Genomic DNA, 50719 nt, shown 5'->3' on the forward strand with positions numbered 1-50719 from the left:
GTCATATATAGCTTTTATTATGTTGAGGTATGTTCCTTCTATTCCTGCTTTCTGAAGAGTTTTAATCATAAATGAGTGTTGAATTTTGTCAAAGGCTTTTTCTGCATCTATTGAGATAATCATATGGTTTTTATCTTTCAATTTGTTAATGTGGTTGCTACACCATTTAAACAAAACAGAGTTGAGAAGAATGTGCCTAGTACTTTGTACTTTGGTATTACACACCTTCCAGCATGCCAATAATACTTCACCAGATCAACCTGTGGTTTTTCAGATTTCTCAGTCCCTAGACTGACCTTACCAGTAGTAAGCTGGGCAAATAAGGATGCCCCTACTTTTGGGAGACCCTGGAGGGAGGATATTCACATTCCATAGTTCAGGAGACTGTAGACTCATGTCCTAACCTCACCATAATGGTAACTGTTTTCATGCACAAGAGAGAATAGTAAACTTCCTTTGTTTCTGCTCTATGGATTTCACAAATGGAGTTTTTGGACTTGAACTTTTCAAAACCCATTAAGACCCTTCCAAAATTGCCTTTTATTTTTATTTTTTGGCCATGCTACATGGCATATGTGATCTTAGTTTCCTGACCAGGGACGGAACCAGCATCCTCTGTCATTTCAAATGCAAATCTTAACCATTGGACAACCAGCAAAGTCCCCAAAATTGCTTTTTCTGAAGTCTGCTAGCTGTATTTAGTTATCTGGCTGTAGAAGGAAAAATCTGTACATTCAAATAGCTTAATTTTCCACCATGAAGGAAAGCCCTCCCATAGATGCTAAGAAAAATGAAAGTAAGTCAGCAAAGATATAAATCATTCATTTTATTTCCATTCCTCAAATATATGTGAATTTATTGATTTGATATTTAAAATAGTGCTTTTGCAAAATCATCTCAGAAAACATACTAAATTTATTAAAATGCATACAAACTATTGCTGAAAATTCTAAATCCTCTAACTGACCAACTTGTTTTCAATGCACTTGTGATTATTTTCCAAGGTTTCTGTGGTTACAAGGAACAAAGAAATCATCTTGGGACCAGAGTAGAAATTTGATCAGAATAATCCAAACAATATTTGTCTACCTCTTTACAGACTCACAGGTTGCCTATTTTGAGGGGCTCTTACAAAGTATACCCAAGCATTCAGTGTTTCCCTCATTACAGTGGGCCTTTTCTTTGCTTGCAGTTTAAAACATTCAGCCAAGTACATGCTAGATAATAGGCAAAATGAACCCAAGAACTCTGCTTCATGTAGTTTTATGGATATACTAAAGTGTATTGTACTAAAGTACAATCTTTCTTGTAAGAATTAAAGACTGGAATGCAGGAGAATTCTGGTGGAATACTGGAATAAAAAACGTAACAGAGCTGGGCAGAACCAGGTGTGGCGTCCTGGTACATTAATTTTGAAAGTCAGCCCACTAATATTAAGAACAGCAAGTAGATTCAGATTCCTTTAAAAAAAAAAAAACAACAACTGTGCTTTTAGGTTTGGATTTTTCAAATAGTTAGTATTTCTTTATTCAGTTTGTGAATTATTAAGATCTTTTCCCATCTCCCTTTTCAAAATCTTCTTTTGTGTGATTTAATTCTTATTAGCATCAGCCTCTCATAGAAAGAGTGAAATTAAAATCTGTTGGGTCATCATTTAAATAAGAAAAATTGTGAAGTTATGGAATAAAGTAAGATCTGAGGATAATGGTAGAATTTAATTATGGAAGCTGACTGTTTCTTCCAAGAGAGAGTTCAAAGTTGTTTTGTTTTTGATTCTTGGGAGATGATAGAAAATGGCTAACTAGGTTATAACATAAACTTTTAGGGATGAAATTCAAATTTACCCAAAAAAGGGAGTTCCCATCTTCGACTTACTGAAGCCAAAACCTTAAATTATTTGAGCCTTTTGGGTCTCATCTCCCTGCTTCCACTATTTCACAGCATATCCATAGATGTGAGGGCGCACGAGCTCCCAGGACAGAGGGGCCTGTAAGTGCTGCAGCTTCAGCTTGGAGAAGCGGGCCTGCTCCAGGGCCTTCCAGCTCTCTCTGGTCAGGTTGCAGCCATCAAACAGAAGGTACCAGACGGGATCCAGGACCTGTTGCCAGAAGTAATTCCAGGTTGAAGGCTTATCTGCTACATGCTCCATGAAATAAAAAGCTCCTCCCTGATAAAGAAAAGGGGGAAAGAAAACCACACTAAAAATTTTAGTTTGGGACAAACAATTTGATAAGATGTTTAGATGTCAGAGTTCAGTGGCCCCAGAGGTCCACTTCATGAGAACACATGGAGAAATCCAAACTTACTGTGATACCATTGTGGTTAATAGTGTCATCTTCTGTCAGATTGTATACAGAGCTGCCAATCTATATTGTCTGTTCATAAAAGTAATATATAATGATAGCTAAAATTTAAAGCAGTTTAAAGCATTCAAGGGCCTATTCTTAATGCCTGTCACATGCGTGCTTGCATGCTCAGTCACTTCCAACTCTGCAACCCCATGGACTGTAGCCTACCAGGCTCCTCTCTCCATGGGATTCTTCAGACAAGAATACTGGAGTGGGTTGCCATGCCCTCCTCCAGGGGATCTTCCCAACCCAGGGACTGAACCCATGTCTCTTGCATCTCCTACATTGGCAGGTGGATTCTTTACCACTGAGCCACCTCGGAAACCTGGTTGTCAAACTGTCCTTTGAAAGAGTTGCAGCAGTTTGTATTCATACCAGCAATAGATGTGAGTGCCCATTTTCAATAAATGCTCATCTATATTTTTTAAAATCTATTTGATGTGTACTGTGGTATTTTTTATAACATGCATATCTTTAGTATTTTAAATCATAGCATCTTTTACTAAACGTCATAGGATGGAAAGATCCCCTGTAGAAAGGAATGGCAACCCACCCTAGTATTCTTGCCTAGAGAATTCCACGGACAGAAGAGCCTGGTGGGGTATACAGTCCATGGGGTCGTAAGGAGTTCGACACGACTGAGTGACCAACACTTTGACTACTAATACTGGCTGTTTGGATTTCTATTTTTCTGATTTGTCTGTTAATATCTGTTATCAGTTTTCTAATAGGCTGTTGGTTTTTTCTTACTGATTAGTAAGGGCTTTTAGTATAATTAAACTACATACAGTACAAATGTTTCCCCTATTTGTTGTTTGCCTTTTAATGACAATTTTTTTAACTTCTCTTTTTATTAAAAAAAAAAAACACACCTTTAAATTCATCTGAAAATTGTTCTTAGGTTCTGCTTTGCAAGCCTGTGGGAGTCTGAATCCATGCCAACCACTGTCTGAGGCTAAATAACCATGTCCTTTACTTTTGTACCATTGTCACAGAATGTAAGTGATAGGATTAATTTTAAAAAATGAATCTTCTAACAAATGATAACATACTGTACGGCACAGGGAACTCTACTTTACGCTCTGTGGTGACCGGAATGGGAAGGAAGTCCAGAAGGGATTCACTTTGCTGCATGGTAGAGACTGATGCACCATTGTAAAACAGCTATACTTTAATACAAATTAATTTTAAAAAATAGGGAAAAAATAAGAGCACAAATTTTTGGTTTGTTGAAATTAAAAAAAAAAACACACTAGGTCTCTTTTGGCAGTGACAAGAGTGGGAGCACTGGGACAGGAGACTTGAAGTGGAACTTCTCAGATTGTTTTAAGAACATGGCAGACAAGCCCAACATGGGGAAATCAGCAGCTTCGATGAGGCCAAGCTGAAGAAGACTGAGACGCAGGAGAACATCCTTTCGACCAGAGAGATCGTTGAGCAGGAGAAGCGAGTAAAGTGAAATTTCCTGTGAACCTGGAGGATTCTCCACCTCATCATCTTGGAGACCCTGTCTGTGAGGTGGAGGAAAGCCCACCTGCAAGATGTACACAAGTGACAAGCTGCACTGTGAGATTAAACAATATGTTTCTAAATTATGAACAGGTTACTGAAGAAATCAAAAGGGAAATTAAAAATTTCCTAGAAACAAATGACAATGAAAACACAACTCAAAACCTATGGGATGTAGCAAAAGCAGTTCTAAGAGGGGAGTTTATAGCAATATAGTCCTACCTCAAGAAACAAAAACATTGAATAGACAACCTAACTTTATACCTAAAACAACTGGAAAAAGAAGAACAAAAAACCCCCAAAGTTAGCAGAAGGAAACAAGTCATAAAGATCAGAGTAGAAATAAATGAAAAAGAAATGAAAGAAACAGTAGTAAAGATTAGTAAAAATAAAAGCTGGTTCTTTGAGAAGATAAACAAAATTGACAAACCTTTCGCCAGACTCATCAAGGAAAAAAGAGAGAAGAATCAAATCAACAAAATAAATGAAAAAGGAGAGGTTACAATAGACAATGCAGAAATACAAAGGATTATAAGAGACTTCTGAGCAACTATATGGCAATAAAATGGATAACCTGGAAGAAATGGACAAATTCTTAGAACAGTTCAATCTTCCAAGACTGAACCAGGAAGAAATAGAAATTATGAACAACCCAATTACAAGCACTGAAATCGAAACTGTGATAAAAAATCTCCCAGAAAACAAACCCAGGACCAGATGGCTTCACAGGTGAATTCTGTCAAACATTTAGAAAAGAGCTAATACCCATCCTTCTAAAATTCTTTCAAAAAATTGCAGAGGAAGGAACACTTCCAAACTCATTCTATGAGGCCACCATCACTGTGACTCCAAAACCAGACAAAGACAACACAAAAAAAACTACAGGCCAGTATCACTGATGAAGATAGATGCAAAAATCCTCAACAAAATTTTAGCAATTCACCAATACATTTAAAATTCACCAATACATTAAAAAACTCAGACACCATGAACAAGTTGGGTTTACTCCAGGGATGCAAGGATTCTTCAGTATATGCATATCAATATGATACACCATATTAACAAATTGAAAGATAAAAGCCATATGATAATCTCAATAGAAGCAGAAAAAGCCTTTGACAAAATTCAGCACCCATTTATGATTTAAACTGTTCAAAAAATGGGCGTGGAAAGAACATACCTCAACATGGTAAAGGCCATATATGATAAGCCCACAGTAAACATTATTCTCAATGGTGAAAAACTGAAAGCATTCCCCCAAAGATCAGAAACAAGACAAGGGTATCCATTCTCACCACCATTATTTAACATAGTTTTGGAAGTCCTAGTTACAGTAATAAGAGAAGAAAAAGAAATGAAAGGAATCCAGATCAGAAAAGTAGAGTGCTCCCTGTTTGCAGATGACATAATACTATACATAGAAAACCCTAAAGATATTATCAGAAAATTACTAGAACTAATCAGTGAATTTAGCAAAGTTGCAGGACACAAAATCAATACACAGAAATCACTTGCATTCCTATATACTAACAATGAAAAATCAGAAAGAGAAATTAAGGAATCAGTCCCATTCACTATTGCAACAAAAAGAATAAAATATCTAGGAATAAACCTACCTAAGGAGACAAAGTAACTGTATACAGAAAATTATAAGACACTGATGAAAGAAATCAAATACAACATAAACAGATGGAGAGATATTCCATGTTTCTGGGTAGGAAGAATCCATATTGTGAAAATGACTGTACTACCAAATGCAATCTACAGATTCAATGTGATCCCTATCAAATTACCAATGGCATTTTTCACAGAACTAGAACAAAAAATTTCACAATTCATATGGAAACACGAAAGATCCCGAATAGCCAAAGCAGTCTTGAGAAAGAAGAATGGAGCTGGAGGAATCAACCTTCCTGATTTCAGATTATACTACAAATCTACAGTCATCAAGACAGTATGTTACTGGCACAAAAACAGAAATACAGACCAATGGAACAAGATAGAAAACCCAGAAATAAACCCATGCACCTGTGGATACCTTATTTTTGACAAAAGAGGCAAGAATACACAATGGGGCAAAGACAGCCTCTTCAGTAAGTGGTGCTAGGAAAACTGGACAGTTACACGTAAAAGAATGAAATTAGGACACTTCCTAACACCATACACAAAGATAAACTCAAAATGGGTTAAAGACCTAAATGTAAGACCAGAAACTGTAAAACACTTAGAGGAAAACATAGGCAGAACACTTGATGACATAAAGCAAGATCCTCTATGACCCACCTCCTAGAGTAATGGAAATAAAAACAAAAGTAAACAAGTGGGACCTAGTTAAACTTAAAAACTTTTGCACACCAAAGAAACTATAAGCAAGGTGAACAGACAGCTCTCAAAATTGGAGAAAATAATAGCAAAAGAAACAAGGGTTAATTTCCAAAATATACAAGCAGCTCATACAACTCAGTACCAGAAAAACAAACAACCCAATCAAAAAGTGGCAAAAAGACCTAAACAGACAGTTCTGCAAAGAAGACATTCAGATGGCTAACAAACACGTGAAAAGATGCTCAACATCACTCATTAGAAAAATGCAAATCAAAACTACAGTGAGATACCACCTCACATGAGTCAGAATGGCCATCATCAAAAAGTCTACAAACAATAAATGCTGGAGAGGGTGTGGAGAAAAGGGAATCTCTTGCACTATTGGTGGGAATTTAAGTTGATACAGTCACTATGGAGGACAGTTTGGAGAGTCCTTAAAGAACTAGGAATAAAACCACCATATGACCCAGCAATCCCACTCCTAGGCATATACCTTGAGGAAACCCAAACTGAAAAAGACACATGTACCCCATTGTTCATTGCAGCACTATTTACAATAGCTAGAATGTGGAAGCAACCTAGATGTCCATCAACACATGAATGGATAAAGAACTTGTGGTACATCTAAACAATGGAATATTACTTAGCCATAAAAAGGAATACATTTGAGTGAGTTCTAATGAGGTGGATGAACCTACAGCCTATTATACAGAGTGAAGTAAGTCAGAAAGAGAAATACCATATATTAACACACATATACAGAATCTAGAAAGATGGTACTGAAGAATTTATTTGCCGGGCAGCAATGGAGAAACATAGAGAGCAAATTTATGGACTTGAGGAGAGGGGAGGAGAGTCAGATGTATGGAGAGAGTAATATGGAAACTTACATTACCATATATAAAATAGATAAGCAATGGGAATTTGCTGTATGTCTCAGGAAACTCAAAATAGGGGCTCTGTATCATTGTGGAGGGGTGGGATGGGGAGGGAGATGGGAGGGAGGTTCAAGAGAAAGTGGACATATGTATACCTATGGCTGATTCATGTTGAGATTTGACAGGAAACAATTCTGTAAAGCAGTTATCTTTCATCTAAAAAATAATTTGTTTTAAAAAGGACAAAGCTATTGAGCCATCTAAAAGTGTTACTGAATTCATGATAATATTTTGTAATTTGATTTTTTTTTTTCAATCAGTGGATACTGTATGTAAATAACTGTCAAATAGCAGTAACTGCTGGTTTCATCTAGGACAGTCCTGTAAATATAGATCAAGTCTGGACACAGTAGAGGGTACACATTATTAACGAGTCTTCAGAAGTTTTCTACTTAACCTACCTTTGGGGGGAGAAGGAGGAAAGGGACCAATGAGTACCTCCAAAACCCATGATGACTGTCCCATTCTCCTTCGCCTCTTCTAGCTTCCCTAGTCTTCGCTGTCCAGGCAGAGATTAGAGAGGGAGTTCCCTCTACTTGCCCCTCTGTGGGCAAGTATGAGACATGTGTTCAGAAGTGGAAAACTTGAAATTTCCTAATGGAAAAAAATTTTTCCATGGAAGAGGACAGGAGAGAAGAGGAGACCCAGGTCTGAGGAGGTTGCTGATGCCCTCTGGGTTACACAGGTTAGGCTAGAGAGCCTGTTACCCTTTCAGGTGACATGTGTAGCCAACTGGGCATGAAAATTTGGGATTAGAAGAGAGATCTGAGGTTGATACTTAGATTTGGAAACCATCTGTGTACATGGTAATTGAAAACTTTGGCGGTACATGAGATTACACAGGGGGTGTATATAAGCAAAATTAGAGCCAAAATAGAAACTCCAGTGTTTAAGGGATGGGCAGAGGAAGACTAGCCAGCAAAAGTGGTAGAAATGTTGAAGTTGGAGCAATACAAAGCCGCAGTGATAAGCACTGTGGTGCAGTGATAAGAATATGTGCATTAAAGTCACATCTGCTGGCTGTGTCAGAGAAGGCAATGGCACCCCACTCCAGTATTCTTGCCTGGAAAATCCCATGGACGGAGGAGCCTGGGAGGCTGCAGTCCATGGGGTCGCTACAGAGTCCCACACGACTGAGCAGCTTCACTTTCACTTTTCACTTTCATGCATTGGAGGGGGAAATGGCAACTCACTCCAGTATTCTTGCCTGGAGAGGCCCAGGGACAGGGGAGCCTGGTGGGCTGCCGTCTGTGGGGTCGCACAGAGTCAGACACAACTGAAGCAACTTAGCAGCAGCAGCAGCAGGCTGTGTAATGTGGGGCAAGTTTCTTAACTTCTCTAGGTCTGTTTCCCCAACCCCACATGAAGACAGTCCCTGCGTTAAGGACTGTGTGATGGGGTGAATGAGAATGCAGGAAAGCCTCTGGTTCTATTCAGCAGTGAGTGGGTGCTTTGTAGGAGCCAAAGGAAGACTTATGATCCCCTAAGAGCATTCTCAGTGCTTAAACCCGAGGTGATCATTATTTGCTTTGCAGAGAGAGGCGTTGTGAGATTAGTAACACATAAGCAAAATGTCTCTTAAATGTGCCCAGTTAATGCCCCGCCTTGGGACAGAAGAACCCAGGATTTGAATGTCAGAATCAGACCTTTTTCTGTTACAGTTTTGATGGTGGCCTATTCTTGAGCCAAACACAGAATTACAATCGGCCCTTGGTATCCACAGGTTCTGCATCCATGGATTCAACCAACAGATCAAAAATATTGGGGAAAAAATCCAGAAAGTTAAAAAAAAGGCCAAACTTGAATTTCCCACATGCTGGCAACTATTTATATAGCATATACCTTGTATTAGGTATTAAAAGTAATCTAGAGATGATTTAAGGTATGTGGGAGGATACGCATAGGTCATATGCAGATTCGATACCATTTTATGTAAGGGACTTGAGCTTGTATAGCTTTTGGTATCTGTGGTGGGGGCAGGGAGTGACTCTGAGGGACAACTATATTATTGCCTCTAAACACTATCTTCAAGTCCCTTTCTTTCTGAGGAGCTTCCTCTGTTAGAAAATAAAACTGCGGTCTAGGGCGGTATTACCCTAAACATGGCCATCTCGTCTGATCTCAGAAGCTAAGCAGGGTTGGGCCTGGTTAGTACTTGGATGGGAGAAAATAAAACTGGGGATTACAGACCATCTTTTTGCCCTAGAAGAGTAAATTCAAATGTTAAAATATTCATATTTTATGTATGTTCAGCTTTGTTTAGAATTGTTGTTCAGTTTCTCAGTTGTGTCCGACTTTGCAACCCCGTGGACTGCAGTACACCAAGCTTCTATTTAAAACTAGTTTTTAAGTAAACAATAAAGGTAATATGTGAAAATTACATACAGGTATAAAAAATTTCAAACTATACAGAGAGGTATAAAATGAAAAGAAATTCTTTCCCCTCATCCAATTCCCTTCCCAATAGGTAACCACTGTTAATAATTACATGTTTATAATTCCCATTAAAATAAATATTCTCCCCCCCCCACACAAATAGATTAGTACTCTACATAATATTTTGTTTTCATTGCTTTTAAAATTAACACTATCTCTTTGAGGATTTTTTTCATTGACATAGGTAAAAATTTCTTGTTTTATACTATGTGACAATTTACTTAACTTCCAATTGATGGGTGTTATTTCTAATTTATTATATTAAAAATATTGTAATGAATATTATCTTTAAATGAGTTTTTGCATATTTTTGCAGGATAGCTATGGGATAAATTCCTGTTGGATGAAGATGTAAATTACTTGAAAATTTGATATTATTAAATTGCCCTCTGAAGAGGACACTTCCTCCAGTTGGGTGTCCAGACCCCCAGACCCACCCCAATACCATATTGAATTTAAAAGTCTCTGGAGAATAGTAGATAAAAAGGGTCTTGCTTTAATTTATTTTTAATTGAAGTATGATTGATTATGGAGAAGGAAATGGCAACCCACTCCAGTAGTCTTGCCTGGAGAATCCCAGGGACGGAGGAGCCTGGTAAGCTGCCGTCTATGGGGTCACACACAGTTGGACATGACTGAAGCAGCTTAGCAGCAGCAGCAGCATGGTTGATTATAATATTAGTTTCAGGTGTACAACAAAGTGATTCAAAATTTTTATAGTTTATACTCCATTTAAAGTTATTACAAAATAATGACTATATTTTCCTGTGCTGTAGAATATATCCTTGTTGCTTATTTATTTTATACATTCTAGTTTGTATCTGTTAATCCCATACCACTCTTGCTCCTCCTTTTTTCCCTCTCCCAGCTGGTAACCATTAGTTTGTTCTGTATATCTATGAATTTGTTCCTATCTTATTATATTCATTTGTTTTATTTTAAAGATTGCACTATAAAATACCATGCTTTAATTTGTTCTTTAATTACAAGACTAGATATTTAAATCATATATTGGCTATTTTTATTTATATTTCTGTTCCTGTGCTTTGCTTTTTTTCCTCTTTTTAATATAATTTATTTAAGAATCCTGTTGATCTTGTTGATGTGTAATGCCTTTATGAAGGAAGTTAACTCATTATCATCCTTGGCAAATATTTTTTACAAAATATTTTTGTACTTCAGATATGTTTATAGTCCTTTTCCCTGCAGGAGTTCTAAAATTTTTTTTATTCATGTATTATCAATCTCTTCCTTCATGGCTTCTTCTGCACTCTAACATTTTTTCTTAAAAAATTCAGCAGTATTTTTTCTAGTAGCTTTACTTTTATGTTAGGGTGTTCGATCTACTGAAACTGGAGGACTGCCCTTAGTGATGGTGGTTGCTACTAAGCAGCCCTTTTCAGCCCATACTCACCGGCCTCAGCACTCGGCGCACTTCCTGGAGGATCTGCTCCTGGTTCTTCACGGAGCAGAGCACCAGGGTGCAGACCACCACATCCATGGAGCCTGTGGCCACCTGGTGCATGTTCTCCCCGGCAGCCACTATGAAGCGCTCAAACTGCAGGTGTGGGTTCTGGGCAATACTCTTGATCAAGAACTTCTCAAAGTTGGGGTTGGGATCAACACAGGTCACCTGACATCCAGAGGGGTAGAACTTGAAGTTGGCCCCCGTGCCACAGCCCAGCTCCAGCAGGGAGAGCTTCCCAGAGGGGCCCATGAACTCCCGCAGGTTGCTGAAGAGCTCCCGCTTCTTGCTCGCCATCTGTTCATTATACATCACAGTGAACCTCGCCAGGAAGTAGGGGAACCACTGTTTGCATATCCAGTTCCACAAGCCCAGAAAGTCCAGCAGGTACATGGGAAATGCCAGGATGCAGACGGCCAGCCGGAGGATTAAAATGGTGAGCGCCATCACTCAGAAGAGAAGAAAACAGATCAACAGTTAGAGATCTGACTCCTTTAACTGCGGGAAGTAGGTTTCTGGCCACACTCCAGAGCCAATCAGCTGCAGAGGAAAGAAGAACTGGCTGTGCTGGAAATACACAGCTGAAGTCAGATATCAGGCAAGAGAACTGTTTCATCCAATTAATAGATGTTTGGCAGAAATTGCCTCATCACTTATTTTTCATGAAGTGAAATGAGAAGGTTCCCAGCTTTTCCTTAGAAGGAAAGCCGATTACAACCCCTTATTCCTGCTTCGAGACTACTGCTGCAGTTTTAAATGCAGAGTGTATTCACAGCTTGTCCGTTTTCCAGTCTCTCCTAAGAAAACAGAAGCTGTGGGTGGAGCCTGGTTAAAACACACCAGAAGGCTGTTGCTAAACCCCATTTATTACTTTGTGCCCCATCCTGCTTCTGTTCCATCCTGCCCACCTCTGCCTCATTTAAAAAAAAAAAAAAAAAGAAGTGAAAGCACATGCCTGTCTGGTCACAGCAAGAGTTTTCCCTTTTGCATTCTAGGCAGAGGTTCTAAGATGTTGATAACTGCACAGTGGGATTATTTTTAAATCACTGTTTTGGGCTGCCCATCTTTTAAAGGGCAAGTTTCACCTTCAAACTGTGCCAAGTTACTGCATTACTGAATTAACTTACATAAAAATAGTCCCCAGAATATTCACTTTTGGGAACCTAAAGTTTTAAGAAAATATTTTCAGACATCCATCTGTTTTTAACAAGAAAGCCTGGGCCTTAGGGTGTTCAGGAAACATAGAAATGCCCCAAAATAATGGTAGTTTCCTTTTTAAAACCATGTAATGGACACAGGGAGTGTTTTGTTTCATTATATGTTACACCCAATGCATGTTTTATAAATATGTGCTCCATCTTAACAGCTTTCTTGAGGTGGAATTAACATATAATAAACTACACATATTTAAGCTGTATCATTTGGTTAAATTCTGGCACATGTACCCACACATGAAATCATTGCTTCAGTCAAGGTAATGAACATATCAATTACACTCCCCACCTCCCAAATACCTCTTGCCCCTTTGTGATCCCTCTTTCCTGCCCTCCCCACTCCCAGGCCATCACTAATCTGTTTTCTGTCTGGAGGTTAGTTTGCCTTTCCTATAGTTTGGGCTTACAAGAATCCTCCTGCAATGCAGAAGACAATGTTAGGTAGTTAGAATAGGGAAAAGAAGTCCAAAATGGCGGTGGCTAAAAGACCTGGAAGGGAAAAGCCCGCGAAAATAGAACAAAGGAACATCAGAGGACTGGAGTGAGAACCTCAGGTAAAACAAACAACGCTCCTGCCTAAGCCTAATTTGCATAGGACAGACCCAGGGGGAACAAAAAACATAAAAAGAGGAGCCAAAGCCCTCTTCTCTCTCTCACTTGCTCGCTCTCCCGCGTGATGGGGCGCTCTTCTCTTCGTGTCTTTGGATCGACGTGCGCTCATGCCTCGAAGATGGATTTTCCTGCTATTATTTAAATAAATAGAGCTGTAACACTGATTTATTTAAGAGCTATAACACGGTCTGTCCTCCGAGAGCTGTGACCCGCCGAGGTGGCTTCAATGTCCGTCACTCCAAATTTTTGTTGTGACGAGACAAAGAACCGAGGAGCATACACTCATGTGACAACGCCAGTTCAATTCCTGGTTGATTCCTGGGTCAGGATGATCCTCTGGAGAAAGGATAGAGTATCCACTCCAGTATTCTTGGGTTTTCCTAGTGGCTCAGACAGTAAAGAATCTGCCTGCAATGTCGGATACCTGGGTTTGATCCCTGGGTTGGAAAGATCCCCTGGAGGAGGATGGCAACCCACTCCAGTATTCTTGCCTGGAGAATCCCCATGGACAGAGGTCCTGGCAGGCTACAGTCCATGGGGTCGCAAAGAGTTGGACATGACTGAACGAGTAAGCACATACACATACATCCTATAATTTTATGTTAATTGGGATCATATAGTATCTACTTTGTCTGGTTTCTTTCATCCAGCATAATTAAGAGTCATTTATGCTGTTGTATGTATCCATTGATTTTCCACTGAGTAGTATGCAATTGTGTGGATCTATACCAGTTTGTTTATCTACTCACCTGACTTTGATGGATATTTGAGTTGTTAACAGTTTCCGTTGCTTATTACAGTAGTAGCTTATTACAAATGAAGCTACTATGGGGACTTCTCCAGTAGTCCAGAGGTTAAGAACCCCTTGCAATGCAGGGGACTCAGGTTTGATCCCTGGTCGGGGAACTAAGATCCCACATGCCGCATCTAAGCCCCTGAAAGATTGTTGCTGAGTGTGAAAGATGATGGGATTCTTGGCCTCTGGAAGAGAGGAATTCAGTCTGGGGCCAGTGACAAGGCTTGATTGCTCAGAGCTTTTGTGTAATAAAGTTTTATTAAAGTATAGAAAAGATAGAGAAAACTTCTGACATAGACATCAGAAGGAGGCAGAAAGAGTGCCTTCCTGCTAGTCTTTAGCTGGATGTTATATAGCTACTAGCAGTCTGCTAATTAGAGAAAGGAAATGACTCAAAACTCAGAGACTGGTATCAGGCCCCTCACCCACAGCTTGCATTTTGAGATAACATTGGCACAAGGGGAGATGTCCCAGGCCATAAAATGATAGACGTGAATTTTGAAGAAAGGCAGGTTTCCAAGCAAATACAGTCTCATTAACATAGCTTAAGAGAACATTTGCGTGAGTAAAACATACTGGTTTGTCAAAGTCTGTTTTGAATCTTAGGCAGAACTGACTTGAAGACAGAGTCTAGGGTAAATACATAGTTCATTAACATAGCTTAAGACAGACATTTCCATAAGAAAAATGCATTGGTTAGCTCAAGGTTTGAGAAAAGTTAAGTTCAGGTGGAATCAGGTGTCGTCATGGCAACACAGATCTTAAAAGAAACCTCTTTTTAAATTTATATAGAGAAGGGGAGGGCTTACCTCATAGCTCAGTTGGTAAATCATCTGCCTGCGATGCAGGAGACCCAAGTTCGATTCCTGGGTCGGGAAGATCCCCTGGAGAAGGAAATGGCAACCCACTCCAGTATTCTTGCCTGGAGAATCCTGTGGACAGAGGAGCCTGGCAGGCTACAGTCCTGGTTGCAAGAGTTGGACACGACTTAGTGACTAAACCGTCACCACCACCAGAGAAGGGGATAAAAACACTAACGCTTATAGTTTGTTTCCTCCTGCTGCTTAAGAGAGAGACAAAAAAATGTCTGACACTTGCAGCCTATTTCTTCCGTTTGGAGACCCCTAGCCTTCCTGCCTGTTACCCTCTCACCCCCACACCACAACTACTGAACCTGAGTGCTGTGGAACCCACAAGTCACAATTAGAGAGTCCGTGCACCTCAACGAAAGATCCCAAATGACACAACAAAGATCCTGCATGCCACAACTAAGACTCAATATGGTCAAACACATATTTTTTTAAAAGTTAAGCTACTGTGAACATTAGTGTACAAGCCTTTGTATGGACATATACTTTCATTTCTCATGGATAAATTTCTTTAATAGAATGTAAATGTCACATGGTAGGTATATGTTTACCTCACAAAGAAGAATGCCAAACTGTTTTCCAAACTGATTGTACCATCAACAGTGTATGAGAGAGTTAGTTGCTCTACATCCTCACCAACACTTGGTGTGGTCGTCCTTCTAATTTTAGTCACCCTGAAATGTATCTAGTGGTCCCTCATTGTAGCTTTAATTTGCATCTCCCAGATAATTCATGACATCAAGCATCTTTTGATGGGCTTATTTGCCATCCATATATCTTGTTCAGAGAGTCTGTTCAAATCTTTTGAACATTTTATTTTTTATTATTGTTTTTTTTGGCCATGCTGAACGGAATGTAGGATCTTAGTTCCCCAGCTAGGGGTTTGAGGCTACACCCCCTGCAGTGAAAGTGTTTCATCCTGACCACTGGGTTGCCAAGGAATCCCCTGAACTTGTTAAAACTGGATTATTTTCTTATTATGTGTTGAGGATTCTTGTATCAAATCATGTATGTATGTATGTACATGTCATGTACCAAATATGTGATTTGCAGATGTTTTCCTACTCTGTGGCTTGTCTTTTTAATGGTGTTTTCAGAAGTGCAGAAATTCTTCCTTGTGGCGTCCTTGTCTGGTTTTGGTGTCAGAATAATTCTGTCCTTGTGATACGAGTTTGGAAGCATTTCTTCTCTATTTCTTGGAAAAGCTTGAGAATTCTTGGTATTAATACTTTACATATTTGATAGAGTTCAGTAGTGAAGTCCTCTAGTCCTGTGCTTTTATTTGTTGTATAATTTTTGATTACTGATTTAATCTCCTTACTAGTAATCTGTCTCATAACCTTCTAGTAATATACACCAAGGCTGTATATTGTCACCCTGCTTATTTAACTTATATGCAGAATACATCTTGAGAATGCCAGGTTGGATGAATCACAAACTGGAATCAAGTTTGTCAGGAGAAATATCAATAACCTCAGATATTCAAATTATACCACTCTAATGGCAGAAAGTGAAGAGAAACTAAAGAGCCTCTTGATGAAAGTTAAAGAGGGGAGTGAAAAAGCTGGCTTAAAACTCATCATTCAAAAAACTAAGGTCATGGCCTCTGGTTGATCACCTCATTGCAAATAGAAGGGGGAAAAGTAGAAGCAGTAACAGATTTTATTTTCTTGAGCCCCTAAATCACTGCAGATGGTGACTGCAGTCATGAAATTAAAAGACGCTTGCTCCTTGAAAGAAAAACTATGATAAACCTAGACAGCATATTAAAAAGCAGAGACATCTTTTTGTCACCAAGCATCCATCTAGTCAAAGCTGAGGTTTCCCAGTAGTCATTTATGGATGCGAGAGTTGGACTATAAAGTAGGCTGAGCACCAAAGAATTGATGCTCATGAATTGTGGAGCTGGAGAAGACTCTTGAAACTTCCTTGGACTGCAATGGGATCAAACTAGTCAGTCCTCTAAGAAATCAACCCTGAGTATTCAGTGGAAGGATTCATGCTGAAGCTCCAATCCTTTGGCCACCTGATGTGAAGAACTGAGTCACTGAAAAAGACCCTGTTGCTGGCAAAGATTGAAGGCAAAAGGAGAAGGCCGCAGCAGAGGATGAGAAGGTTAGATAGCAACACTGACTCAATGGACATGAATTTGAGCAAACTCTTGTATTATAGTATTATAGTAAAACATTATATACATTATACAGCATTATAGTAAAGGACAGGGGAGCCTGACATGCTGCAGGCCATGGGGTCTCAAAGAATCAAACATGACTTAGTGACTGAACAACATAAAGTATCTGTTCAGATTTTCTATTTCTTCATGATTCAGTCTTGGTAGGTGGTACGTTTCTAGGAATTTATTCATTTCTAGGTTATTAACCAGTTTGTTGGCTCAAAGTAGTGTCTTACAGTTCTTTGTATTTCCATAGTACCAATTGTTAAGTGTTCTCTTGCATTTCTGATTTTGTTTATTTGGGTCCTCTTTTTTCTTAATTAGTGTAGCTAAAGTTTTGTTTATTAAATCTTTAAAAAAAACAACCAGGACTTAGTTTCATTGATCTTTCTATTGCCTTTTTAGTCTCTGTTTTATTTATTTCCACTCTGATCTTTGTTATTTACACAGACCTTCTGTTGGGTAGTTAGACTAGGAAACAGGAGTCCAGAATGGCAGTGGCTAAAAGACAAGGGAAAAGCCCACAAAAATAGAACAAAGGAAGGTCCAAGGACCGGACTTAGGACCTCAGTAGAACAAACAGCACTCTTGGCTAGCCCATTTTACATAGGGCAGGCCAAGGGGTAAGAAAAAAACATATAAAAAGAGGAGCCAAAGGGCTGGGGCCCTCTCTTCTCTTCGCGTCTTTGGGTCATGCCCTCACGCCTCGGGGATGTATTTTCTTGTTATTTTCTAAATAAAATTGAGCTGTAACACAGAGCTGTAACACTGATCTGTCTAAGAGCTATAGAGCTATAACATGGTTGGTCTGAGACCTGAGAGCTATAACATGGTCTGTCTTGAGAGCTGTGACACGCGGAGAGCTTTAACGTCCATCGCTTCAAATTTTTGTTGAGAAGAGACAGAACCAAGGAGGTTACACTCCCCTAACACTTCCTTATGCTAACTTTGATCTTTATTTGTACTTCTTTTTTTTTGTTTGTTTCTTGAGGTATAAAATTAAGTTATTTGAAATTTTTCTTGTTTCTTGAGGCAGGCATCTATCATTTTAAACTTGCCTCTTAGAATTGCTTTTGCTACATCCTATAAGTTTTAGTATGTTGTATTTCCACTTTCATTTGTCTCAAGGTATCTTTCAATTTCTCTTTTGATTTTTTCATTGACTCTTTGATTGTTCAATAGCATGTTTTTTAACCTCCATGTATTTGCAAATTTTCCAGTCTTCTTGAAATTAATGTCTAGTTTCATACCACCATGGCTAGAGAAGATACTTGATATGCTTTCAATCTTCTTAAGTTTACTAAGACTTGTTTTGTGGCCTAACATTTAATGTATCCTGGAGACATTAATGGAGAATGTTCTATGTGCCTTTGAGAAGAATAGGTATTTTGTTGCTTCTGGATAGAATCTTCCGTATATGTTTCTTAAGTACATTTCTGCAATGTGTTTTGTTTCTTTATTGATTTTCTGTCTGGATGATCTATCCATTGATGAAAGTTGGATGTTAAAGTGTCCTGCTATTATTGTGGTGGTGTCTGTTTCCTCCCTTCAGGCATGTTAACATTTGCTTTATATATTTAGGTGCTGTGTCATTTTTCTTCTCCATCCTGAGATCAGTATGTTCTGGTATTGTCAACTTAATCTATCCATGAAAAAGTTCTCTATTGACTTTTCACCCAGTGGTTTTACCAGTCACCAGTCATTATTGTCTAGATCCATTATTTTATTACAGAGCAAATAATAATATTCTCTTTATTAATCAAATACTTATATAAATAAAAACTTACCTTACCAACAATTTAGTTACTATGAAAACTACAGTTTGTTCAGGAAAGGAAGGATAAATGCTTGATTTTTCCCCCCCTATATTTTTATCAATTTTCAGAGTAATGCATTGACTCCTAACATATAACAAAGGTGAGTAGTGTTATATTTTTTCTTTTTTTTAATTAAAGATAATTGCTTTACAGAATTTTGTTTACTGTCAAACCTCAACATGAATCAGCCATAGGTATACATATATCCCCTCCCTTTTGAACCTCCCTCCCATGTTGAGTGAAGAAAATCAGAAACTAAAGAGTACATAATTAATGATTTCATTCATATAAAGTTCAAAAACAGGAAAAATGAAAAGATAGTGTTTAAGTATTCATACATTGTAAATATAATGTTAGAAAAATATGAAATTATAAAGAAAAACAAGGCAATAACTACCATTAGTCAGGGTAAAAGAAGTTGTTTTGATGTAGAAGGGTAACTCAGAAGGCTTCTAGAGTTCTGGGAGAGATCTATTCCTAGATAGTACTAGTTACATGCATATTCACCTTATAATATATATAATATAATGCTCAAAATTCATTAAGCTGTACATATGCTTTAGGCATTTTTTTTCTGTATGTGTTTACTTAACATGTAAAAGTTTTTGAAAAAATTCAAAATTCAGTAGGGCTGAGTGGAGCCCTGCTTTAATAACTTTACTTTTGAAAAAAATGAATACCTTCAGCCAGTAAGAAAATAAAACTGTGATCAAATGAACAATTATGTAAAAGGATGCCAGAAAAGCTAGTATTATTTCCCTTTGAAAACTATGATTTTTCTGTAATTTGACAAAAATATCTTACACTGAATACTAGGTTCATACTTAATAATTTCTCTTACAAGGCATATATCCAAGAATTGTCACTGTCAACATTAATATTTAATTATGGTTCTAGAAGTTGTGGCCAAATAAAGTGTATATGGCTAAGTACAGTGTAACTACTAGACAAAATTATCTTTGTCAATGACTCTAGAACCATAAAACCCAGGAGAACGAAGAACTCCTTGAATTAAGGTTAAATTCATAACAAAGTAGATGGATATGAAAACCAGTTAGAAAAGATAATGGAAACAGTTATAGCAATAATAAGAAAAACAAAATATGTAAGAATAGTTTTTGTTGTTGAGACAAATGAGCCTTTACAAGAACAAAATTGTAAATAGTTTAAGACATATAAAATAGACTTGCATAAGCTTAAAAATAAATGCTGTTTCTGGGGCAGAAGACAGGTATAGCAGGTAAAATGATAGCTTCCAAAGATGTCCAGGCTCTAATAACTGGAAACTATGGATTTGTTACCTCACACAGCAAAACAGACTTTAAAGATGTGATTAATAGCATATACTTTGAGATTTAAGGGATTAGATCTGATAGACAGAGTGCCTGATGAACTATGGATGAAGGTTTGTGACATTGTACAGGAGACAGGGAGCAAGACCATCCCCAAGAAAAAGAAATGCAAAAAAGCAAAATGGCTGTCTGAGGAGGCCTTACAAATAGCTGTGAAAAGAAGGGAAGCAAAAAGCAAAGGAGAAAAGGAAAGATATACCCATTTGAATGCAGAGTTCCAAAGAATAGCAAAGAGAGATAAGAAAGCCTTCCTCAGGGATCAGTGCAAAGAAACAGAGGAAAACAAAAGAATGGGAAAGTCCAGAGACCTCTTCAAGAAAATTAGAGATACCAAGGGAACATTTCATGCAAAGATGGGCTCAATAAAGGACAGAAATGGCCTAACAGAAGCAGAAGCTATTAAGAAGAGTGGCAAGAATACACAGAAGAACTATACAAACAAGATCTCCACGACCCAGATAATCATGTTGGTGTGATCACTCACCAAGAGCCAGACATCCTGGAATGCCAAGTCAGATGGGCCTTAGGAAGCATCCCTATGAACAAAGCTAGTGGAGGTGATGGAATTCCAGTTGAGCTATTTCAAATCCTGAAAGATGATGCTGTGAAAGTGCTGCACTCAATATGCCAGCAAATTTGGAAAACTCAGCAGTGGCCACAGGACTGGAAAAGGGCAGTTTTCATTCCAATCCCAAAGAAAGGCAATGCCAAAGAATATTCAAACTACCACACAATTGCACTCATCTCACGGGCTAGTAAAGTAATGCTCCAAATTCTCCAAGCCAGGCTTCAACAATACGTGAACCGTGAACTTCCAGATGTTCAATCTGGTTTTAGAAAAGGCAGAGGAAACAGAGATCAAATTGCCAACATCCGTTGGCTCATCAAAAAAAGCAAGAGAGTTCCAGAAAAACATCTCCTTCTGCTTTATTGACTATGCCAAAGCCTTTGACTGTGTGGATCACAACAAACTGGAAAATTCTGAAAGAGATGGGAATACCAAACCACCTGACCTGCATCTTGAGAAACCTGTATGAACTAGGAGAAGCTTTTCGAGCTGCTGTCATAAAGAAATATGTAAAGATAGACAGAGTCAGAGAAATGTAAGATTGCTGAGTTAGAAGATGGAAACCTGTGTCTGACTTCTGACCTATGGAAGTGTAAGAGAATACATTTGTTTTAAACTACCAAGTTTGTTATAGCAGATATTTGCACCGTTCATTCCCTTATATCCTTTCATGTTTCTACTCAAGTGTCACCTCCTCAGAGAGGTGTAAGGTATATCTTATATAAAATAGCACCCTCATTGCTTTTTGTCTCTTGACTCTGCTTTAGTTTTCTTCATAGCTCTTATCAATATCTCACACATTACATCACCACACCACATAGCACTGTTAGTCAGAGTGAAAGTAGTAAGACACAGTGATAGATAGCCAAGGGCTATCACATAATATGGACTTGGATTTTATTTTAAATGTGATGGCACATCATTGGAAGATTGAGATCAGGATCAAGATTGATCAAGCAGGATCAGATCAAGATATGATCTGATTTATGTATTAGAAGGATCACTGTGGTAATGTAGAGAATAGACTGAAGGAGACAAGAATGGAATCAGAGACCAGTTAGGGGACTATTATTATACTATAGTTCAGAGAGAGTTGCGAGTGGCTTGGATTAAATGGTGTGGTAGAGCAGTCTTAAATGGTTGCATTTGGAACATGTATTTAACAGGATTTGCCAGTACTGGATGTAGAATATGAGAGGAGGATAGGAGTTAAAAATGACTCTAGAGTTTGGCCAAGATGATGGAATAGGAAAACTCTGACCTCACCTTCTCTGATGAGCTCACCAAAGTCACAACTATCTTCAGAACACCATCAGTGAAAAAGATTGGCACCTGCCAGAAAAGATCTACAATTGAAGACATAAGGAACCACAAGAAGACGTTGGGAGAGGCAGACTCATGATATTGAATCAAGCCTCGTATCCCCAGGTGGGAGATCCACAAACTGGAGAATAATTATATTGCAGGGGTTCTTCAAGAGTGAGAGTTTTGAATCACACTTTGGGCTCCCCAGCCCAGGGATCCTGCAAGGGAAGAGTAGCCCTCAGAGTTGGATTTGAAGACCAGTGGGTCTTAATTTTGGGTGTCCAAAAGGACAGGGGGTAAATAGATACCTTCCTCTTAAAGGGCACACTCAAAATCTCAAATGCACCGTGCGTGCATGCTAAGTCACTTCAGTCGTGTCTGACTCTGTGGGACCCTATGGACTGCGGCCTGACAGGCTCCTCTGTCCATGGGATTCTCCAGGCAGGAATACTGGAGGGGGTTGCCATGCCCTCCTCCAGAGGATCTTCCTTACCCAGGAATCAAACCCGTTTCTCTTAACGTCTAAACTGCATTGCTAGGTGGATTCTTTACCACTAGAGCCAGCTGGAAAGCCCCCAAATATGGGAAAAGGCAGTAGTTTGATAGGAACCCGAGCCAGACCCACCTGCTGTTCTTGCAAAGTCTGCTGGAGAGGTGGGAATGGTGGTGGCTACAGCTCACCTTGGGGATGTAAACACTGGTGACAGCTATTCTTGGGAGCTTTCCTACCACTGTGGGAGGGTACCTCCCTCTAGCTTATTAAACATCAAAACCTGACCCTACCCACCAAGCCTGCAGAGCCAGTCTGGAATGCCTCAGGCCAAAAAACCAACTGGGCAAGATCACGTGAATGGACTAGGAAGGTCCTATGCTAAGTGAAATAAGTCAGAGAAGGACAAATATTGTATGATACACATATCTGAAGTCTAAAAAATAAAACCATTTAGTGATTATAATGAAAAAGAAGCAGACTCACAGATAAAGAGAACAAACTAGGGTTGCCAGTGGGGAGAAGGAAGGAAGGAGGGGCAAGATAGGGGTATAAGATTAGGAGGTACAAACTATTAAAAAGAAGCTATGAGGATATATTGTACAGTACAGAAAATATAGCCAGTGTTTTATAATAACCATGAAAGTGAAAGTTGCTCAGTTGTGTCCATCTCTTTGCGACCCCATGAACTCTAGAGTCCATGGACTTCTCCAGGCCAGAATACTAGAGTGGGTAGCCGTTCTCTTCTCCAGGGGATCTTTCCAACCCAGGGATCAAACTCAGGTCTCCCTCATAAATGGAGTGTAATTTTTAAAAAAGTTTGAATCACTATACTATATACCTGTAACTTATGAACTTATGTAATACTGTACATCGAGTGTACTTCAATTTAAAAAATCTAAAATTTTTGGCCAGAGCTGATAGTGGTGGTGCCTTATGAGAATAGAGACAAGGGACAGTAGCAGCTTCTGACGAGAGTCAAGAAATTAGGTTTAGATATGTTAACTTTGAGAAATGTATTGGGCACACAGCTGGAAATGTCAAGTAAGCAATTGGCTATATGAATCTGGAGTTTAGGAGAGATTATCAAGAGGTGCAAATTTTCAGGTAATCAGCATATCAACCTTTATATGAGATGGGGATAATGGTAGATAGAGATGAGCATTAAATTCAGAAATACTGCAATATTTAAGAGCAGGAAAAGAGGAAGATCCAGGGAATGTGACAGAGAAGGAGCAGCTAGTATAGTAGGAAAACCAGCAGAGTGTGGTGCCTTGAAAGTCAGGGGAAAAAAACAAAACAAAACTGTGTTTCAAGAAAATAGTGATGATTAATACTGTCACATACTACAGTGTACTACAGTGAGATTGAAAAGAATGAAGACTGAGAATTGACCTCTGGATTTGGCATATAAATAACATATTGGCCTTTGAAGTTCATTTATTACTATTGTTGGAATGAAAGGCATATTGAAATGAATAAAACAGAGTGTGAAAGGTTGTTGCTGAACCACGAAAGACGCTGGGATTCTTGGCCTCCAGAGGAGAAGAATTCAATCTGGGGTCAGAGATGAGGCTTGATTGCTCAGAGCTTTTGTATAATCAAGTTTTATTAAAGTATAAAAGAGAGAAAGCTTCTGACATAGACATCATATGGGGGCAGAAGAAGTGCCCCCTTGCTAGTGTTAGCAATGGAGTTACACACTTTTTAATTAGTTATTACAATGAATCAAAAGAATGTCTGGAGGTTGTAAAGATCTTACTAGACCCACTCCCATAGCTTACATTTTAAGATAACAGGATTAGCCAGAAGGTTTTCTGGAAGGAGAAACTGTCCTCAGGCAGGATACATTGTTGTTATATAATCCTTAGTACAGCTGAGTTGTTTAAACTGAGTTGTTTGTTGTGTAATCATCAGTTTGAGGCTTAAAGATAAAAACATCTTATGTGACTAAGACTAAGGAATGTGGAGGAAAACATTTGTCCTTTCCTCTTCCTCGAGAACCCCAGACCCCTCTCTCCTTGGGGACCCCCATACTTTTTATCAACCTGCCTAGGAATTGACTCTCTCAGTAGTAGAATGAATCAGTCTCTCTTATGGCTCCTGGGTTTTATGTCATAGTTGGAAAGGCTTTCCCTACTCTGAAGTTCTGTAGAAATTCCCTCAGGGCTTTTTCTACAAAATGTGCCGGTTTTGTTTTTACATTTAAATCCTTGACAGCAATTTGGAAGTTATCCTTTTGTGATCCTTATGGATCCATCTTTATTCTCAGTTGGCTACTTAGTTGACCCAACATCATTTACTTTTACTTTTTCATTTCTCCATTGATTTGAATCTGGTGGTAGTTGTGGAAGGCAGGTTGGTGAGTCAGGGTTACCACTTCCTGCCCCACAGTTCCCTTCCCTTCTCCCTTTCCCCACTGGCAAATGATTCCACAGTTTCAGTCCTGGCAGAAGTTCAGCTGTGCAGTTGAGAAGGCTTAACCTTGCCAACCCTCTGAAGGTGCAGATGGTTCTCAGTGTAGACATTCTGATGGGAGTGTGTGTCTTAAAGTAACAGATGATGAGGGACTTCCCTGGTGGCCTAGTATCTATGATTCCCTGCTCCCAATCCTGGGGGCCCAGGTTCGTATCCTGGTCGGAAAACTAGATCCCACATGCCACAACTAAGAGTTAGTATGCTGCAACTAAAGATCCATATACTGCTATTTAAAAAAAAAAAAAAGATTGAGAAATTTCACAGTCAACTAATGTGACTTGTGGTAGCCAAGGAATTTTGCGGTTTTGCCAGAACACAAGCTAAATGGTATATATACAGTGGAATATTACTCAGACATGAAAAGGATGAAATAATGCCATTTGCAGCAACATGGATGGACCTAGAGATGATCATACTATGAAAAGTCAGTCAGAAAGAGAAAGACAAATATATGATATCACTTTTATATGGAATCTAAAATATGGCACAAATGAATATATAAATGTTTCTGTGAAACAGAAACAGATTCGCAGGCATAAAGAACGGACTTGCAGTTGCCAAAGGCAGGGGGAGAAGGATGGACTGGCAGTTTGGGGTTGTAAGACTATTACATATAGGATGGATAAACAACAAAGTACTGCTGCATAGCACAGGGAACTATATTCAGTGTCTTGGGATAAATCATAATGGAAATGAATATACAACAGAATGTGTCTATATATGTACAGTTGAATCACTTTGCTTTACAGCAAAAATTAATATTGTAAATCAACTATACTTCAATTGAAAAAGAGAAAGACAAGTTATCATATGATATCGCTTATCTAAAGGGTGACACAAATGAGCATATCTATGAAATAGAAATAAACTCACAGACATAGAGAACAGGCTTTTGGTTGCCAAGGGGAGGTAGGGAAGGGAAGGATTAGGAGTTTGCGATTAGTAGATGCAAACTATTATATATAAGATGGATAAACGACAAGGTCTATTGTATAGCACAGGGAACTATATTCACTATCCTGTGATAAACCATAATGGAAAAGAATATGAAAAAGAATATATGGACAAATAAATCACCTTGCTGTATAGCGGAAATTAGCACAACATTATAAATGAGCTATATTTCAATAAAATTAAAAAAAAAACTATGTGAATATAAAGGATTTGAGGTATCAGCTTGTTAGCCATAACTTCTTTGAATCTAGTTTTTGCTGCACAAAAACAGCTGCTGTTTCTTTGTCATCTAACAGGGGACTTATATACAGAATATAATAAAGAACGCATATAAAAAGAACACAAATATGTGTGAGATATTTGCTTCTGATCCATGCCTTTTCATTTTCTTAGCTGTGTCTTTTATTTTGGTAACTTCAATTTATTATTTTTTTTACTTTGTCAAAGTGAAAGTCGCTAAGTCGTGTCTGACTCTGTGACCGCCGTGGACCATACAGTCCATGGAATTCTCCAGGCCAGAATACTGGAGTTGGGTAACCGTTCCCTTCTCCAGGGGCTTTCCCCAAGCCCGGGATCAAACCCGTCTCCCACATTGCAAGCAGATTCTTTACCAGATGTGCCACCAGGGAAGCCCAAGAATACTGGAGTGGGTAGCCTATCCCTTCTCCAGCAGATTTTCCCCACCCAGGAATCGAATCGGGGTCTCCTGCATTGTAGGCATATTCTTCACCAGCTGAGCTACCAGGGAAGTCTATGGTTTTATTTTGTAGCTCATGGTTGATTGATTGCCTAGGTAATCCTTGCCTACTCCATGGTTGCAAAGAGTTTCTTTTATATTTTCTTTCTACATGTTTTATACTTTTAGCTTTTATGTTTAGGTCTATGATTCAAGTTATTTTTTATATAGCATATGAGGTAAAGAAAAGGGCAAGTTGATAGTTTTTCCACAGGTAACTAGTTATTCCAGCACAGTTTATCAAAAAGGCTTTATTTTCCTCATAGAATTTTCTTGGCACCTCTGTTGAAAGTCAATTGGTTGTATATATGTAAATCTATTTCTAGGATTCTGCTCTATTGATCTATATTGTCCATACATATGCCAGTACACATGGTGATGATGATGGTAGCTTATAACAAATCTTGAAATTAGATAATTTAAGTCCTCCAACTCTTCTTTTTCAAAATTGCCTTGATTATTCTAGAAGCATTGCATTTTAATGTAAATTTTAGAAAGAGCTGATCTCTACAAAAAACCAACTGGAATTTTACTTGGGATTGCACTGAATCTGTAAATCAATATGGAGAGAACTTACATCTTAATAACATTGAGTATTTCAGTCCATAAACATGGTATATCTTTCCATTAGTTTAGGCCTTTAGTTTCTCCCATCAGGTTCTACAGGTTTCTTTTATAGCTTTAAGTTCATAGATTTTGCGCGTATTTTGTGAAATTTATCCCTGAGTAGTTAATATCTTTAGATTAGTAGTAAGTGGAATTTTAAAAGTATTTTTCTAGTTTATTGTTAGTACATAAAAATACATAGTTTTTTTTCTATTTACCCTGTATCTTTTGATTTTGCTACATTCATTTATTAACTCTAGTAGGTTTTTTTTAATAGATCCCTCAGTGTTTTCTATACATATGATCATATTGGCTGTTTTAATAAAGACAGTTTTACTATGGCCTTTTATTTAATTTCTTGCCTTAATGCAGAAGTTAGAACCTCCAGTTCACTGTTGAATTTAAGTGGTGAGAGCAGATACCCTTGCCTTGTGATAACAGGATTATTTGTTGATATCCTTTGTTGTTGTTGTTCAGTTGCTCAGTCATGTCTGATTCCTTGTAACTCATGGCCTGCAGCACACCAGGCTTCCCTGTCCTTCACCATCTCCTGGAATTTGCTCAGACTCATGTCCATTGAGTTGGTGATGCCATCCAACCATTTCATCCTCTGTTGCCTCCTTCTCCTCCTGCCCTCAATCTTTCCCAGCATCTAAGTCTTTTCCAATGGCTCTTTGCATGAGGTGGCCAAAGTATTGGAGCTTCAGCTTCAGCATCAGTCCTTCCAGTGAATATTCAGGGTTGATTTATTTCAGGATTGATTGGTGTGATCTCCTTGCAGTCCAAGGGACTTGCAAGAGTCTTCTCCAGCACCACCGTTCGAAAGCATCAGTTCTTCAGTACTCAGCTTTCTTAATGGTCCAGTTCTTACACCTGTACATGATTACTGGAAAAACCATAGCTTTGACTAGATGGACATTCGGCGACAAAGAGATGACTCTGCTTTTTAACATGCTGTCTAGGTTTGTCATCGATTTTCTTCCAAGGAGCAAGTGTCTTTTAATTTCAGTCACCATCTTCAGTAATTGTGGAGTCCAAGAAAATAAAGTCTGTCACTGTTTCCATTTTTTCCCCCATCTATTTGCCATGAAGTGATGAGGCCAGATGCCATGAACTTAGTTTTTTGAACATTGAGTTTTAAGCTAACTTTTTCACTCTCCTCTTTCACCTTCATCAAGAGTCTCTTTAGTTCCTCTTTGCTTTCTGCCATTAGGGTGGTGTCATCTGCATATATAAGGTTATTGATATTTCTCCTGGCAATCTTGATTGATGTTTTTTATTATACTAATTTTCCTTCTATTCTTTTTTCTGAGTGTGTATAGTGAATGGGTGTTTGAATTTTATCTAAAGTTTTTCTGCGTCCAACCCACTGCAATATTCTTGCCTGAAAAAATCCCATGGACGGGGAGCCTGGTAGGTTACAGTCTGTGAGGTCGCAGAGTCGGATATGACTGAGTGACACATACACACATATGTATTAGGATGATCATGTAATTTCCCCCTTGTAGTCTGTTAATGTAATGATTGATTTTTAAATCGAGATGAAATTCACGTACTATAAAATTCAGTGTACAATACAGTGGTATATATTCACAAAGTTGATTAATTTTTACTATTAAATCAGTACTGCATTTCCTTTGATAGAACTACTTGCAAATGATGTATTATACTTTTTATATATTGTTAGATTTTTTTGTGTGTGTATGGCTGCACTAGGTCTTCATTGCTTTGTGTGGGCTTTCTCTAGTTGCAGCGAGTGGGGACTATTCTTTGTTGCAGTGCATGAGCTGCTCATTGTGATGGTCTCTCTAGTTGTGGAGCGCAGGCTCTAGGTGTATGGGCTTCAGTAGTTGCAGCATGCAGGCTGTAGGTGTATGGGCTTCAGTAGTTGCAGCATGCAGACTCTAGGGTGTACAGACTTCAGTAGTTGTGGCACACAGCCTCAACAGTTGCAGCTCACAGGCTCTATATCATGGGCTCAGTAGTTTTGGCACATGGGCTTAGTTGCTCCATGGCACGTGGAATCTTCCTGGACCAGGAGTTGAACCTGTGTTCCCTGCATTGGCAGGTGGATTCTTACCCACTGTGCCACCAGGGAAGTCCTATATATTGTTAGATTTGATAGCTGGAATATTGTTAAGGATTTTTACATCTATGTTAATGAGAGATATTGGTCTGTAGTTTTCCTCGAAAGGTTTGGTTTTGGTATCTGGGTAATACTGGCCTCAAAAAAAAAAAAAAAAAAAATATGTTGAGAAGTGTTCCCTCTTCTAATTTCTGAAAGAATTTGTGCAGGATTGCTATTAGTCTTTCCTTAAATAAATATTCAAAACCAGTATAGCCATCTCGGCCTACAGTTTTTTTTGTGGGAAAGTTTTTAATTATAAACTTAATTTGCTTAGTAAATATAGAAATATTCAAATTTTATATTTTTTCTTGTGTCTGTTAATTTGTGCTTCAAAAATTTGCCACCTCTTAAGTCAAAGTTGAATGTATTGGCATAGAGTTGTTCCTATTATTCTCTTATTATCTTTTTAATCCCTGTAGGAACTGTAGAAGTGTCCTCTCTTCGGTAGTGATACTGATAGCTGTTAGTTTGCAAACTGGTGCCTGTACACATAGGGCAAGGAGAGAGCAAATAAAGAGGCAGACCACTCCAGACTGGTAGGTAGTGCTTTCATTTATTCATTTTTATTATTTTTTGCCTTCCAGTTTTATTGAGATGTAGTTACATACAGTATTGTATAAGTTTAGGGTGTACAGCAATAATGAATTGACTGACATCCACCATGAAATGATTATTATAATACATTCAGTGAACATCCATCATTTCATATAGATACAAAATTAAAGAAAAAGAAAAAAAAAAACTTCCTTGTGATAAGAACTCTTGGGATTTACCCTCCTAACAACTTTCATGTATTATTTACTGCAGTATTAATTTTATGAAGCATGTTGTACATTACATCCCTAGTAGTTATTTATTGTGAAACTGGAAGTTTGTACCTTTTGAGTACCTTCATTCATTTTGCCTTCCCTCTACTCTCTGTCTCTGGTAACCTCAAATTTGATCTCTTTGTCTATGAGTTTGTTTTGTTTTTGAAGTATCATTGATCTGTAATAATATGTTTGGTTCCTGGTGTAAAACGTAGTGATTTGATATATCTATACATAACAAAATGTTAAGTCTAGATGTTAGTCCATGGTGAGTCTAGTTATCATACAAAGATATTATATTGTTATTGACTTTGTTTCTCACACTGTACATTCAATCCCTGTCACTCATTTATTTTGTAACTGGACGTTTGTACCTCTTTATTTCCCTCACCTATTTCACTCATCTCCCTACCCCTCTCTTCTCTGGCATCTGCCTGTTTGTTCTCTGTATCTGTGACCGTTACTGATTTGTTCTCTGTATCTATGACTCTGTTTCTGTTTTGTTATATATATATTTTTTAATTTAAAATAAGTTTATTCTGTTAACACCCTCATAATACCCCCGTGGAAAAAAGTAATTACAAAACAGGGTATGCTGCTGCCCTTAAAGGAATGGATGGGTGATACACTGTACAAAACGATCTTGGGAATCACGTGTAAATGTTACTCTGAATCTCATTTGTTGTCATCAATTTCTTCAGTATCTCTGTGCTCTGGGGAATATTCTTAACCAAACACTTTAAGCTTCTGGAAGAAAGTACAGGCTTAAAAGCTTCGACTGTGATCAGGTCTAACTTCATCGCATCAGTGTAACACAAGTACAGAACTGCAGGGATTCTCCATACTTGACAGTAACTCAGAACTGCTGCAGGAAGGTCATGGACAATATTTGGTTGCTCCAGCAGTGAACAGGAAGGCGGCTCTTTGAAATTCTGAGTTTTTAGAGCTTTCAGGAAAGGAGTATGAAGGCTGCTGGTAGATTCTGAAGTTTTATAGTCAGTAACATGGCGACATGTGAGAACAGTGACTTGCATATTCTTCCTTGGACAAGAGCCAAAAACCTTTTCCAGCCACTGATACTGCTGATCTTCGGCCACGTAGCAATTGCACTGGCAGAGCATGACCGAGGGATTCGATTTCAGGTGATAAAACACACAAAAAGCCTCTGCGGGGGACAGGTGCGCGGTGTCCGTTGTCCTACACCATTCATTCCAGAGTTTAGCACAACCGACTTCTTCCCAGGCTCCCGAAAATCACGACAAATGACGACAAAAAGGCTACTGCATTATTTCCTACCGCAATTATAAACTTGGAGCAAGGATGTTTTTCCAGCAGAGAAACTTCCAAAGTTGTTTTCGTCTGTCTTCGAAAGAGCTGCACCTCCCTCTTCTGCGCCAGCTGTCGCTGGACCTCCCTATCCTCGGGAGTCTCCCTCCTCCCCTCCTCTTCCTCCTCCTCGTCCTCCGTCCTGGCTCGGCACGGCGTCCGCACCACCTCTCCGAAGAATGTAGCCAACATGCCGTCCCTCACGCTCTCCCAGCCTAACTGCGGTTCCACTGAACCGCCTCTGTTTTGTTATATTTTTGATTTGGTTTTTATATTCCACATACAAGTGAAATCATGTGATATTTGTCTTTCACTGTCTGTATTTGTATTTCACTTAGCATAATTCCCTCTGGTCCAGTCATCTTGTCATTCTTTCTTCATGACTGAGTAATATTCCGTTGTGTGTATATACCACAGATTCTTTATCCTTCATCTATCAGTGGTCACGTAGGTTGCTTCTATACCTTGACTATTGTGAATAATGTTACAATGGACGTAGAGGTGCATATATCTTTTCTAAGTAATGTTTTTGTTTTCTTTGATTAAATGCCCAAAAGTGGAATTGCTAGATCATATGGTCAGTTAGTTGGAGAAGGAAATGGCAACCCACTCCAATATTCTTGCCTGGAGAATCCCAGGGACAGAGGAGCCTGGTGGGCTGCCGTCTATGGGTCGCAGAGTCGGACATGACTGAAATAACTTAGCAGTAGCAGCGGCAGAATAGTCAGTCAGTCGCTCAGTCATGTCTGTGTGATCCTATGGACTGTAGGCTGCCAGGCTTCTCTGTCCATGGAATTTTCCAGGCAAGAATACTGGAGTGGGTTGCTATTTCCTACTCCAGGGGACCTTCCCAACCCAGGGATTGAACCTGCATCTCTTAGATCCCCTGCATTGGCACCACCTGGGAAACCCAGATCATATGGTAATTCTAGTTGTAATTTTTTTGTGGAAGCTCTGTACTCTTTTCCATACTGGCTGCGCAAAGTTACATTCCCTGGTAGGTGGTGGTTTTAATAAGCAAGGGAACTTATTTACAAAGCTTGTCTTGGGCAGCCTCAAGACAAGTTCATCTCCGCACCTGCCCATCAGAATTGTAAAAATTTATCTAGTGGCTTTAACTGGATTCATCTGTGTACTCATGGCCTCAGCAGCACCTTACTCACTCAAGGATGAGTCCTGGGGACAGCTCCCAATGTGGGAATGGTAGGCAAAGTGTACATTCCATGGACAGAGGAGGAGGTGAGGAGCTTGACTGCCTGGGTCCAGCTCACAGGTCAGCTGGCTGTGATGTCCTTTGAATTACCTCCTCCAGCACCTCACCCCTTATGACTGACTTTAATGATCTTACACATTTCCCCTTCCACAGTGTGCCTGAAGCAGTCAGTAAGCGGTTTTATTGGCATGGAGGTGGCTTATTTGGTGGCTGTCTGTGTTGGAAGCAGATGGTACAGCAACAGTATAGACACATGCAAGAGAAACCACAGATTAAGACAATGATTCCCAAAATAATTAACTTTTCCCACTAAGCCCCATGACCCACACTACTGGTTTATTCAGTCCCCTGTGCTGGGGGTCAGGTCACTGAGGGCATTCATTTGTGTCTTCTTTTGATTTAATAGAGATGACACTTTAACAGACTCATCTGTTTGAACACACAATATTCTGTTCAGATGATGGCACAAGTGCCTCCTTTTGAGGCAGGAATAATGTCTCAGGAACAGCTTTTCTTGTTAGAGACATTTCAGTGTTTGATAAGGACGGGCTTTTCTGACTGTCATTTAAGGCTTGCTGGGTAAATTTAGTGAGGACTTTTATGTGAACTGTATTGTCTTCCAGGCCAGTGGAGGGAACAAAGACAGCAGCCAAATGATAAACCCAGAGGAAGATAGAATGTGCTCACCTGGCCTTGAGTAGGAGGTTGGCAACTTTAGGAACTTGACCTAGTTGTAGGTGCCACACATGGGGCTGAGGGAGGCAGCACACAGGTGTGAGGAGATGGGCTGGGTGGTGGGATATGCCAGACCAGGACCCACACCTTCTTCTCTTTGTCCACGTGGCTTGTTCAATTTCAGGCATAGTGTTTCAGCAGGTCCAACCTGCAGCAAGAAAATAGGATCCCAATGGAGATGGATTGCCACTTAGCCAGGGGCACGAAGTAACTCACCCATCCTAGTGGGATGTCTTACTACACATTCCAGGAGATAACATGTTTCCCAGGTGTGATGGGACTTGGTGTTTTCAACAGAACAGCACATTGATTTATGGTGAAAGTCAGGGCAGTGGCTCTTTCCTGTGACTTTATGGTGTTGGATGTCTTTGCAGGGGTCCCCCTTTTTGCATGTGGGGTGACTGGCCTTACTGATTGATCATTCAGATGTATTAAAACTTGGGACAATACTTTAGTCTACCTGGCCAAGGTGTTTTTTCCTGTTAGTACTTTATTTATTTATTTATTTATTTTTATAGTGGAGTGCAGTTTATTACACTGGCGGGCCCAAGGCAGAGTCTCCTCTTAGCCAAGGACCCCCGACCAGCATTTGTGAAAATCTTTTATACCCCATGTGTACGCGTCCAAACCCACTACCCCAATTCCCTTGAGACTTACATAAACAAAGGAAGGGTAAATACAACTACAATAACCCCATCATTCACGTGTTATGTGTTCAAACAGTCAATAATCAATAAGCCCGCAGTTATTACATTCCAAATAGTTAATAACCGATAAGCCTGTGCTTACATTCTGATAGATAGTGTCCGGAGGCAGGGGTGATTAGTGTCTGTTTTCTCTTCTTCAAGATTCCCCTGCCCAGAGGGGGGTCTTATCCTTCCATTGTCATTCCCACAGGCGCTAAGCACAGAGTTCAGAGTCCACTGGAGAGGTGGCCGCGTACGATCAGCACAGACAGACCTGAGATGGAGTCCAGGCCCTATGAATTCCTTCTTCATTCCCCCCTCTTGATGCTCTTAGTTTCCATAACGAGCATCATTTATTGAGATATATTGTACCTTAGCCCTCCTGCCACCCACATGAGAGAATGCTATCAACCTCTGGGTTACAAAATTCACAAGGCATTGTAGGAAGCAGGGTCCACAAAGCAGTATGATCAAGATTACTATAATAACAGTTCATTAGACATGGCTTTCACTTGATTTTGCATATCCTCCAAGGCAGCAGATACATCTTCAGACAGGTCAGGGATGTACACACCATTCGCCAAAGTCCCTCCTTGGGCTGCTGTGAGTATGTCTAATGCCATCCTATTTTGAATTACTGCCTTCCTCATCTGAATCTGTTCTTCGTTCAAAGCTTGAATGGCTTTAGTACTGTCTAAGAGGGCCTGTTTAATGAAATTAGTTAAGGCCTCTACCTTAACCATGATATCCTGTTGTCCCTACAGAGGGTATAAACAAGGCAGCAAGATAGTCATACCATTGGAACACAGATCCTGTCCATCTTGCATGCAGATAAGGCAGGTTTACTGGAGGCTGCTGTAGGCTAGGCTTAATTCTGCCATGGGCGAAAGCAAATCCTAATGTGCAACGCCCCACCCAGCCAACTGGTAACCATGGCCATAAGTTAAGCCCACAGAACCACTGGGTCCCATTGGGGGCTACCCAGCGGATTCCAGGATTATATTTCCAGTCGGAACCGGGCCACTGAGCAGACTGATTGGGGTGATAGGTAACTTCCAAGATTTGTTTACTTTGTTCAGGGGACAAATAACAATTCTTTTGGGTCTAGGGGATGGTTTCCAAATCCAACTTTCTGTTCTTTTTGTTCCCAGCAAATAGTAGCAGGGGCAATCAACTGACCTTTCTCAGGAGTCATCCAGAAATATTCATCCCAGACCTGGTAGTATTGCTCAAGGCACCGGGAGGCCTGTCCCCCTTTTGTAAGGGAGCCCTTTTCCTCTTTAATTCTCATATATGAGGTATAAGCCTTTGTTATCTCCGTAAGGCTGGTGTTCATGTTAAATGTAACCCTATGTCCCCGGCCCATTGATGGCTTCTTCTAACACCAGAGGGCAAAGAAAGGTTATGGTTGGTGAGAGAGAGGAAAGTTCCTTTCTGTTGTTAAAGTCCCCATAACGGAGTGACGATACCCACCAGGGGAGTCTGTCTATTACTGACAGGGGCATAGCCCCACATACCCAAGTTCAAAATTGCATTGGTGAGGCCGAGCAGCAGGAGTCGTTTACCCAGCTCCATCCTGTAGAGGGCTCGTCTGGGACCTAGTTTTCTTCTTCCTCCTCAGAATGATCTTGGTTTCCCGTGGGTCGGTGGGGTCCTTCTGGGTGGTCCACTCGGCGTCCTCCGGGTCAGCGTGGTATGTCTTCTTTGCTCTGAGCGCTCAGTTCCCCTGCTGCCGTCCACTACCTGCTGACGTGAAAGGTCCGGGCGTTGAGAAGCAGAATCCTTCCAGAGGGGCGAGGCGCCTTCCCCCCTCTAGGAGATTCAAGCCACAAAGCCTCGGGGTGGCCTCAAATGACACCTGTCTCCTCAAAGTGAGGAGTTTCCCGGCCCATGCACCAAATGTTATAGCCACGCTCAGAAGGACAATGCAGATAGTGGAGTGCAGTTTATTACACCGGCAGGCCCAAGGCAGAGTCTCCTCTTAGCCAAGGACCCCTGTTAGTACTTTAGTCTACTGCTTCCAATATTCTGTTTTTCCTTTTTACCAACCCTACTGCTCACAGGTTATAGGTGAAATAGAGCCTCCATTCAATGTCATGTTCTTTCGCCCGGACTTGCGTATCATGACCTTTGAAACTTGACTTCCAATTGCTGTCTATTTGACAAGGCACTGTTCCAGGTGAGGGTAAAGAGTGCTCCAAAGCCACAAATCTCCCTACAAAGGCTCACACCTCTTTTATATTCGTAGGATTTGACTAGGCTTGCAGCTTATCAATCATAGCTTCTGGGACAACTCGTGACTTTCTTGACCAGACAACTCCTGAAAACGGTGCCTGGGCCTTGAATTTTCTGCGGGTTCACCACCCTTCCTTTTCCTCACCCTGCAGCAGAGGCAGATCTTCACATGTTAGCATCATATCATCAACGTAATGGGTCCATTTTGCTGGTGTGGAAACAGGAACAAATCTTGCACTACAGTTCTACAACATATTGTAGGGTTGTGCATGTAGCCTTGGGGAGTTACTTGAAAGGTACATTATTATCCCTCCACATGAAGGCAGATTGATCTTAGTTATCAGAAACCCGTACTTGTTAAGAGTCTTCCCCATGAATCTTGTTAAAGATGAAGCATGTTTGCAGGGATACTTTTTTGAAAGCATCAGGGTAAAACTGTAATGGTCTGTAAATGACAAAAGACTTAAAAAATGGCCATGGTTAAGGATCTGATGAGAGTTCATTGATATAGTGCAATTCACAGAAAATTTAGTTATTTCTGTGACATACATTTAAAATTTATGATTGATAATATTATACCAGGACATATTAGATTTCTAGAAATTTCATACAAATATACCGTTAGAGTGTTTACCATCACTAGTTATTCAACAATGCTTCCCCTGTCTTAGGTGGCCATGAGATGAATAGATCTCCACACCCACTGCCAGAATCATGAAAGTTTAAATAGAGCCCTTCACTGGGATCTGTCACCTCCACAGTTCAGATGGTCTCAGCAGCACCTTTCTCTCTCGAGGAAACAGCTTCCACTGGGAACAGGGGAAAACGGACATTCCTGGGACAGTTGAGGGGGTGAGGAGCCTCTGATTGCTCAAGTCCAGCTCATCTGTCAGTCACTGATCATGTCCTCTTGAAGACCTTCTCTAACATAGTCTGTGTCCTTTTTTTGGTCAGTTTATCCAAAAGTTTATGTCTTTTATTGGTCTTTTCATAAAATTAGCTTTTAGTTTTGTTAATTTTTCTCTAGTCTTTGTTTTGTTTCATTATTTTCTGAACTTTAGTATTTTTTTCTTCTATTTACATCACGTTTAATTTGATCATCTTTCAATTCTGAAGTTGAAAGCCTTGATAATTGATATTAACCCCTTTTCCTCTTCTATGAGTGTTTGAAGCTATAAATTTTTATTATAGTACTATTTTAGGTGGATGCACAAAATTTGATGTATTGTCTTTTCATTTTCATTCAATTTAAAATATTTTCTAATTTTCCTTGTGTGTGTGTGTTTTGTTTTGTTTTTTCCTTTGGCCCTGTGGATTATTTAGAAGTTGCTTAATTATTTGGGCTTTCATAGGTATCTACATATATTGATTTCTAATTTATCAATAATTATATTGTCACAGAACATACTATGTGGGCTTCAGTCTTTTGAAGTCTATTGAAATTTGCTTTATCACCCAGAATATATTCTTTCTTAGAAAATGGTTCAGGTTCATTGAAAAGAATGTGTATTCTGAAGTCGTCAGGTGTAATGTTCTATAAATGTCAGTTAACTTAAGGTAGTTGAAAGTGTCATTCAGATCTTCTGCATTATTAATTATTTAGTTGCTCTATCAGTTACAGTGAAAGATGTATTGCGTGCTCAGTCACTAAGCTGTGTCTGACTCTTTGTGGACTGCAGTACCCCAGGCTCCTCTGTTCCTGGGATTTTCCAGGGAAGAATACTGAAATGCATTGGTTGTCATGTCTTCCTCCAAGGGATCTTCCTGGCCCAGGGATTAAACCTGTGTCTCTTGTGTCTCCTTGCATTGGCAGGCATATCCTTTACCACTGAGCCACCTGGGAAGCCCTACAATTATGACTGTGAATTTGTTTCTCCCTTTAGTTACTTTAATTTTTGCTTCATGTATTTTGAGTTTCCATTATTAGGCACAAATGCATATATAATAGTCATAGCTGCCTGATATATTTCCTTTTTATGACTATGAAGTGTCCCTCTTTAGTGTTTGTTTTTGTTCTAAAGTCTATTTTGTCTGATATGTATGTAGCCACTCCTTATGCTTTCTTATGTTTCCTCTTTCCAACTTTACATTTTTACCTATATGTATCTTTATATTTTAAATGCATCTTATGGACATCTTTGGGCTTCCCTGGTAGCTCAGATGGTGAAGAATCTGCCTGTAATGCAGGAGACCCGGGTTTGATCCATGGGTTGGGAAGATCCCCTGGACAAGGGATTGGCTACTCACTCCATTCTTGCCTGGAGATCACTTGGTTCTTGTTTTTTACCTAGTTTGGTAATCATTGCCTTAAAACTTTTTCAATTACATTAAATTGTGGTAAAATAGACATAATATAAAATGTACCATCTTAACCATTTTTAAGTATTCAGTTCAGCAACAGTAAGTACATGCATATTGTTGTGCTTCTGTAACTACCTTCCATCCACAGACTCTTTTCATCATGCAAAACTCTACCAATTAAGCAATAACTCTCCATTTCTCCCCTTTCCCCAGCATCTGATAACCGCCATTCTTTTTGTCTCTGAATTTGACTACTCTCAATGCCTCATATAATTGGAATCATACAATATTTGTCCTTTTGTGACTGCCTTATTTTTGTTAATATATGTGTCCTCAGGGTGCATCCATGTTGTAGTAAGTGACACAATATCTTTCTTTTTTAAGGCCGAATAATGCTTCATTGTACATGTATACCATTCTGTTGATGGACACTTAGGTTGCTTCTACATTTTGGCTACTATGAGTAATACTGCCATGTATATGATTATTCAAATATTTCTTCAAGAGCCTGCTTCCAATTCTTTTGTTATATGCCCAGGAGTAGAACTGCTGAATCATATGGTGATTCATTTTAAATTTTTCATTGTACTATTTTCCATAGCAGTTGCATCATTTTACATTTTTTACCAACAGTGCACAAAGGTTGTCTACATCCTAATAAATACTTGCTCTTTTTTTTTTTTTTTAATAGTTGTATTTGCTTCTAAGATTGGGATAAGGCAAAGCTCTCCACACTCACCACTTCTAGTCAGCATTGTGCTGGAAGTCCTAGACAGTAAAAAAAAGCAAGAAAAAGAAGTAAAAGTCATATGGAAAGAAAAATGTAAAGCAGTTGTTATTCACAGACATGATTGTGTATGTGGAAAATCCTAAGGAATTTACGGAAAACCTACTAAAGTTATTCAGAGAGTTTATTAGCAAGGTGATGAGATACACAGTTAACAGGTAAGACTAATAATGTCAATTGGAACAATTGGAAATTGAAATTTAAGTAAATTAAATTTAAATTGTCATGTAAATAGTGTCAAAGACATTAAACAATTGGAGATAAACTTAGCAAAAAAGTGTATACAATAATAACCAAAAAGACTGCTGAGAGAAATTAAAGACTATAAATGGAAAGATATACCAGGTTTATGAATCAAAAGATTCAATATGATTAAGATGTCAATTCTTCCCAAATTAATCTATAACTTTAATTCAATTCTAGTAAATATCCCAGCAAGCTTTATGTAAAAATTAGGAGTTGTTTCTAAAATTTCTATTAAAATACAAAGGATTTAGAGTAGCCAAAATAATTTTTGAAAGAGAAAAATAAAGCTAGAGGGCTTAAACTATGTTACAAAAAGAGTTACAATTATGAAGACAATGTGTTTTTTGTGTAAATATAAATATATCAATCAATAAATAGAATAGAGTCCAGAATTACACCCATCATATATGGTCAATTGATTTTTGAGCAAACTGCCAAGGTAATTTGATGAAGAAAAGGGTAATCTTTTAAACAATGATAGGAACAACTGAATATCCTTATATAGAAAACTAAACTGCAACCTTTACCTCGTTTATACAAAAACTCAGAGTTGATCATAGACCTAAATATAAAAGCAAAAACTTATAACTTCTTAAAAAAAAATCCATATGACTTTCTTTTAGGCAAAAATTTTTAGGATAGATATAAAAAGTACAAATCATACATATAAGCTGTGTATTATATATAAATATGGTGTATATATATGTGTGTTATGTAAATGACATTAAGCATATCACATATATAATGAGTTGTAGTTTATTAAAATTGAAAATCTCTGCTCTTTGAAAAGACACTAAAACTAAAAGGCAAACCACTGAATGGAAGAAAATATCTTTTATATCTGACAAAAGACTTATATTCAATATCTAAAAAGAACTCTTAATTCAGTAACAAGACAGCCTAAAATAAATGAGTAGAAGATTTAAATAACAAACTTGTTTTGGCTAATAATAATCTTCAACATCATTAATCATCAGAGAAATGCATATTCAACCCACAAATGGATAACACCACACACCTAATTGAATGGCTAAAATTTTGAAGACTAACAATACCAAATGTTAGCATGAATGTATTGGGTTGGCCAAAAAATTTATTAACTTTTCCCATGTTACAGAAAAACCCAAGCAAACTTTTTGGCCAAACCAATGCAACTGGAATGCTCATACATTAACTGGTGGGAATGTAAATGGTATAATAACTTTTGAAAATTGCCTGTTACTAATAAAGTTAAACATACACTTAACTGTATTAGCCCTTAGCAATTTCACTCCTGGGTATTTGCACAAGAGAAAGGAAAATTATGTGTACATGATGTATATAAATGTTCATAGCAGGTTTATATATAAAAGTCCCAAACTTGGAATGCCGCTAATGTCCATCAATACTAAATGGAAAAACAAATTGTGTCACATTCACATTTGCCTCTATTCAGCAGTGAAAGGAAAGAACTACTGGAATGTGAAAGAACATGGAAGAGTCTTAGAAAGGTCATATTAAGTGAAAGAAGCCAGCCTCAAAAGAGTATGCATTAATGACTTCACTAATATGAAACACTCGAAAGGACAAATATAATATATCATGATAGAAAACTGATCAAGGTGGGATTTAATGGCAAGGGGTACAAGGGAACTTTTTGAGCTGAGGAAAATATTCTATATCTTGATTACGAGGATGGTTACATAGGTGTATACATTTTTCAAGTCATATTGTACACTTAAAATGTGTACATATTGTTTATAAATGATATCTCAATTGAGTTGATAACAATTATATCTTAGTTAAAAGGAAACAATAAACCCTAAAATCAGATGCAAATAGAAGTAAATATTACTCATGGATAAAATTACTACACAGAAAATTACTTAATTCATGTAACTTTCAATATAGTACTCTGTCCTCACAGTGGGATATATTCTGAGAATGAAAAAAGAGATACGGTGATGTCTTGAATTTTACCAAGTAGGTGTCTACTGGTATAGATTTCAGTGTAGTGATTATGAAACTATTTTGTGTGTGTTACAGAGCAAATTAGTAAATTATGTTGTGGGTAATTATTGCAAAAGAAGGGAGGTGCAAATATGAACTGGGGAAAAGTACTGAATAACACTTTGGTGTTGGATTTAAATTGGAAATATCAATATGAAGTGTTAGTCACTCAGTGGTGTCCGAATCTTTGCAACCCTATGGATTATAGCCCACCAGGCTCCTCTGTCCGTGGGATTCTCCAGGCAAGAATACTGGAGTGGGTAGCCATTCCCTCCTTGAGGGAATCCTCCTGACCCAGGGATGGAATCCAGGTCTTCTGCATTGCAGGCAGATTCTTTACCGTCTGAGCCACCAAGGTAGTCCAACCAGGATGAAGTCATGCCTTAAAAAATGTATTTCTTATTTCTCTCCACTTAACCTAGATTTAATGACAACTCAGTAGCAATGACTATTCCTTATTCTTGGTTTTTAAATCCATTTCCCATTAAAAGAAATTAGGGTTCCTTGGAGAATTGAGTGGTTTTAGATATGAGTCAGGAAAACTAAAAGTTTAGCCTAGAACATCTTGTTGTGCTAGAAAGGAAGTGCTTAAAAGCTAATGGAGTAATGTCAGAAGAACATAGAAGCCACCTTGAATTTCATTGGCCAAATCTGCAACAGTTTGGGCACCAAAAGAATAATGATGGTAACTGGATTACACACTAAATTCTAAAAAGAAGCCTATGATCCATTGTGATGCTGAAAAAAAGGAGAAGAGAGAGGAAGAAAGCTCTTTTGCAAAAAAATATTTGCTAATAAATATAAAAAGAATGAGAAATAAGCATTTTGCAACCCTTAATGTAGTAGTTGATTTGAGCAGGGAACTTCAACTAAAACCATTGAGTGTAAATTTCTTGAGGAAAAGGATATTCATATGATCTCCAAGTATCCTCTCAAAGGTTATTAATTAATTATGAAAGAAAAAGCATATCTTTGCAATAAGAAAATATGGCAAATACCACTTTATTCAAGATAAAAGTGATAAGATGACCAAACAGCATCACCTATGATGGGACAAACTGACATTGTATGTTTTGATGGAATACAGTAGAAGTATATTATTTATATCATAAACGTAGTAATCCACATCTGTGCCCCAACCACCAATGCTGAAGAAACTGAAGTTGATCAGTTTTATGAAGACCTAAAAGACCTCCTAGAACTAACATCAAAAAAAAAAAAAGAAAGAAAGAAAGAAAGAAAGAAAAAGTCCTATTCATCATAGGGCATTGGAATACAGAAGTAGGAAGTCAGGAGATAGTTGGAGTAACAGGCAAGTTTGGCCTTGGAGTAAAGAATGAAGCAGGGCGAAGGCTAACAGAGTTTTGCCAAGAGAATGCACTGGTCATAGCAAGCACCCTCTTCCAACAACACGAGAAGACTCTACACATGGATCTCATCAGATAGTCAATACCAAAATCAGATGGTTTATATTCTTAGCAGCTGAAGATGGAGAAGCTCTATACAGTGAGCAAAAACAAGACTGGGAGCTGACTGTGGCTCAGATCATGAACTCCTTATTGCCAAATTCAGACTGAAATTGAATAAAGTAGGGAAAACCACTAGAACCATTCAGGTATGATCTAAATCAAATCCCTTACAATTATACAGTGCAAGTGACAAATAGATTCAAGGGATTTTAGATGTGATAGAGTGCCTGAAGAACTATGGACGGAGGTTTGTGACACTGTACAGGAGGCGATGATCAAAACCATCCCCAAGAAAAAGAAATGCAAAAAGGCAGAACGGTTGTCTGAGGAGGCCTTACAAATAGCTGAGAAAAGCAAAAGGCAAAAGAGAAAAGGAAAGATATACCCATCTGAATGCAGAGTTCCAAAGAATAGCAAGGAGAGATAAGAAAGTCTTCCTAAGTGATCAATGCAGAGAAATAGAGGGAAACAACAGAATGGGAAAGACTAGAGATCTATTCAAGAAAATTGAAGATATCAAGGGAACATTTCACACAAGGATTGGCACGATAAAGGACAGAAATGGTAAGGACCAAACAGAAGCAGAAGAGATTAAGAGGTGGCAAGATAACCATGATGGTATGAGCACTCACCTAGAGCCAGACATCTTGGAGTGCAAAGTCAAGTGGGCCTTAGGAAGCATCACTACGAACAAAGCTAATGGAGGTGATGGAATTCCAGCTGAGCTATTTCAAATTCTAAAAGATGATGCTGTGAAAGTGCTGCACTCAGTATGCCAGAAAATTTGGAAAACTCAGCAGTGGCCACAGGACTGGAAAAGGTCAGTTTTCATTCCAATCCCAAAGAAGGGTAATGCCAAAGAATGTTCAAACTACCACACAATTTCACTCATTTCACATTCTAGCAAAGTAATACTCAAAATTCTCCAAGCCAAGCTTCAACGGCACATGAACTGAGAACTTCCAGATATTTGAGCTGGATTTAGAAAAGGTGGAGGAACCAGAGATCAAATTGCCAACATCCACTGGATCATAGAAAAAGTAAGAGAATTGCAGAAAAAATATCTATTTCTGCTTCATTGACTATGTCTAAGTCTTTGTGTGGATCACAACAAACTGTGGAAAATTCTTAAAGAGATGAGAATACCAGGCCACCTACCCTGCCTCCTGAGAAACCTGTATGCAGGTCAAAAAGCAACAGTTAGAACACTGTGTGGAACAGTTGACTAGTTCAGGATTGAGAAAGGAGTACAGCAGGCTGTATATTGTTACCCTGTTTATTTAATTGTTATACAGAGTACATCATGCGAAATGCTGGGCTGGATGAGTTACAAGCTGGAATCAAGATTGCCGGGAGAAATATCAACAACCTCAGATATGCAGATGATACTGATCAAATGGCAGAAAGCAAAGAGGAACTAAAGAGCCTCTTGGTGAGGGTGAAGAAGGAGAGTGACAAAGCTGGTTTAAAACTCAAAAAAACTAAGATCATGGCATTCAGTCCCATCACTTCATGGCAGATAGGGGAATAGGTGGAAGCAATGACAGATTTCCTCTCCTTGGACTCTAAAATCATCGCAGATGGTGACTGCAGCCATGAAATTAGAAGATGACTGCTTCCTGGCAGGAAAGCTATGACAAACCTGGATAGCGTGTTAAAAAGCAAAGACATCTCTTTGCTGACAAAGGTCCTATAGTCAAGGCCATGGTCTTTTCAATAGTCACGTACGGATGTGAGAGCTGGACCAATGAGAAGGCAGAGTGTTGAAGAATCGCTGCTTGAGAACTGTGGTGCTGGAGAAGGCTTTGAGAGTCTCTTGGACAGCAAGGAGATCAAACTAGTCAGCCTTAAAGGAAATCAACCCTGAATACTCTTTGAAGGATTGATGCTGAAGCTCCAACACTTTGGCAACCTGATGGGAACAGCTGACTCATTGGAAAAGACTCTAATGCTGGGAAGGATTGAAGGCAGAAGGAGAAGAGGGCGACATAGGATGAAATTGTTGGGTGGCATCATGGATATGAACTTGGGCAAACTCTGGGAGACGGTGAGAGACAGGGAAGCCTTGTGTCCTGCAGCCTGTGGGGTGGTGAAGAGCCGGACACAACTCGGCAGCTGAACAACAACAACAGTACTTGTGAGAAAACCTTTACTCTGACTTATCATGAGGAATTCAGATAAATTCAGAATGCAGAGGATTCTTTTTTTAAAATCAATGAAATATGTTTAAAATCCCATACTATCCTTAAATAATGTCAAAGGTTTAACAAAGTATTTTATTAAAATTCACAGTTTTAAAGCATTTCATTTATTCAGAATAAGTCTATTTTGATTCTTTTTTCTTAATATATATATTTTATTGAAGTATAGTTGGCTTACAGTGTTTCAGGTTCACAGCAAAGTGATTCAGTTATACATATACACAAATATTATTTTTGAAATTATTTTCCATTATAGGTTATTACAAGATATTGACTGTAGTTCCCTGTGCTGTACAGTAAACCTCTGTTGCTTGTTGCATATCTATTTTTAATTAGAAATCTAGCATTCTATTCATATTAAGTCAAACAAGTGGAATCAAAATGTTATAAAATTTTTAGTTAGGTTAAAATTTGTAAGTTTTCTGATATATATTATACATACTATTTATAAATATACAAAAACTTCGCTTGATAAAGGCTTGAGAAAGAAAAAAAGAGATGGAGAAATTGGAAAACATAAACTAAATGAAATGAGAGCACTGAATATGAAATAGAAAAAGTGAAACGAGCTAGATAAAAGATCATCATATAGTCTAGTTGTTTTTAAACATGGCTGCTCATTGGAAACATATCTGGAGCTTTGGAGAAAAAAAATACCTGGACATCTGTATTTTTCAAAAAAAATTCCAAGATAATTCTGATATGCATCTGTATTTTAAAAAGTGATTACGTATTTTCCTATTAAATGGTAGTTTTGATGATATAGACTTCTATTATTTGTCCAATGACAAATCATGATATAATGGTATTAAGTGAGTAACAGGTGCATAATCAAAATAGTAAAAGATGTTTATCAGTTTTCACAATCAATAGCCAGACAGAAAATAAAAGATAATTACAGCTGCAAGCCATAATGGGAACATGATTAACCTAACAATATAGAATAATTACATACAATTTGGGGTGTTCAAGCAGAGTGATGTGGTAAGTGGAAGTGCATAGGTGAACATGTTTTCATCGGCCCAGCTAGTCTATGTCTTTTGGTTGATACATTTAATCCATTTACATTTAAGGTAATTTTCAATGTGTACGATCCTATTACCATTTTCTTAGTTGTTTTGAGTTTATTTTCTGTAGATCTTTTCCTTCTCTTGTGTTTCTTGCCTAGAGAAGTTCCTTTAGCTTTTGTCGTCATGCTGGTTTGGTGATGCTGAATTCTGTTAACTTTTGATTGTCTGGAAAGCTTTAAATTTCCCCATCAAATCTGAATGAGAATATTTCTAGGTAGAATATTCTTGGTTGTAGGTTCTTCCTTTTCATCACTTTAAATATATCGTGCCATTCCTTTCTGGCTTATAGAGTTTCTGTTAAGAAATCAGCTGATAACCTGATGGGAGTTCCCTTGTATGTTGTTTTTCCCTGTTGCTTTTACTATTTTATCTTTGTCTTTAATTTTTGTCAGTTGGATTACTATGTGTCTGAGTGTTTTCCTCCTTGGATTTATCTTGCCTGGGATTCTGCACTTCGTGGACTTTGGTTGACTACTTCCTTTCCCATGTTCAGGAATTTTTGAGCTTTTATCTCTTCAAATATTTTTTCAGGTCCTTTCTTCTCTTTCTGAGACCTCTATAATGTGAATGTTGGTACATTTCATGTTGTCCCAGAGTTCTCTTAGGGAGAGAGAAGAATTTTTTAATTCTTTTTTCTATATTCTGTTCTCTGGTAATGATTTCTACCATTCTGTCCTCCAGGTCATTTATCTGTTCTTCTGCCTCAGTTAGTCTGCTATTGATTCCTTCTAGAGTATTATTCATCTTTGCTTGTTCTTTAGTTCTTGTAGGTCTTTGGTAAACATTTCTTGCCTCTTCTCCATTGTTTTCTAGAGATCCTGGATCGTCTTCACTATCATTATTCTGAATTCTTTTTCTGGAAGGTTATCTATCTCCATTTCATTTAGTTGTTTTTCTGGGGTTTTATCTTGTTCTTCCATCTGGGACATAACTTCTGCTTTTTCCTCCTGATTAACTTTCTGTAATGTGGTTTTTGTTCTAGCATCTGTGGCATTGTGGTTCTTCTTGCTTCTTCTGTCTGCCTTGGGATGGAGAAAGCTAAGAGGCTTGTGAAAGCTTCCTAATGGGAAAGTGGAAGTCACTCAGTCATGTCCGACTCTTTGCAACCCCATGGACAATAAAGTCCATGGAATTCTCCAGGCCAGAATACTGGAGTGCGTAGCCTTTCCCTTCTCCAGGGAATCTTCCCAACCCAGGGATCGAACCCAGGTCTCCCACATTGCAGATGGATTCTTTACCAGCTGAGCCACAAGGGAAGCCCAACAATACTGGAGTGGGTAGCCTATCCCTTCTCCTGACTGAGGAATCGAACTGGAGTCTCCTGCATCACAGGCAGATTCTTTACCAGTTCAGTTCTGTCGCTCAGTCGTCACCAACTCTTTGTGACCCCATGAACCGCAGCACGCCAGGCCTCCCTGTCCATCACCAACTCCCGGGATTTACCCAAACTCATGTCCACTGTGTCGGTGATGCCATCCAACCATCTCATCCTCTGTCGTCCCCTTCTCCTCCCACCCTCAATCTTTCCCAGCATCAGGGTCTTTTCCAGTGAGTCAGCTCTTCGCATCAGGTGGCCAGAGTATTGGAGTTCCAACTTCAGCATCAGTCCTTCCAATGAACACCCAGGACTGATCTCCTTTAGGATGGACTGGTTGGATCTCCTTGCAGTCCAAGGGACTCTCAAGAGTCTTCTCCAACACCACAGTTCACAGCTTCAATTCTTCAGCACTCAGCTTTCTTTATAGTCCAACTCTCACATCCATACATGACCACTGGAAAAACCATAGCATTGACTAGATGGACCTTTGTTGGCAAAGTAATGTCTCTGCTTTTTTATATGCTGTCTAGGTTGGTCATAACTATCCTTCCAAGGAGCAAGTGTCTTTTAATTTCATGGCTGCAATCACCATCTGCAGTGATTTTGGAGCCCAGAAAAATAAAGTCAGCCACTGTTTCCACTGTTTCCCCATCTATTTGCCATGAAGTGATGGGACCAGATGCCATGATCTTAGTGTTCTGAATGTTGAGCTTTAAGCCAACTTTTTCACTCTCCTGTTTCACTTTCATCAAGAGGCTCTTTAGTTCCTTTTTACTTTCTGCCATAAGGGTGGTGTCATTTGCATATCTGAGGTTATTGATATTTCTCCCAGCAATCTTAATTCCAGATTCTGCTTCCTCCAGCCCAGCGTTTCTCATGACGTGCTCTGCATGTAAGTTAAATAAGTAGGGTGTCAAAAAAAAAAAAAAATAAGTAGGGTGTCAATTTACAGCCTTGACGTACTCCTTTTCCAATTTCCATTGGAGCTCCTGGTTCCAATGGAACCAGTCTGTTGTTTCATGTCCAGTTCTAACTGTTTCTTCCTGACCTGCATACAGATTTCTCAAGAGGCAGGTCAGGTGGTCTGGTATTCCCATCTCTTTCAGAATTTTCCACAGTTTGTTGTGATCCACACAGCCAAAGGCTTTGGCCTAGTCAATAAAGCAGAAATAGATGTTTTTCTGGAACTTCCTTGCTTTTTCAGTGATCCAGAGTATGTTGGCAATTTGATCTGTGGTTCCTTTGCCTTTTCTAAAACCAGCTTGAACATCTGGAAATTCACTGTTCACGTATTGCTGAAGCCTGGCTTGGAGAATTTTGAGCATTACTTTGCTAGTGTGTGAGATGAGTGCAATTGTGAGGTAGTTTGAGCATTCTTTGGCATTGCCTTTCTTTGGGATTAGAATGAAAACTGACCTTTTCCAGTCCTGTGGCCACTGCTGAGTTTTCCAAATTTGCTGGCATATTGAGTGCAGCACTTTCACAGCATCATCTTTTAGGATTTGAAATAGCTCAGCTGGAATTCCATCACTTCCACTAGCTTTGTTCATAGTTTGCTTCCTAAGGCCTACTTGACTTCACGTTCCAGGATGTCTGGCTCTAGGTGAGTGATCACACCTTTGTGATTATCTGGGTCATGAAGATCTTTTTTTGTACACAGATTCTTTACCTACCGACCCCCCCCCCCCCCCCCCCCGCCAAAAAAAAAAAAAACACAAAAAAATAGAACTACCACCTGGTGGTTTAATTGCTAAGTCTTGTCTGACTCTTGCAACCCCATGGACTGTAGCCTGCTAGGCTCCTCTGTCCATGGGATTCTCTAGGCAAGAATACTAGAGTGGGTTGCCATTTCTTTCTCCAGAGGATCTTCCTGATCCAGGAATCGAACCCAGGTCTCCTCCATTGCAGGCAGATTCTTTAGCAGCTGAGCTATGAGAGAAGCCCCTCATAATGGGAAGGACCAGGAAAAACTGGGTCTTGCTCTGGTGGACAGAGCCTTGCTCAGTTTTTCTAGTAGTCATGTATGGATGTGAGAGTTGGACTATAAAGAAAGCTGAGTGCCAAAGAATTGATGCTTTTGAACTGTGGTGTTGGAGAAGACTCTTGAGAGTCCCTTGGACTGCAAGGAGATCAAACGAGTCAATCCTAAGTGAAATCAGTCCTGAATACTCATTGAAAGGACTGATGCTGAAGGTGAAACTCCAGTACTTTGACCACCTGATGTGAAGCACTGACTCCTTAGAAAAGACTCTAATGCTGGGAAAGATTGAAGGCAGGAGGAGAGGGGGATGACATAAGGGATGAGATGGTTGGATGGCGTCACCGACTGGATGGACATGAGTTTGAGCAAGCTCTGGAAGTTGGTGATGGACAGGGAGGCCTGGCGTGCTGCAGTCCATGAGGATGCAAAGAGTCAGACATGACTGAGCGACTGAACTGAACTGGGGTTTTGCACCCTTCCTGTTGTTTGGCCTGAAGCAACCCAGGCCTGGGGTCTGTGGGCTCTATGGTGAGGTTAATGGTGACCTCCAAGAGGGCTTATGCCTAGGGGGATCTTCCAGGACTGCTGCTGCCAGTATCCCCATCCCTGTGGTGAGCCCGAATGTAGAGGATTCTATAAGATAGTTGACTTGGACTCTATCACTGTTACGAAAGACAAAAAAGAATATAAAATAAGGACAGAGGAAACTATTTTAAATTAAAGGACACTGCAATGTGTGGAATTTGGATTATATCCTGGAGTAGGGCAGAGACTATAAAAACATTTTTAAGACAGGAAGATTGGAATATAGACCCTATATATTAGATGGTATTAATAAATCATTGTTAAATTTCATTGGTAGGATAATAGTATTGTGATTCTTATTCCTGGGAGATAATGTGTTCTAGTATTTGCTTTCAGATTGTTAAACAAACAAACAAAAAAAATAGTGTGTGTGTGGAGAGAGAAAAAATGAATGTGCAAACAGGGCAAGAGTTTAATGTTTGGTGAATAAAGGCGGACGGTCATAGTACTCATCTTTCACCTTTTAGACTGAAAATGTGTAAAATAGCTGGGATAAAATAATGCTTAAGAAGAGTCTAAAAATCCTCCTTATAAATGAAATAGGTTGAATTTATGGTAGCTGCCTTTGCATAGTACGCCTATGTATGATTTTTTCTCTACTTATTTTCTGTACTTCAGATTTTGATAGTATAATATGAGGATAGACTAT

At 38.9% G+C, this 50719-nt stretch overlaps 2 protein-coding genes across 3 annotated transcripts; both read right to left on the reverse strand.

The window, feature by feature from the left end:
* Positions 1-806: 806 nt before the first annotated feature.
* METTL7A (methyltransferase like 7A) lies at positions 807-12908 on the reverse strand. 2 transcript variants are annotated; one of them, XM_043884406.1, is made up of 3 exons: positions 12893-12908; positions 10971-11470; positions 807-2098 (listed from the first exon to the last, which is right to left on the reverse strand). In XM_043884406.1, coding segments are annotated over exons 1-3 (669 nt in total). In that variant the 5' UTR covers positions 12894-12908; the 3' UTR covers positions 807-1930. The 2 variants fall into 2 exon arrangements, with proteins under 2 accessions (XP_043740341.1, XP_043740331.1); XM_043884396.1 differs by lacking the exon at positions 12893-12908 and having other exon boundaries at positions 807-2167; positions 10971-11808.
* A 17534-nt stretch (positions 12909-30442) lies between these two features.
* On the reverse strand, positions 30443-31446 carry LOC122678030 (proteasome assembly chaperone 1-like). Its single transcript, XM_043878465.1, is given in 2 exon segments — positions 30443-31181; positions 31183-31446. Coding segments are annotated over 2 exon segments (867 nt in total). The 3' UTR covers positions 30443-30578.
* Between the last annotated feature and the right edge of the window lie 19273 nt (positions 31447-50719).

The sequence above is a fragment of the Cervus elaphus genome, chromosome 3 (assembly GCF_910594005.1).
Source record: "Cervus elaphus chromosome 3, mCerEla1.1, whole genome shotgun sequence".
Classification (NCBI taxonomy): Eukaryota; Metazoa; Chordata; class Mammalia; order Artiodactyla; family Cervidae; genus Cervus; species Cervus elaphus.

What these genes read in the sequence shown, in the direction of transcription:
- METTL7A (XM_043884396.1), bottom strand. Translation starts at nt 11,468, where the DNA reads ATGGCGCTCACCATTTTAATCCTCCGGCTGGCCGTCTGCATCCTGGCA. An exon ending in TGCGCCGAGTGCTGAGGCCG is followed by an intron (nt 2,168 to 10,970) that starts GTGAGTATGGGC and finishes TTTCTTTATCAG; the next exon opens with GGAGGAGCTTTTTATTTCAT.